Source organism: Capra hircus (assembly GCF_001704415.2).
Source record: "Capra hircus breed San Clemente chromosome X unlocalized genomic scaffold, ASM170441v1, whole genome shotgun sequence".
In the NCBI taxonomy this organism is placed as follows: domain Eukaryota; kingdom Metazoa; phylum Chordata; class Mammalia; order Artiodactyla; family Bovidae; genus Capra; species Capra hircus.
Window position 1 is genome coordinate 24,238,517 of NW_017189517.1, and position 70,238 is coordinate 24,308,754.

General features: G+C 43.2%; 2 protein-coding genes across 2 annotated transcripts; both read left to right on the forward strand.

The window, feature by feature from the left end:
- Positions 1–14,633: 14,633 nt before the first annotated feature.
- CCDC169 (coiled-coil domain containing 169) lies at positions 14,634–15,372 on the forward strand. The gene has a single exon (XM_005700373.2). The coding sequence runs from the start codon at positions 14,731–14,733 to the stop codon at positions 15,370–15,372; it is 642 nt and encodes a 213-aa protein (XP_005700430.1). The 5' UTR covers positions 14,634–14,730.
- Positions 15,373–43,633: 28,261 nt separating this feature from the next.
- On the forward strand, positions 43,634–60,504 carry UTP14A (UTP14A small subunit processome component). Its single transcript, XM_005700374.3, has 15 exons — positions 43,634–43,724; positions 44,646–44,724; positions 45,555–45,625; positions 46,101–46,165; positions 47,856–47,998; positions 48,304–48,459; positions 52,862–52,981; positions 53,080–53,174; positions 53,777–53,900; positions 53,983–54,060; positions 54,506–54,896; positions 56,958–57,355; positions 58,070–58,263; positions 58,393–58,492; positions 60,066–60,504. Exons 1-15 carry the CDS (start codon positions 43,699–43,701, stop codon positions 60,336–60,338), a joined length of 2,313 nt encoding a protein of 770 aa, XP_005700431.1. The 5' UTR covers positions 43,634–43,698; the 3' UTR covers positions 60,339–60,504.
- The last annotated feature ends 9,734 nt before the right edge of the window (positions 60,505–70,238 follow it).

Sequence of the window (70,238 nt, forward strand, 5' to 3'; positions counted from 1 at the left end):
GAAGGAATCAGGCCAAGCCGAATCTGCAGAATCAGGCCAAGCCGAATCAGCTAAACCAGGCTATCTAACTACCTAGAGCGATTCAGCCTACCTCTGCCCTTCTACACTCCGTGTTTCTGTTCTGGGTTGAATAATATCCCATTAGTTATTATATTTATCTCTAGAAATGTGATCTCTGCTATTCTAAAATTTAAAAAGGTATCTCTTCAATCTTACAAAGTCTGTTCTTACATGATCACAGTTTAATTGGTTGTATATGTCACTCTGGTATGTTCGTCTGCTCGGTCTGCTGTAACAAAAAACATAGACTGGGTTGTGTAAACACAGAAATTTATTTTCTTAGAATTCTAGAGGCTAGAAGTCCCAGATCAAGGTGCCAGCTTGATTAGGTTCCTGGTGAGAGCTCTCTTCCTGACTTGCAGACAGCTGTCTTCTTGCTGTGTGCTTACGTGGTCTTTTCCTCTCTGGCATGCAGAAAGAGAAAGAAAGGGAGGTTCAGGGGCAGGCAGAGATCTGGTCTTTCTTCCTCTTTTTATAAGGATGCTAGTCCTATTAGACTAGAGTCCCACCCTTATGACCTCACTTAACCTTTATTACCTCCTTAGAGGCCCTGTCTCCAAATATAGTCACAGTGAAGGTTAGGGCTTCAATATGTGAACTGAGGGACTTCTCTGGTGGTTCGGTGGTTTAAAATTTGTCTGCCAGTGCAGGGCATATGTGTTCAACCCCTGATCTGGTAAGATTCCACATGCCATGGGGCTACTAAACCCACATGCTACAACTGCTGAGCCTGTGCTGTAAAGCCTAGGAGCTGAAAAGAGAGGCCATGGCAATGAGAAGCCCAAACACTGCAATTCACCACAGTAGCTCCCACTCACCACAACTAGAGAAAGTCTGTGCAGGAATGAAGACCCAGCGCAGCCAAAAATAAACAAACAATTAATTTTAAAAAATATGTGAATTGAGTTGGAGGGACACAATTCAGATCTTAACAACTGGTTTAACACTAAAACAGACTGCTTCATATTTTAGGAAATTATCAGTTTACTGGAGATATAGGGAACATGTATCTACCTTGTTGTTTAGTTGCTCAGTCATGTCCGACTCTTTGTGATCCCATGAACTGCAGCACACCAGGCTTCCCTGTCCTTCACTATCTCCTGGAGCTTGCTCAAACTCATGTCCATTGAGTCAATGATACCATCCAACCATCTCATCCTCTGTAGTCCCCTTTTCCTCCTGCCTTCAATCTTTCCCAGCACCAGGGTCTTTTCCGATAAGTTGGCTCTTCGCATCAAGTGGCCAAAGTATTAGAGTTTCAGCTTCAGCATCAGTTCTTCCAATGAATATTCAGGATTAAATATTCAAAGTATCTACCTACATATATACACACATTGAGAACACTACAACTGGCCAAGAGGCAAAGTGAACCGATTGTTTTGGAGTTGGTCAAGATGGTGCATAGAATGCATTTGGAAAAGGAAGAATAAGGATGTTAGGGAAGAATGGGAAAAGTCAACTGGTAGAATAAGAAAGGAGGAGGGGCAGCAACTATACTGGGAATCTTTAACCAGGAGAGTGTTGAGTTGCTAGCAAAGCCTTGCATTAAAGCAAACAAATTCCACAGGATTGAATAAACTGCTTTGAGTACACACTCCTCCCAATATTCACAGGGGCAAAAGCTCTGTCTGGCAGGCTGGACTATGAACATTGGCCTAACCTGTCTCATCCTGATTGCACACTCACAGAAGAACAGCAACTATGTCCTTCTAACTCACTTTCTACAGCATTATTGGGCAAAAAAGGCATCTAAATGCTTTCAATGGTGATGATTATAGAGAAAAATGGAATATAAATGGCTACTGACATGTTTCATTGTAACAACTTTTATAACCCCATTATTAAGGAGATGAATATCTTCATATTCTTAAATAAGAGGTAATCACATGTCTAAAGGCTCTTCGCCCCTCACTTATTTTGTTAAAATGCTCTTCTCATTTATTTTCCATCTTTTCCCCCTGGTTGTGCATTAGTTACTATGGAAACATTGGGATGCTATAGTTGAGCATATCAACATCCCCAAGTTCTGTTAGAGTATGAAGCCAATTTACATCAAGGTTACTGGGAGAGGGAGTTATTGCTGAGGGTTATAAATGAATGCCAGACAGAATGAAATGTGTGGCACTATCAGACAAACACGGTCCTCACTTAGCATCACAGAAGGGGTAAGGCTCATATCCTTGGTCCATTCTGTGTACAGAAATCCAGCTGTAGTTATCAATGAGGTTGTCTAGGGCCATCAGTGTTGCTATAACAAAATATCATAAACTGAGGGACTTTTAAACAACCAACACTTATTTCTGACAGTTCTGGAGGTTGGGAAATCCAAGACAGGGAGGTAGTATATCCAGTGTCTGGTGGGAACCTGCTTCCTAGACAGTTAACATCTTTTCACTGCATTCTCACATGGTGGAAGGGGCAAGGGAGCTCTCTGGAGTGTCTTTCATAAGGGTACTAATACTTTTGTTTGTTTGTGCCACATGGCTTTCAGAATCTTAGTTCCCCAACCAGGTATGGAACAGGGATTGAACCCCAGTCACAGCAGTGAAAGCAGTCCTAAATCAATCACCAGTGGACTGCCAAGGAATTTTCTAGGGCACTAATCCTATTTATGATGGCACCCACCCAATGACTTAAGCACCTCCCAAAGGTCCCATCTCCTAATATCATCACCTTGGGGGTTAGATTCCAACATATGCATTTGTGGGGGACACAAACATTCAGTCTATAGCAGAGGTCTACAAAGCAAAGATATTTATCTTTAACAGTAGCATGGGTTCTTTTCTTTTTTTGCTTTAAATATCATGTATTTATAAACATTTTGCAATTTGTTTCACTTCCACTTTAATCCAAGTGTTCTTAGACAAGTCATTATAAATTTCCAAGTGGTCAGATATTTTTTTGCTATAGTTTTACAGTTAATTCTCTTTTTAACTTTATTGTGGTAAGGAACTTCGACCACATGTGTGTGTGTTTGTGTGTGTGTGTGTGTACCTAACTATACATTCTCAACCGCAATGCACCACATACAACTAAAACTGAGTTTATAATTTTCTCTGGAACTAGATACTCCTCCATTTTCCTTACCTCAGTTGTAATGCCACATGCATCCAATCACTCAAGGCAAGAAATCTACAGATCACCTTTGCCTCCCCTCCTTCCTTATTCACTAAATTAAATCAATCACCAAGCCCTGCAAATCTTATCTCCTAAAAATTCTTCACATTTGTCCCCTTCTCTATATTTCTTCTTTGACATTACCTATTACATAATGCAATGAAAGGATGAAGATTAAGTTCACTTCCACCTCTCCCACTTCCCATCCATCTTTGCAATATAATTTTCACATTATTATTATTTCCTCTAATGATTATCTTTTTTACTTTAAATAATATGCTTAAACATATATTTCTTATTTGACCAAACCAGAGGTATTTCCCTCCCTCCCTGCACTTTGCAAGATAAAGACATTAGTCTCCCATAGTTCCCTCTACTTCTTTTCACTCATCTCTCAATCTACATCCATTCTCTTACACCTCTATTTTCACATGTGTCCAAACCATCATCTTATCAAGCCTCCTACCTAGTGTCCTTATTTCCATTCTTGCCCCACCTTAACAATAGCCAGAGTGATCTCTTATGAGTTTAATGCAATTTCTGCTTTTGTCAGTGGTGAAACAACTTGTTTCAGACTAACCATCTCACTGAGAACAACTACAAAAGCTGATCAACATATGAAAAAACATTTTTTTGGTCATTTCGAAGGGCCAGCAAGGCAGCAAGGAATTGAGAGTGCAAGATTCTGGAGAATCTAGATAGAGAGAAATGAGCCAGACATCTGGCTGCATTTTTGCTTTTAGGGCATTTGCCAGTTTGAAAGCTGTTAACTGAGAAGCTAATAACCCAAGCAGAAAACAGTGCAGAAAATAGTGGTTGGGAGTCTGAGAAGCCAAGGAGAGACTTCAGAGACATCATGGACCAGAGAGGGGTAAAAGAGGGGAGTGGAGAGGGGAGGGCTAAGACTGGAGTGCCCATGAAGGAGGAGGAGCCCTGATAAACACCACAGAATTTCAGCTGATTCCCCCAAATAGCCATTACCTAGGGGACGGAGGAGCCTAGTGGGCTGCCATCTATGGGGTCACACAGAGTTGGACACGACTGACGTGACTTAGCAGCAGCAGTAGCAGAGGTAAAAGGGAATGGGAAATTGATCAACCCTCATAAGACTGAAGGTCAGTCTCAGTCTCTAATCTAATTAAGATGATCCATCCCTACCCTGAGCGCTTGCCAGAGCAAAAAATAAATCCCTTGTTTACAACATCAAGAGTGAAGCCCGGTGTAAACTATGGACTGAGAATAAGCAGCTCGAAACGTGTTTTTGTCCCTAGAAGTAAAGAATTGCCCAAAGAAAGATGGGGAAACATCAGCAGGACACAGAAGTTCCCTAAAAGGGTTCCCACTGGCTAAATTTGAAAATTACAGTAAATAATGATAGTATTAGATTAAAACCCACTAAATAAAGTAAGAAATTGTGAGTCCATATTGATCTGAATGAATGAATAAGTAGTTTGATTAGGAACTGGGGCTAAATAGATGTGTATAGCCCAGAAGATACCACCTTAATGTAATGAAAGATCAAAGCATCACTTCAGTGATATTCCTGCCAAAAAATTGTAAACTAATATGATCATGAGGATATACGAGATAAACCCAGGTTGTGGGACGTTTTACGAAATAACCGGGACATTTACAAAATAATAATCCTCAAATGTCAAGGTCATGAAAGTCAAGGAAAGAGAGGAACCATTTCAGGTTGAAGAACACTAAATGGACATGACCAAAAAATGCAGTGCTTTGTTCTGAATTATATTCTTTGGCTATAAAGGATATTATTGGCAAAACCAGCAACTTGAACAAGATTTGAATACTGGATATTAATGATGTATCAATGTTAATTTTCTGATTTGATTGTTATATTAGAATGGTCTTTGCTTTCTTGGAAATACACATGGAAATATTTTGAAATCATGTCAGTGACTTACACATAAAAGGTTCAGGGAAAAAAGTTTTTGTAGTGTACCTGAAACTGTTCTGTAGGTTTGAGATTGTTTCAAATTTTTTTTTAAATGTCTGGGTTTTAAAACCCAGTGAATTAAAATTTATGACATTAACTGCACATGACAATAACTCAACTTAAAAGGGAATGAAGTGACTTAAAATGTTGAAAGGTGCTTACACTAAGCAGTGCTAAAAGTACTAATTGCAGGTAGGCTTTAGTCAAGAATGCATGTTGTAATTTTCTAGGTTAACAACTAAAAGAGTAATAAAAGAAAGTGTTGCTAGGAGAGTGGCCAAGCTGACAGAGTAGGAAAACCCCAAGTTCACCTCCTCCCACACAAAAATGACAACTATTCACAGAGCAACTATTGATGAGAAAGACCTGGAGACTCACAGAAAAGATCTTCTAAAACTAAAGCTATAAAGAAGAAACCACAATGAGATGGGTAGGAGGGGCAGAGATGCAGCAGAGAGGATAATAAGAATTGCAGAGGTTCTCCTAAAGGAGTGAAGGATCTGAGCCCCACATCGGGCTCCCCAGTCCAAGGGTCCTGCACTGAGAAGGCAATCCCCAGAACATCTTGCTTTGAAGAAAAGCAGAATTTAATTTCAGTAGAGCCAGAGGGCTGTGGGAAGTAGAGATTCTATTCATTCATAAAGGGCACAGACAAAATTTCATTGATTCCGGGACCCAGGGCAGAAGTAATTTGAAAGAAGCCTGAATGGGACCTACCTGCTGATCTTGGAGCACCTCCTGAAAAGGCAGGGGGCAGCTGCAGCTCACCCTGGGGACACAGACACTGATGGCAGCTATTTAGGGGAGCTCATGCTATCATAAGGACTCTAGCCCAGGCAAGACCCATTTGGGGATCCTCCCTCCAGCTTGTTACCAGCTTGTCAGCACCCAGTACTAGGACAACTCAGGCCAAGCAACTAGCCTGGCAGGAACATAGCCACACCCACCAGCGGGCCTGCTGGCTTAAGACCTCCTGAACCCACAGCTGCCACAGGACAGGGTCCCATTCACCAGAGGACCCAGACACAGCCCTGCACACCAGTGCACCGGCCTAAGCCCTGAGACATCCAGGGCCCTGCAACCAGAGAACTTGTGATCCAGTTCAGCCTACCACTGGGCCAGCACTAGCCTTGGGACCAGCCTCACCCACTAGTGGGCAGGCACCAGCTCCAGGACCTCCTGGGCCTAACCCCACCAACCAGCAGGTCAAACCACTTTGGGACCATTAGGACCCTGCAGCCAGAAACCCTGGGACCAACTCCACCCTCCAGTGAGCTAACACTAGTCCTAGGACACCAGCTTCAGTCTCGCCCACCAGTGTACTGATGCCAGCTCCAGCTCCAGGGCACCTGGGCCTTGCATCCAGAGACACCAGGACCAGCTTTGCCCACCAGTAGGCCACCACTCGACCTAAGACCTGATCTCACCCACCAATGGTCAGGCATCAGCCTCAAGACTACCACAGCCATGAAGCCTGCCATGTCAGGAACTAGCCCCACCACAGAAGGCCTGAACACCAGCTCTGGGACAGCTTGGGCCCCTCAGACAGTTGCTCTGGAATCTGGTCGCACACACAAGTGGGCTGACACTAGATCCAGGACACTTGGGGCCCTGCAGAAAGCCACCTCATGACCTGATGCCACCCACCCAAGGCTAGCAAGCCTTTGTACCAGGCACAGCAATAACTAACCGAGTGGGGGCAGACACATCCACCAGACCATGCATAACAGTATAGCTCAGCACAACAGAAGGACGCATGCAGCCCATATAAGAGGCATTCCTAGAGCATATAGCCCTGGTGAACAGAGAGGATTGTGCTGTTAGAACACATAGGATGCCTTCTACAAAAGGTCACTTATCTAAGGTCTGGAAGCATAACCAACCTACCAAATACACAGAAATAAAAACAGCAACTTAGGCAAAATGAGGCAACAGGGGAATATTTTCCAAATGAAAGAACAAGATAAAACCCCAGAAGAAGAACTAAGTGGTGGAATAAGCAATCTACCCAATAAAGAGTTCAAGGCAATTATTGTAAAGATGTTAAAAAATTCAGGAAAAGATTAGATGAACAGAATGAGAAGTTAGAAATTTTGACAAAGTGTTATAAAATATAAAAAAGAGCCAAACAGAGATGAAGAATACAATAACTGAAATAAAATATACATTGGGAGGAGGAATCCATGGTAGATTAGATGATACAGAGGTACGGATCACTAAACTGGAAGACAGAGTAGTGGAAATCATGGATGCTGAACAGAAAAAAGAATAAAGAATAAAAAGAAATGAGGGCAGTTTAAGAGACTTCTGGGACAACATCAAGCATACTAATATTTGCATTATAAGGGTCCCAAAAAGAGGAGAGAAAGGGCCAGAAAACATATTTGAAGGCATAATAAACTAAAAATTTCCTTAACTTGGGAAAGAAAAAAGACATCCCAATACAGGAAGCATGGAGAGTTCCAAACAGGATCAAACCAAAGAGGACTATACTATAATTACAGTATAATTAAAATGGCAAAAAATTAAAGATAGGGAATATTAAAAACAGCAAGGAAAAAGCACAAATTATATACAAGGGAACTCTCACAAGGCTATTGACTGACTTTTCAGTAGAAACTCTGCAGGCAAGAAGGGAGTGGCATGATATATTTAAAGTGATGGAGGGGAAAAGTCTACAATCAAGAATACCCTACCTGGCAAGGCTTTCATTCAGACTTGCTGGAGAGATCAAAAATTTGTCAGAGAAGCAAATACTAAGAGTTCAGCATCATCAAACCAGCTTTATAAGAAAAGTTAAAGGGACTTCTCTACAGGAAAAAGAAAAGACCATACTAGAAACATGAAAATTATGAACGGAAAAATTTCATCGTTAAAGGCAAATATATAGTTAAAGGTAGAAAATCAACCATGTATAAAAGTATTAGGAAGGTATTAAACAAAGGTAATAAAATTATCTATATCCACAGCAAATAATGAAGGAATACACAAAACAACAAACATGCAAAATATGACATTAAAAATGTTAAATGGTACAGGAAGAGGGAGTAAAAATGCAGGAATTAAAATGCATTTGAACTTAAGAAATCAGTAATTTAAAATTTTCATATATATATGTGATGCCAAAACCAAAGGTGTCACAAAAACAGAAAATTGCAAGCCAATATAACTGATGAACATAGATGCAAATATTCTGAAATTTGTTCCAGGACTGCAAGGATGGTTTAATATCCATAAATCAATTAATGTGATACACCATATTAACAAATTGAAGGAAAAAATCATGTGATCATCTTGATATAGAAAAAGCTTTCAACAAAATTAAACATCAATTTATGATTAAAAAAATAAAAATCAAAAATAAACAGCTCTCTTGGGTTCCCTGGTGGCTCAGTGGTAAAGAATCCACCTGCCAATGCAGGAGACACAGGTTGGATCCCTGATCTGGGATGATCCCACATGCCGTGAGCAACTAAGGCTGTGTCCCACAACTATTGAGGCTGTGCTCTAGAGCTTGGGGGCCACAACTACTGAGCCCACGTGCTGCAACCACCGAAGCCCGAGTGCCCTACAGGCCCTGCTCCACAATAAGAGAAACTACTGCACTAAGAAATTTGCACACTTCAGCTAGAGAGTAGGCCCTGCTGTCCAGAACTAGAGAAAAGCTTGTGCAGCAACGAAGATCCAGCACAGAAAAAAATAAAATATTATCAGTTAAAAAAAAAAAAAACTCTCAACAAAGAAGGTATAGAGAGAACATACCTCAGCATAATAAAGGCTATATATGACCAACCCACAGCTAACATTATACTCAACAGTGAAAAGCTGAAAGCATTTCCTGTAAGATCAGGAACAAGACAAGGATGTCCATTCTCATCACTTTTATTCAACATAATATTGGAAGGCCTAGCCATAGCAAACAAGAAAAAGAAATAAAAGGAGTCTAAATCGGGAAAGAAGAATTAAAACTGTCACTATCTTCAGATGACATTATACTATACATAGAAATCCTAAAGATGCCACCAATAAACTACCAGAATTCATGATGAACTTAGCAAAGTTGCAAGATACAAAATTAATGCACAGAAATCTGAGACATTTCTATACACTAACAACAAATAATCAGAGAGAGAAATTAAGAAAACAATTCCATTTACAGTTGCATCAAAAAGAATAAGATATCTGCAATATCTTTTACCTACCTAAAGAGGTAAAAGAACTGTACTTGGAAAAGTATAAGGTACTGATGAAAGAAATTGAAGAGGACTCAAATGAATGGAAAGATGTACTGTGCTCATAGATTGGAAGAATTAATATTGTCAAAATGATCATATTACCCAAGGCAACCTACAGATTCAATGTAATCCCTATCAAATACCAATGACATTTTTCACAGAAGCAGAATAAATAATTCTAAATGTTTATGGAAACAAAAATTACCCTGGATAGACAAAACACCTTTAAGAAAGAATAACAAAACTGGAGGTATGACGGTCCCTGATTTCGAACTATAGAACAGTTACAGTCATCAAAACAGTATGATACTAGTACAAAACAGACACAAATATCAATGGAATAGAATACAGTGCCCAGAAATGAACCCACACTTATACGGGCAATTAATCTACAATATTGGAGGCAAGAATATACAATAGGGAAAAAAAACAACCTCTTCAGTAACTGGTATTGGGAAAACTGGACAGCTACGTGCTAAGGAATCAAACTGGACTACTTTCTCACACCATATGAAAAAATAAATTCAAAACAGTTTAAAACTTAAATGTAAGACCTGAAACCATAAAACTTCTTAAAAACAAAAAAAGCAGTAAGCTCTTTGACATCAGTCTTAGTAATTTTTTTTTTTTTTGCGGATATTTCCTCAGGCAAGGGAAATGAAAGCAAAATTAAACAAATGGGACTACATCAAACTAAAAGGTTTTTGCATAGTGAAGGAAACTATCAAGCAGCAAAGGCCACCTACTGAATGGCAGAAGATATTTTCAAACGATATATCAGATAAGGGGTTAATATCCAAAACATACAAAGAATTAATGTAACTCAACATCAAAAAAACAAACAACCTGATTGAAAAATAGGTAGAGGATCTGAGTAAACATTTTTCCAAAGAAGACATACAGATGGCCAGCAAGCACATGGAAAGACACTCAATATCACCAGTCACCATGTGTGCGTGGGCGCTCAGTCACTTCAGTCATGTTCAACTCTTTGTGACCCCGTGGACTATAGCCCTCCTGGCTATTCTGTCCGTGGGATTTCCGAGGCAAGCATACTGGAATGGGTTGCCATTTCCTTCTCCAGGGAAGTTTCCTGACCCAGGGATTGAACCTGTGTCTCCTGCATTGGCAGGCGGATTCTTTACCACTGAGCCACCTGGGAAGTCATCACCAATCATTCAGGAAATGCTAATCAAAATCACAAAGAAATTACAACTTACACCTGTCAGAATGGCTTTTATCAAAAAAGACAACAAATAACAAGTGTTGCCAAGGTCATGGAGAAAAGGGAACACTTTTGCACTGTTGATGGGAATGTAAATTGGTGAAGCCACTATAGAAAACAGTATGGAGATTCCTCAAAAAATTAAAAGTAGAACTATCATACAATCCAGTAATTCCACTTCTAGGTATTTATCTGATGAAAACAAAACATTAATTAGGAAAGATCTATGCACCTTATGTTTATTGTGGCATTATTTAAAATAGCCAAGACACAGAAGCAGCCTGATTGTGCATTGACAGATGAATGGATACAGAAGATGTGGGGTGTATATATACACACAATGGAGTGTTACTCAGCCAAGAAAAGAATTAAGCCTTGCCATTTACAACAATATGGATGGACCTAGAGGATATTATGGGCTTCCTTGCTGGCTCAGTGGTAAAGAATCTGCCTGCCAATGCAAGAGTCGCAGGTTCAATCCCTGTGTCAGCAAGATCCCCTGGAGGTGGAAATGGCAACACATTTCAGTATTCTTGTCTGGGAAATCCCATGGACAGAGGATCCTGGTGGGCTACAATCCATGGGGTTGCAAAAGAGTCGTACACGATATAGCAACTAAACAACAACGAGAGAGTATTATGCTAAGGGAAATGTCAGACAAAGACAGACAAATATTGTATAATTTCACTTATCTGTCAAATATTAAAAAACAAAATACATAAACAAACATACCAAAACAGAAACAGTAATAGATACAGAGAACAAACAAGTTGTTACCAGAGGGGAGAGGGATGGGAGGGGAAAAGAAACAGGTGATGGAAATTAAGAGATACAAACTTCCATCTGCAAAAGAAACATCATAGTATGACATGTACAGTGTGAGGAATACAGTCAATAACTCTAATATCTTTGTATGATGACATATCATATCAATAACTAGACTTATCTTGGTGATCGTTTTGAAATGCACCAAAATAGCGAATCACTATGTTGTGTAACAGGCAGTAACATAGTGTAGTAGGCCGATTATGCTTCAGAAACAAACTCATAGAAAAAAGAAGTCAGATTCGTGGTTACCAGAGGCAAGGGATGGGGAAAGAAGGAATTGGATAAAGGCAGTCAAAAAACACAAGCTGTCAGCTGTAAGATAAATAAACACTACGGATGTAATGTCAACATATTAAATACAATTAGCATTGCTGTATGTACAAAAGTTAGTTAACAGTGAATCCTCAAAGTTCTTATCACACACATAAAAAAGTGTTTTTCTAATTCTGTAATTTTGTATCTATATGAGATAATTGAGGTTCAATAAATTTATTGTGATAATCATTTCATGATATATGTAAGTCAAATCATTATGCTGTACACCTTAACTTATACAGTGCTATGTATCCATTATATCTCAATAAAACTGGAAGAAAAATATTTACTGGTTAAGAAAAAGAATGCATTACTGCTGCTGCTGCTGCTAAGTCACATCAGTCGTGTCCGACTCTGTGTGACCCCATGGACTGCAGCCCACCAGGCTCCCCCGTCCCTGGGATTCTCCAGGCAAGAACACTGGAGTGGGTTGCCATTGCCTTCTCTGAAAAGATGGAAGCTAGAATAATAAAAAACCCATCATACTTAGTGACTCACTTTAAAATAATAGAGCATGGGAAGGGGAAAAAATAGTAACTTTACTGTGGAGCAACCTGACAGGCACCACCTTGGTCAAGGTTAATGTGACCAATGATAAGTCATGTTGATAACATGTACCCTTTGATATGATGTAATTAGAAAGGCATTTCATCTCTGACGTATTTTTTCCCAAAGCCCAATATCCCAATCTAATCATGAGAAAAACATCAAAGAAACCCAAACTGAAGGATATTTTACTTAATTATGATAAATTCTGCTCAAGATTGTTAAGGTTATGAAAAACAAACACTGAGAAACTTTCACCAGTTAGAGGAGATTAAGAAGACAGGATAACTAAATGCAATGTGGTAGTGATGCCAAGATCCTGAAGCAGATAAAGAACATGAATGGAAAAACTAGTGAAATAAGAACAACATTGAAGTTTAGTTAACAATGTTATTTTAAAAATTTCAACAAATGATAGCATTACAGGAATTTGAAACTGAGTTAAGGGTATATGGAAACTTTCTGTATTACTTTGCCACTTTTCTGTGAATCTAAAATTATTCCAAAATTAAAAGTTTATTTAAAAGAAACTTAATAAATCCAAAAGTAGACAAGAAAAGGAAAAAAAGGAAACAACAGATATGACAGACAGGAAACAAACAGAAGGATGGCAGATATAAACTTTAATGTGTCAATAATTATAGCAATTGGATTAATATTCAAATTAAAAATATAGTTCAATTTATGAAAAAGTCAGCCACACACTGCTTGCAAGAAACACATTTCATTTTATTTGTAAGAAACACATTTTAAATGACATGATTCAAAACGGTCAAAAATAAACAGATAACGAAACAATATCATCCAAACAACAAATCAGGATAACTATGTGAATATCAAACAGAATAGAGTTTAAGGGAACTGGCATTATAAGCAGGGACTTTCCATAATGACAGAAGATTTGACTCAATAGGAAATGATAGCAATCTTAAATTTATACGTACCCTAAATAACAGAGTCAGAAAATATATAAAAAGTGACAGAACTAAAAGAAGAAATTTTAAAAATTCACAATCAGATTGGGAGATTCATACACATCTCCCCCAGTAATTGGCATGAAAGGCAAATAAAAAACAGTTAAGCATATAGAAGATTGAACAACGTGATCAATCAACTTGACCTGACAAATATACAATCTTACTGGCTCAAAGTGTTTAAACAAGATCTTGGACCAATAGTTGGCTGACCACTAAACTATGGTAACCCAAGGGTTAAGTCTAGGTATCTAGGCTTAAAAATGAGAACAAGGAAAAGAAGAAATTAAAAATAAGAACAAAGTCCATGGACAGAGGAGCCTGGCGGGGTGCAGTCCATGGGGTGACATGACTGAGCATGTGTGCATGAGGGTGGAGGGTGATGGGTTGGTAGCAATAAACTGGTAAAACTAAAAAAAATAAAAATAAGAACAAGAATTTTAAAAAAACAACTAAGCACAGATTGCAATTCTCACACAGTAGAGGGGAAATAGACACTACATAATTAGTCCAAGCACATCACTGAACAAAAACAAAAAATCAAAATTAAAAAACAATGAAACAAGAAGCAGCCCTTACACAGAAAAAAAAAAAAAAGGAAGCTTATATAAATTGTCTCTAAGAGGGCCTAGGTGGTAGATTTAGTGCATAAAGATTTCAAATTGTTGTCACTGTTGTTGTTTAGTCGCTCAGTCGTGTCCGACTCTTTGGGACCCCATGGACTGTACCCTGCCATGCTTCTCTGTCCATGGGATTTCCCAGGCAAGAATAGTGGGGTGGGTTGCCATGTCCTCCTCCAGGGGATCTTCCTGACCCAGGGATCAAACCTGTGTCTCCATGGAGTCACAGAAGAGTCGCAAGAGAGTCGGACACAACTTAGTGACTAAACAACAACAGCAATCTAACGAACAGAAAGTAAAAAGAATGAAGAGGTTGGTCCAAGAATGAAGAACCTCAAAGGCCACCGAGACACCATTGAAAACACCACTCAGGCATAATTGATGTTCCAGAAGAGGAGTGGAGAAAATGGGAACATAAAAAGTATTTGAAGAAACATTGGATGAAAACTTCTCAGATTTCAAAGATTACACACGCAAGAAGCTCAATGAATTCCGAGTAGCACAAACTCAAAGATATTTACAGATAGAAAGGTCATAGAAAAACTACTGAGAGCCAAAGCCAAAGAGAGAAGCCCGAAAACAGCGAGAAGAAAATTATATTCCTTATATAAAGAAACCACAATAAAATTAACAGCTGATTTCTAATCAGAAACAGTGGAGACAAGAAGGCAGTCTTATGACATATTCAAAGTGCTGAGGGAAAGAAATTCAACCTAGGATTCTAAGAATCAGTTCACCATGGCAACAGCTCATGACAACACTTTGTCCTTCCCAACTTCCAAGTGTCCCTTCAAGTCTTCTGCTGTAAGCTGTGCTGAAGGGAACGGTGTGGGAGAGCTGTTGAGCTGATACTATGGGGGACGGAGGAGGTGACAACTTCGAAGATATAAGCACTGACTGCCTGAAACTGGAGTTATTAGAAGAAATCCATATGAAAGACTTAGTGCAATTCTCAATACTTGAAATAAAACAAAAGATAGTGAAACTGGAAGACAAACTCAGTTCTAACCATGAAGGCAGTGAATGGAAAGCCCGCTATGAGGCACAACTTGCACTGAATGATCAACTAGAAAAGCAAATTGCTAGTCTCAGAGAGAAAGTGGAACAAATCCGTGGAAGTCCTTCAGATAGACTATCTTCTATTCGTGTCTATGAGCGGATGTCAGTGGAATCACTAAGTACGTTACTTAAACAGCTAGAAAAAGAAAAAAAGAGGCTTGAAAGTCAAGTGAGAGAGTGTGCACTTAGACTGGAACGAGAATCAAAGGCTTACCACAAGGTGAAGGATGAACGTCGTATGTACCTAGCTAAAATGTCTCAGCTCTCTGGCCTACACCACTCTTCTAAAAGACAACCAGTGAGTCTGCATAGAATGAAAGAGGATCCAGTGAAAATAGGAAGATCTAACCCTGCTAATCAGAAGATGATAAATGCCAAGAGAGGCCCAGCAAAAAAGATGACAAGATCCAATCATCTTCCAAAACTCAATCCATGATTCCAGAACTGGACGGATTTCTCTATTTTTTCCCTTTTTTCATTTGTAATATTCAAACTGTGAAGTTACTGTTCAACACATTTTTCAGGAAATGAGGTAGATGAGAAAGAGCTATTAAACCTCTTTAAGCTCCTCTTCCAGTAGTGTGTTCTTTTGTCTACCTAAAATAAATTTTCTTAGTAATTTAGTCTAGTTACAAAAATAGTTTTAGAAAGTAATTTTAGTGACCCTAAAATATGTAGTAGCAGTGTTTATGATTCATAAAATATCCTAGGAAACCTGAATGCTGTTATCTTACACTTGATTTTAATAATATATCCTTTGTCTACTCTGATACTAATATTGTTATTATATTTGGTTTCTAGTTGGCTGTTAGCTTAAAAATGTGAGTTCATCAAAACTGTGTGCTATTTTAGGCTATATCATGCTCATTTTTTAAAACCCAAGGTTTAAGTAAAGCTACAAACCAAACGCATTTTAAACTTTTGACTTGAAGCATCATGGTGTTGTGGAAATAGTCTCCAATCAGGAGCCAGCTTGGCTATAGTCCCCTTCTGCTGTAAATTTATGAGAACTTGGGAAAGTCTCTTCACCTCATCTTTATTTTCTTTGTGACCCCACGGGCTGTAGCCCACCAGCCTCTTCTGTCCACAGAATTCTCCAGGCAAGAATACAGTGGGTTGCCATTTCCTTCTCCAGGGGATCGTCCCGACCCAGGGATCTAACCCAGGTCTCCTGCATTGCAGGCAGACTCTACCAATTGAGCCACCAGGGAAGCCATAGTCCCCTTCTGCTGTAAAATTAGGAGAACTTGAGAAAGTCTCTTCACCTTGTCTTTATTTTCCACACCTGTAAAATAAATGAGGCAAACTATGCAACTTCAAAGGCTTCTTACCATTTTAGAAAACCAATACTTATTCAACTACTGCAAGGACTTGCCACTTAGTATATGGTGGGTGATATGTGTCATTTGGGGGTACTTATTAATTCATAGTGATGGCCTAGTTTTTTGGAGCAAACTTTGCAATTGTCCACAATATTCAAGAAGTAGAGATTGAATAAAGATAGGAAAAAAGGTTCTTTTAAGGCATTTAGAAAATATATTGAATTCTCTTATTCATGTTTAGACTATTTTTGCAACTGTCACATAGGTCTGCAAGATAAATATAATTTATTCTCCTAACTTAATAATAAATGAAACTGTTAGCCTTTAAATTTCCAGAAATCATCCAACGGCAATTGTAGTTTCTAGCTTATGTTGTTCTCACCTGATATCCTAAAATCTAAATTCTTTCTATTCAGAATTGCCAGTATTGAATACCAAATACATTTCTATAACTATCTCTATAGACGTTCACTTTCTTTTTTTAAGGAAGAATGCATAAATTTCATACAGCTAAATAATTCTTTTATATGACTTTAAAATGCAATGCAGTGAAATATAAAGCAATTTCCTATAAATTATTCCACATTGAAGTTTTTGGAAATATTTCCCCATTCTTAAGCTAACTACAAATATTATATATTGACAGCAAGGAGATCCAACCAGTTCATCCTAGAGGAAATCGGTCCTGAATATTCATTGGAAGGACTGATGCTGAAGCTGAAACTCCTATACTTTGGTCACCTGATGCCAAGAACTGACTCATTGGAAAAGACCCCGATTCTGGGAAAGATTGAAGGCTGGAAGAGAAGGGGACAACAGAGGATGAGATGGTTGGATGGCATCACCAACTCAATGGACATGAGTTTGAGTAAATTCTGGGAGTTGGTGAGAGAGGCCTGGCATGCTGCAGTTCATGGGGTCACTACTGAGCAACTGAACTGAAACTGAACTGATGGGTTAGTCACTGAGTCATGCCCAACTCTTTGTGACTCCATGGACTGTAGCCTGCCAGGCTCCTCTGTCCATGGGATTTCCCAGGCAAGAATACTGGAGTGGGTTGCCATTTCCTTCTCCAGGGGATCTTCCCAACTCAGGGATTGAACCGGGGTCTTCTGCATTGCAGACAGATTCTTTACCATCTGAGCTACCTGGGAAGCCCACTATGACCTATATTATTAAACAAATACTAGATTTTTATGTTTTATATTATCTTTCATATCATTAACAGCAAATTAATACTCTGCATATTACAGATCATCACTGAAGAATTAACAAGCTTGTTTCTAAAAAAAAAACAAGCTTGTTTCTATTAATATACAGAAGGAGGTAGGCCATTGTAGGGATTAGACTGAGGAACATTTAAAATTATATCAATCATTGTGATGGTTGTATTAGTAGACCATATTATCATGGGGACTCTATCACATTTAAGTGTTAGCTCTGCAAGAGCTATGTTGAAATACTTTCAAATGTGACAAATTATCTTTTTTTTTTTAAGTCTCTGTCTTAACCAGAGTGTCTCTGTCTTAACCAGAGTGATGAGATGTTCGTGGGATAATATAAAGAACTGAAATGGAAGACTCTCTTAGATCTGTGTTCTGGTATCAGAAGTTAGAAGTTTTGCCACTTCTAAGCTTTTACTTTGAGTAGATCACTTTTCATTGACTCGTTTTCATCATTTATAGAATTGGGAGGGAATATTTACTCCAACTACTGTCTTGTAATTGCTGTGCAGGTCAAGGAAATTTAGTAAACAATTATTTATTTACTTATTTGTAACTTCTTTACCACTTTAAAAAAAATGAGTTAGCTTTTGCTAAATTTAGAGGTATAAAAATGACACCCATAAGACAAAAGATGAAAATAAAAGTTTTGCAAGAATTCAAGATTGAGAAAAACTCTCATTTTAAGGTTTCTAGCAGCCAGTACAAAGAAGGAACAAGTTAAACAGCTCTCTCTCTCTTTTTTGTAGAAGGAATATACAAGCAAATGAAAAGTTTGATCTAGTTCTAATTTCTGAAGGTAATTTTCCACGTGAGGTTTTTTGAGAAAATGCAGTTATTTACTGCAATACTCAGAGCAGGGGCCAATATAGGGGAATGGGATTAAGAGATACAAACTACTATGCATAAAATAGATAGGCAACAAGGATATACTGTACAGTACTGGGAATTAAAGCCATTATTTTGTAATAAATACAAAAGGGAGTATAATCTATGAAAATATTGAATCATGGTGTTCTACACTTGAAACTAATATAATGTGGTAAGTCAACTATGTTTCAATTAAAAATAGCAATAATAATCAGAGCAAAAATGAAAATTTGGGCTCCCTTTTGGCTTAACACTGAAATGTGTATTAATATCAGTATTTAAGCTCAGAATTCATTAAGCAAAAAATCAGTAAAACAATATTTAATATATTTCAAAATCTAAAATATCTAAATGTATCACAGAATATCAAGAAATACCATTTATACATCTGTGTCTCTTTTGCTGTAAGTAATTAACCTCCAATTAAAATAAATAAATTTATATTAATAAAAGAAATACCATTTATAAAACAAATATTGCTATAATCAAAAAGATAGGTAATAATTGTCTTGGTGATGATATGGAGAAATGGGAGCCCTTATACATTGCTGGTGGGGATGGAAAATGTTACGGCCACTTTAGAAAACAGTCTGGCAATTCTTCACAAGGTTAAACATAGAGTTAACACATGACCAGGCAATTCCACTCCTATGTATACAGCCAAGAGAAAAAATTATGACCACATAAAAACTTGTCCACAAATGTTTATAGCAGTATTATTTATAATAGCCAAAAAGTGGAAACATCTCAAATGTCTACTAATTAATGATTGGATAAACAAAATGTAGTATAGTCAATCAATAGAATATCATTCAACAGTAGAAAGAAATGAAGTACTGGTGTCTGCTATGACGTGGACAAACCTTGAAAGCAATATCTTAAGTGAAAGAAGCCAGTCACAAAAAACACCACACATTGCATAATTCCATTTATATAAAATGTCCAGAAGAGGCAAATCCATAAAGACAGAAAGGAGATGAGCTGTTGCCTGGGGCTGGTAGAATCATTGAGAGGATGAAGAGTGACTGCAAAGGGTACAGGGTTTCTCTCTTGAATGATGAAAATTTCTAAAATTGATTATGGTGATGACTGCACAACTCTGTGAATATACTGCTAAAAACCATTGAACTGTACAATTTAAATGGGTTAATCATATGTAATATGATTGATGTCTCAATAATTCTGCTATTTAAAAAATAATTCTATATGCAGAAAAATAACCCTTAAATATCAAAAAGCCCCACAAACAAAGACAGTCTCAGAGGGGAAAAATAAAAGCCTAAGAAAACAAATTGCTATCAGACTTGCTTGATAAGGCTGAAGAGGAATTATAACTGGAGTCCCCACAAAGAAATAGAGCAACAAATGGCAACCCACTCCAGGATTCTTGCCTGGAGAATCCCATGGACAGAGGAGCCTGGCAGGCCATGGTCCATGGGGTTGCAGAGAGTCGGACACAACTGAAGTGACTAAGCATAAGCAATGTTAATTAAGGTTTCCCTTGTGGCTCAGCCAGTAAAGAATCCACCTGCAAAGCAGGAGACCTGGGTTCGATCCCTGGGTTGGGAAGATCCCCTGGAGAAGGGAAAGGCTACGCACTCCAGTATTCTGGCCTGGAGAATGCCATGGACTTTATAGTCCATGGGGTCACAAAGAGTTGGACACGATTGATCGACTTTCACTTCGATGTTAATTACATAGGAAAACAAAATACTAATATATTTTTATTTCCTTCTCAAAACTGATTTAAAAGATATCTGCATGAAACAATATTATTAAAACATTGTTCAGGAATTAGTGGCAGGGAGAGCCAGGGGCCAGAGTTTAGCTGTGGGGGGTGAAGGTGGCCAGGTTAGGGTCTAAAAAAATAGTGTTGAGAATATATAAGATGTAGTGTATATGACAATAATAGCACAAAGGAGGGTAGAGGAAAGGGAGCAATGTTAGAGCAAAGTTTCAATACACTACGAGAAATAAATTACCATCAATGTGAAGTATATTGTTTTAAGATATCTACTGCAATCCTTTTCCCTGGTGGCTCAGATGGTAAAGCGTCTGTCTACAATGCGGGAGACCCAGATTCGATCCCTGGGTTGGGAAGATCCCCTGGAGAAGGAAATGGCAATCCACTCCAGGACTATTGCCTGGAAAATCCCATGGACAGAGGAGCCTGGTAGGCTACAGTCCATGGGGTCACAAAGAGTTGGACACGACTGAGCGACTTCACTTCACTTCACTGCAATCCTCAGTGAAAGTCATTCAGTCGTGTCCGACTCTTTGAGATCCCATGCACTATACAGTCCATGGAATTCTCCAGGCCAGAATACTGGAGCAGGTAGCCTTTCCCTTCTCCAGGGGATCTTCTCAACCCAGGGATTGAACCGAAGTCTCCCACATTGCAGGCAGATTCTTTACCAGCTGAGCCACAAGGGAAGCCCAGAGCAACCACTAAAAAATAATTCAACAAGTAGAGTAAACAATGGAAACTAAAATGGCTAAGTTTTCACCTTAAGAATATAGAAAAAGTAGAGCAAACTAAACATAAGACAAGCATCAGTTCAGTTTAGTTCGGTCACTCAGTCGTGTCCAACTCTTTGCGACCCCATGAATCACAGCACGCCAGACTTTCCTGTCCATCACCAACTCCCAGAGTTTACTCAAACTCATGTCCATTGAGTTGGTGATGCCATCCAGCCATCTCATCTTCTGTCATCCCCTTCTCCCCCTGCCCCCAATCCCTCCCAGCATCAGGGTCTTTTCCAATGAGTCAACTCTTCACATGAGGTGCCCAAAGTATTAGAGTTTCAGCTTTAGCATCAGTCCTTCCAACAAACACCCAGGACCGACTTCCTTTAGAATGGACTGGTTGGATCTCCTTGCAGTCCAAGGGACTCTCAAGAGTCTTCTCCAACACCACAGTTCAAAAGCATCAATTCTTCGGCACTCAGCTTTCTTCACAGTCCAACCCTCACATCCACACATGACCACTGGAAAAACCATAGCCTTGACTAGACAGACCTTTGTTGGCAAAGTAATGCCTCTGCTTTTCAATATGCTATCTAGGTTGGTCATAACTTTCCTTCCAAGGAGTAAGCGTCTTTTAATTTCATGGCTGCAATCACCATCTGCAGTGATTTTGGAGGCCCCAAAAATAAAGTCTGACACTGTTTCCCCATCTATTTCCCATGAAGTGATGGGACCGGATACCATGATCTTCGTTTTCTGAATGTTGAGCTTTAAGCCAACTTTTTCACTCTCCTCTTTCACTTTCATCAAGAAGCTTTTTAGTTCCTCTTCACCTTCTGCCATAAAGGTGGTGTCATCTGCATATCTGAGGTTATTGATATTTCTTCCAGCAATCTTGATTCCAGCTTGTGCTTCTTCCAGCCCAGCGTTTCTCATGATGTACTCTGCATATAAGTTAAATAAGCAGGGTGATAATATACAGCCTTGACATTCTCCTTTTCCCATTTGGAACCAGTCTGTTGTTCCATGTCCAGTTCTAACTGTTGCTTCCTGACCTGCATATAGGTTTCTCAAGAGGCAGGTCAGGTGGTCTGATATTCCCATCTCTTGAAGAATTTTCCACAGTTTGTTGTGAAGAATTTTCCACAGCATAGATAGGAATGATAGGGGCTTCCCTGGTGGTCAAATGGTTGAGTCTGCCTTGTAATGCAGGGGATACCAGTTCAATTTCTGATCCGGGGAGATCCCACATGCCACAGGGCAATGGGGCTGAGCCCATGCTCTAGAGTCCACAGACTGCAACTGCTGAGCTCATGTGTGGCAAGAACTGACGTCAGGCACCATGGAGCCTGTGCTCCACAGCAAGAGAGACCACTGCAGTGAGAAGCCCATGCACTGCAACTGGAGAGGATTCACACACCGTAACAAAGACCCAGCACAGCCAAAAAATAATAAGAATATATGAATATGCTTCTTGAAAGATAGGAATAATAAAATTCCAGCAGAAATCAATAAAATAGAAATTGGAAAAACAGTAGCGAGAAATTAATGAAAACAAAAGTTAGTTCTTTGAGACCAACAGAGTTGATATACATTTAGCTAGATAGACAACGAAGACAAAAAGATTTAACTTCCTAAAATCAAGAAGGAAGAAGCAGACATCACAACTGACTCTACAGCAATAAACAGTTTATAAGATGGACATTCCTGGTGGTACAGTGGATAGGCGTCTGCCTGCCAATGCAGGGGACACAGGTTCGATCCCTGGTCTAGGAAGATTCCACATGCCGCAGAGCATCTGGGCCTCTGCACTACAACTATTGAGTTCACATGCTGTAAGTGCTGAAGCCCGTGCCCCTCAATGAAGAGTAGCCTCCTACTCACCACCATTAAAGAAAGCTCACATGCAGCAACAAAGACCCAGTGCAACCAAAAATAGATAAATAAGTAAATAAATTTTTTTAAGTTTATAAGAGAATATTATTTAACTACTTTATACTGGCAAATTAGATACCTTAGATGAAATGGACAAGTTCCTGGAAAGACCTAATCTACCAAAACTGACTCAAGAAAAAATAGAAAATCTGAAAGATTGTAATAAGTAAAGGAATTAAATTTGTAATTTAAATTCTTTCCACACAAAAAACCCAAGAGCCAGATGAGTCCACTAGTGAATTCTATCAAACATTTAAAGGATAAATAATAACCATATTCTAGAAAGTATAAAAGGAAAGAACACTTCCCAACTCCCTCTACAAGCCCAATATTAAGTCACACTAAAGTCAGACAAAGATAGCATAAGAAAGGAAAACTATACATCAATATCCCTCATGAATAGAGATGAAAATGCCTTTGAAAATTAAACAAAATTCCCTGGTGGCTCAGGGTAAAGAATCCACCTGTGATATGGGAGACCTGGGTTCGATCCCTGGGTTGGGAAGATTCCCCTGGAGGAGGGCATGCCAACCCACTACAGTTTTCTTGCCTGGAGAATTCCATGGGCAGAGGAGCCTGGCAGGCTAGAGTACATGGGGTCACAAAGAGTTGGACATGACTGATCAACTAAGCACAGCAATATATCAGGAGTATTTTACATCATGACTAAATGAGATTTTTTTCCCTAGGAATGTCCAGTTGGTTTAACATTCAAATATCTTAAAGGGTGGGCTTCCCAGGTGGTGCAGTAGTAAAGAATCCTCCTGCCAGTGCAGGAAGATGCAGAAGACCTGGGTTCAATCCCTAGATTGGGAAGATTCCCCAGAGAAGGGCATGGCAACCCACTCCAGTATTCTTGCCTGGAGAATCCCATGGACAGAGGAGCCTGGCAGGGTGCAGTCCATGGGGTCACAAAAAGTTGGACATGCATGAGCAACTAATACTTTCACTTAAGGAAGCTGTGCATATTTGATATTTTTACATATTTGTGAGACACAGTCAATAACACAGAAGAATGGAAATGTATATCATATTTAGAGAAGAGTGAACAGTGTAATTTAAATAGGGTACATGATATATATGTGTGTGTGTGTGCTTAGTCACTCAGTCATGTCCAACTCTTTGCAGGAGGGACGTGAAATTTCTATTGTTTTTTCCAAGAGCCCAGCATTGTGCATTTTGAGTAGTGAAATGTGTGCCTTGGTTACTATTAATAGTGTTGATAATGAGTACTGAGCTCTTGGTAAAGCCTTATATTGTGACCTTGGAAGGAAAGTTATGACCAACCTAGACAGCATATTAAAAAGCAGAAACATTACTTTGTCAACAAAGGTCCATCTAGTCAAAGCTGTGGTTTTTCCAGTAGTCATGTATGGATGTGAGAGTTGGACTATAAAGAAGGTTGAGCACTGAAGAATTGATGCTTTTGAACTGTGGTGTTAGAGAAGATTCTTGAGAGTCCCTTGGACTGCAAGGAGATCCAACCAGCCTATCCTAAACGAGATCAGTCCTGAGTGTTCATTGGAAAGACTGATGCTGAAGCTGAAACTCCAATACTTTGGCCACCTGATGAAAAAAGCTTACTCATTTGAAAAGACCCTGATGCTGGGAAAGATTGAAGGCAGGAGGAGAAGGGGACAACAGAGGATGAGATGGTTAGATGGCATCACAGACTCAATGGAACAGAGGATGAGATGGTTAGATGGCATCACAGACTCAATGGACATGAGTTTGAATAAACTCCTGGAGTTGGTGATGGACAGGGAGGCCTGGTGTGCTGCAGTCCTGCTGCTACTGCTGCTAAGTCGCTTCAGTTGTGTCCGACTCTGTGTGACCCCATAGACGGCAGCCCACCAGGCTCCCCCATCCCTAGGATTCTCCAGGCAAGAACACTGGAGTAGGTTGCCATTTCCTTCTCCAGTACATGAAGGTGAAAAGTGAAAGTGAAGTCGCTCAGTCATATCTGACTCTTTGTGACCCCATAGACGGCAGCCTACAAGGCTCCTCTATCCATGGGATTTCCAGGCAAGAGTACTGGAGTGGGTTGCCATTGCCTTCTCCATGGGGTCACAAAGAGTCAGACACGACTGAGCAATTGGACTGAATTGAACTGAATATATAGAGAAACATGCGATTTTATATTTGGGGTATCTGTGAGGCAAGATTTTCCAGAGTTCTTTAACCTGACAGAGATGATCTTTAGACAATGCCCCAGTTTATACTAAATTTAAAGATGAAACTATTTGCTAGCCAGGGCATCCAGTGCTAAAATGGCTGCCTGAAGTTTGGCCAAGTGTGTGGTTTGGGGAGTCCTGTCCTATTTTAGGGCCATCCTGGTTAAGGGATGGAAAACAGCAACATTTCATTGAGCTCCATCTTGTAGGATGGTTAGCAAGGCTATTTTCATAGTCTATTGTTGCTTATACAGTTAATCCCAAGGGGTTTTCCAGGTAGCCAAGGGCCTGGGGGAGGGGTGACTTCCTCTAGCACCGTGGAATCTGGCAAGGGACTAAGCAAGAGGAAGCCATCCCCTCCTGCAAGTAGAACATATCACAGGGCCCAGGTGTGGTGGCGTCTTGATTAAGAAGGCCCCCGTAGCTGTGCTGAGTTGGTGGGGTGCTGTTTACATGACTCAAAGCATAATGAGCTACTGAGTATGGAGGGTCACAGGCTCCAGATCTGTGAGAACCTGTTTTTAGAAAATCCCAGTAGGTAGCCAGGCACTCTTTTTCAGGGGCAGTACTCTTGCCTGGAAAATCCTATGGGTGGAGGAGCCTGGTGGGCTGCAGTCCATGGAGTCGCTAAGAGTTGGACACAACTGAGTGACTTCACTTTCACTTTTCACTTTCATGCATTGGAGAAGGAAATGGCAACCCACTCCAGTGTTCTTGCCTGGAAAATCCCAGGGACAGGGGAGCCTGGTGGGCTGCTGTCTATGGGGTCGCACAGAGTCGGACACGACTGAAGTGACTTAGCAGCAGCAGCCAGGCACTTTTTTTCAGGGGCAGTATATTGCAGTAGAGGGCTTCCCAGGTGGCGCTAGTGGTAATGCCTGCCAATGTAGGAGATATGAGATGTGAGTCCAATCCCTGGGTTGGGAAGATCCCCTGGAGGTGGGCATGGCAACCCACTCCAGTATTCTTGCCTGGAGAATCCCATGGCCAGAAGAGGCTGGCATGCTACCGTCCATAGGGTTGGAAAGAGTCGGACACATATATTGCACCCTTCGGCCACCTATGACCATCAGAAATGGTACAGACAGGACTTCCTTGGTGGTCCAGTGGTTAAGACTCTGCACTTCCACTGCAGGGGGGCTTGGGTTCCATCCGTGGTAAGGGAACTAAGACATCATATCCCCTCAAAAAACAAGTTGTGCAGAGATGATGGGAGGTATTAGAAGAGGTTGCCAAAGTCCCTTTAGTGAAGGCACTTGCAGGGGGGCATTAACAGGAGTATCTGTTGATTTTCATTTGGGAGTAAAATTTGTAAATGAGATATATGTTGTCATTAGAACCCAAGAAGGGCTAAATTTATATTTGGATTTGTATGTCCTTAATGAGTGTGTCTAATGAATTACTCTGGAAGGTGAAGTTGCTCAGTCGTGTCCGACTCTTTGCGACCCCGTGGACTGTAGCCTATCAGGCTCCTCTGTCCATGGGATTCTCCAGGCAAGAATACTAGAGTGGGTTGCCATTTCCTTCTCCAGGGGATCTTCCTGACCCTGGGATCGAACCCAGGTCTCCCACATTGAAGGCAGACGCTTTAACCTCTGAGCCACCAGGGAAGCCCAAATTACTCTGGGGGAGCATGTTATCAATGGGATGCCATACCTGTGCTCCTGGAGAAAGGTGGATGTAGTTAAGATCTTGTCTGTAAAGACTGAGTGTCATGGCAAAGCTTCTGAGGTGCCCCATGGGTAGGCTGGAGAAGATGTATAATGTCCCTTTAGGGTAAAGGCAAATGACCACTCAGAGGCTGTTGAATGGGCACTGGACAGAAAATGGTAGCCAGAGCTAAAGCAAATATTTTTTAAAAGTATTTCCCAGTTGTCAAATGAATAGAATCAGTGATTTTGATAATATTGGATAACTTGTATGGGGTCCTTGGTGGAGGGGCCCACAGCATAAAGGTAGTGATAATCCACCTTGAGATACATCCCCTCGTTTTTTGTTTTTTTTTTTTAGATTTAAGAATGGGCAAAATTGGGCTATCAAAGGGAGAAGAAATGGGGATAACCACTCCTTTATTAATTAGCTTTTCTCATTAATAAGTTTAAATAATAAGTTTTAATCTTTGAGTTCCTTGTTTTAACTTATATTGAACCAAGTTATTTTATCTGGGGGTCCATGGGTCCCATTTTATTAAGCCAAATTGTAAGTTCACAAAGACAACTTAAGTTTAAATTTATTATGTTGCATCGAGCATCTATGCCCAATATAGAATATTTTAGGGCAATAGGTATGTGACTGGAAATTTAGCCAAGGCTACAATTAGAGTGAGGTATACCCATTTTTTCTTCATTTTTATATTTAGTTACCTTCTTTAGATTTTTTGGTGACACAATATGTAAATTTACTGGAATCCCCAGGCACAACTGTAATTTAAGCCCCATCTGAATTAAGTTCATAAAAGTTCTTGTCAGTTGATGTATTTTAGCAAATGTTAAACTTAATTTAGAACCAAGGCTATAGAGGCACAAAAGCCAATTAGCATTGTTTCTATCATTTTGCTACATAAATTCTTTAATACATAAATCTCAAATTTCCAATTGGATCATATTGTGGGATTTGGTTTTAATTTAGCTATATATTTTATATATCTACAATTCATATATTATATATTGATATTAAAATATTATGTTTACCTAATTTAATTACCTTCTATTTTCTCCTCCTGTGTCTAGCTAGGGATTTGTTTCAAAATCAATAAGTAATCTAGGACTAACATTATGCTTGTTAGAACTGGCATTTGCTCAGTACATAAGGTTTAAAGTTCCTCTTTATTTTCCCTCAGGATTGTAGCCACCTAAAGCAGCAGTCTTTTATCTTTATCTTTTTTCTATCTTCTGTTTTAGGCTTGTTGCCACCCAAACAAAGCTACAGTCTAGTTTTTGTTTCCAACTGAGAAGAAAGAAAGAGGGGAGAAAAAGGGGACCCCTTGTATTTAAGCAACCACTCCCTGGGACCACCCCTATCCCCAATGGACTTTTTTTTTTTTAGAATGGTCTGTAGAATTTACAGGCAGCTAAACTTCTCCCCTTCTTTTTTCTCTTCTGGACATTTACCTGATAAGCTCTTGGTGATCCCCAGTAGCCTCTGCTGTGAGTAGTGGCCTCTCTTTCTAGGCTACCCCACCTCAAAGGGGTGACATCTAGGACAGCAATGGTGACCTCGGCTTTATCTTTTCAGTGCTTTGTTTTGTGGTGGTTTTGTTTTAAAGAGGAGATTCAGCATATCACATGGACCTGGACATTTACCATCTCCTCCTCACGTGTTTTATAGGGAGTGGAATTAAAGTGCCCCTTTTCCTTCATATCCCCTTTTTTAAATCAAACATCTCCAAGGATGGATTTCTTACATCCCTCTTAGTTGAAGCACAAATATGACAGCAGCAAAGCAAACAATAACAAAAGGACTTGCCTTTGAAATGAACTTTAAGGTTTGGGGCTTCCCAGGTATGCTAGTGGTAAAGAACCTGCCGGCCAATGCAGGAGACGTAAGAGACATGGGTTCAATCCCTGGGTTGGGAAGATCCTCTAGAGGAGGGCATGGCAACCAACTGCAGTACTCTTACCTGGAGAATCACCATGGACAGAGGAGATTGGTGGGCTAGGGTCCCTAGGGTTGCAAAGAGTCGGACACAACTGAAGCGACTATACACATATACCATGGTTTGCTGTGAAAAGGAACCCTGAGCTGTACTGCCAGTACATCTGTAAAGTGTACCAGGGACCAATGCCTAGTGTCTACTCACTTATTGGGAGGGAAGACTTCAGCCCACTGCTGACTTCAGCCCTGTTGGGTCAATGGATCAGAGTGACACCCAACATGGTCTCATCAGAGGAAGCCTTTCTTCACTCCCTTGGGCAGGGAGCTGGATCTTCTAAATTAGCCAGTGATCCTAATCACCCCCATTGTCACTGCCCAGGATTTAGGTATGTCAAACCAGGGAAACCAGGTTTGACTCAGTGGACCCAGCTGTCCAAGGTGAGATGACAAATATGGAATTTTTCCAACAACCAGTGGAAACTTCAGCACCTGAAACTAAGTGAGGAGTACCGTAGAGGCCTTTGAGGTCCTCTTAGATTTAGTTGGTGGGTCATGGCAGCATACAGCCCATATGGCATGAAGCAGTGGCAGCCAGAGTGCCAGTGTGCCAACAGTCAGCCATGCCCTCCCAGGCAGTACGCAGTGTGTGTATGCTCAGCCGTGTCTGACTCTTTGTGACCCCATGGATGGTAGCCTGCCAGGCTCCTCTGTCCATGGGGTTCTCCAGTCAAGAATACCAGGGTGAGTTGCCATTCCCTTCGCCAGGGGATATTCCCGACCCAGGGATCAAACCCTTGTCTCTTGCATCTCCTGCACTGCAGGCAGATTCTTTACCACTAGCGCCATCTGGGAAGTACTCTTTGTTTGGTAAATCCACTTAGTAAACCAAGAGCAGTCTAGAGGCAATCCCCCTCCAATGAACGCTGAGTCATCTTGCACACTGCACCAATGGTTCTCTGCCCAAGTCTTAATTTATAAAGGTGACTGAGTGTTGAGGAAGGGATAGACTTCGGTCACAGGCTTTATTGTGATTTCTGAGGGAAAGGCAAGACAGGGCAGGGAAAACAGTTTCTGATTGGCTAGTATGAATAATTTTGGTGGGTCCTAAACTGTAGGGGTGATTTCTAGTTGCTTAGTATCCAGCCCTTGGATGATTAAGGCAGAGGACTATTGTTTCTTGTTTCTAGGGGAACTGTGAGTAATATCAAACTTTTCCTTCAATGGCATTGTTCTCTCCGTGCCACCATTCAGTCACCTTTATAAATGAAGACCCACGCACAGAACAATGTGATACTGACTGGGATGGCACTTAGGAGAAAAAGAAAAGGGGAAAGAAAGAGAGAGAAGAATAAGAAGGTCAGAGGAAGCAGGAGAAGAAGAAAAGAAGAGAGGGAGGGAGGGAAGGAGGAAGAGGAGGGAAGGAAGGAAAAGAAAATAGAGTGTTGGCAAGGATTTAGAGAAATTAGAACCTATGTCATTGCTGGTGGGAATGTAAACTGGTGCAGCTGCTATGAAAAATGATATGGCAGTTCCTAAAAAAAAATGTAGGTTTCCCATACAATCCAGCAATTCCACCTCTGTGTATATATCCAGAAGAATTGAAAGCAAGGACTCCAACAGATATTTGTACATCCATATTCAAGCATTATTCACAATAGCCAAAAGGTGGTGCTGTGGTCTAAATGGCTGTGTCCATCGCCTCCCCCATTCATATTAATTTATTAGTAGATGAATCTTTGGGAGATGATTAGTTCATGAAGGTGGAGCCCTCATGAGTGCTTTATAAAAGTGCTTTTATAAAAGAGATCCCACTTTATAAAAGTGATCCTTAGTTCCTTCCACCATATGAGGACCCAGAGAAAAGGTGCCAGTTATCACCAGGAAGAGGGCCTTCACCTGGACATACTGGCACCTTGATGTTGGACCTCTAGCCTCCAGAAACGTGAGAAAGAAATGTCTGTTGTTTATAAGCTACCTAGTCTTTGGTATTTTGTTACAGCATCCTGAATGGACTGACAAGGGGCAAGCAAACCAAGTATACATCAACAGATGAATGGATAAATAAAACATGCTGTATACACACAATGGAATATGATTCGGTCTTATAAAGGAAGGAAATCCTGACACATGCTACAATATGAATTAATTTTGAAGATACTATGCTAAGTGAAATAGCCAGTCACAAAAGGACACATAAACTATTCCACTTATATGAGGGACCTAGAGTAACCAAAGTCCAGAGACAGAAACTATCAATAGAATAGTGGTTGTCAGGGGCTCGGGGAGGAAGTGGGGAGTTACAGAGTTTCAGTTTGGGAACAGGAAAAAGTTCTGGAGACAGATGGTGATGATGACTGTATGACAGTGTGAATGTACTTAATGCCAGTGAAGTATACACTCTCAGTTCAGTTCAGTCAGTCAGTCATGTCCAACTCTTTATGACCCCATGGAATGCAGCACACCAGGCTTCCCTGTCCTTCACCATCTCCCAGAGTTTGCTCAAACTCATGTCCACTGAGTCAGTGATGCCATCCAACCATCTCATCCTCTATCGTCCCCTTCTCCACCTGCCTTCAATCTTTCCCAGCATCAGGGTTTTTCCAGTGAGTCAGTTCTTCTTATCAGGTGGCCAAAGTATTGAAGTTTCAGCTTCAGCATCAGTCCTTCCAATGAATATTCAGGACTGATTTCCTTTAGGATTGACTGGTTTGATCTCCTTGCAGTCCAAGGGACTATCAAGAATCTTCTCCAACACCACAGTTCAAAAGCATCAGTTCTTCAGTGCTCAGCTTTCTTTACTCTCACATCCATACATTTAAAATGGTTAAAATGGTAAATTCTATCTTATGTATAGTTTACCACAATTCTTTTAAAAAATCGACAAAGAATAGGAAGTAAATTTGTCAAACTGATAAAGGAGATGAGAAAAGTCTATAGCTCACATCATAACATCATCTTAGCATCAACAATGAAAGAGCGAATGCTCTCTAAGATTAGAAACAAGTCGAGGACGCCCACTCCTGTCACTTACATTAAATACTGTATTGGAGATTCTAAGCCAGGGTAATCAATCAAGGAAAAAGAAATAAAAAGCATCCAGATTGGAAAGGAAGAAGTAAAAGTGGCTTTTTTGGCAGATAACAATCATTAATATAAAAAGTTGAATGAAAGAAAAAACCTATGAGACTAATGAGTTCAGTAAGGATTGAGATAAAAACTAAAAAAAAAAATGAATTGCAATTCTATACACAAGCAATGAAAATGTGAAAATAAAAAAGAAAGATAATTCTATTCACAAAAGCATCAAAAAGAATAAAATATTTAGAAATAAATTTACATAAAAAACTATAAAAAATATTGAGAGAAGTTGAAGATCTACATAAATTAAGAGACATTCCATGTCATGAAAGATGGCAATTCTTACCAAATTGATCTATAAATTGAAATCAATAAAATGAAATCCCTATAAAAAGTCCAGGACTTCTCCGGTGGTCCAGTGGTTAAGACTCAATGCTTCTACTGCAGGGGGCGTGGCGGTGGGTTCAATCCCTGGTTGGGAACTAAGATCCTGTATGCCACTGCTGCTGCTGCTGCTGCTGCTGCTAAGTCACTTCAGTCATGTCCGCTAGGTGTGGCCAAAACAAAACCCCTAAAAAAGTCCACCAGGCTTTTTCATTTTTTTGGAAATTAATAAGCTTACCCTGAAATGTATATGAAAATGTAAAGGATCCAGTATAGCCAAAACAATTGTGAAAAAGAGTCAATGGGAGAATTTTCATTTCCATATTTCAAAACTTACTATAAAGTCACAGTTACTGACAGTATGATAATATCATAAAGATAGAAATATAGATCAATGGAACAGAATGAAGAGTCCATAAATGAACCCTTACGTAATGGTCAATATATTTCTGACCAAGGTGCCAAAGCAATTCAATGTGGAAATGACAGTTTTTTCAACAAATACTGCTAGGACAATTAGAGATTCACAAGCAAGAAGATAATTTTAGGCCCTTATCTACACCATCCATACATTTAAAAAATGAAGTCAAAATGGGTGAGCTAAAATAAAAGCTACAGTCATAAAACTTTTATTTTTTATTGAGGTATAGTTGATAAATAATATCATATGTTTCAGGTGTACAACACACTGATTTATAATTTTAAAGGTTATATTCCATTTATAGTTATGAAATATTGACTATATTCTCTATGTTGTACAATATATTCTTATAGCTTATTTATTTTATATATGGTAGCTTCTACCTCTTAATCCCCTACCCCTATCTTGCCCCCCACTTCCTCCTCCACTGGTAACCATCAGTTTGATTTCTATATCTATGAGTCTGTTTCTTTTTTGTTATATTCACTAGTTTGTTTTATATATTTTTAGATTTCACATATAAGTAATGTTATTGAGTATCTGTCTTTCTCTGATTTATTTCATTTAGCATAATACCTTCCAAATCCATTCATGTTGTTGCATATAGTATAATTTCATTCTTTTTTAGGGCTGAGTAGTATTCCAGTGTGTGTGCATGCATGTGTGTGTGTGTGTGTGTGTGTGTGTGTGTGTATCACATCTTCTTTATCTATTCGTGTTTTGATGGACACTGAGGTTGCTTCCATATTTGGCAATTGTAAATAATGCTGCTGTGAATATTGGGATTCATGTATCATTTCGAATTAGTGTTTTTGGTTTTTTCAGATATATACCCAAGAGTGGAATTGCTGGATCACATGGCAGTTCTATTTTTAGTTTTTTGATAAATCTTCATACTGCTTTCCACAGTTGGTCACCAATTTACATTCATACCAACAGTATATGAGGGTTCCTTTTTCTCTACATCCTCGCCAACATTTGTTACTTGTGGTCTTTTTGATGATCACCATTCTGACAGATGTGAGGTGATATCTCTTTGTGGTTCTGATTTGCATTTCTCTGATGATTAGTGATATTCAATATCTTTTCATGTGCCTGTTGGCCATCTATATGTCTTCTTTGGAAAAATGCCTATTCAGTTCTTTTCCCTATTTTTAAATCAGGTTGTCTGGGTTTTTTTTTAATTTATTTAATTGGAGGCTAATTACTTTACAATATTGTAGTGGTTTTGCCATACATTGACATGAATCTGCCACGGGTATACACATGTTCCCCATCCTGAACCCCGCTCCCATCTCCCTCCCCATCCCATCCCTCAGGGTCATCCCAGTGCACCAGCCCTGAGCACCTTGTCTCATGCATCGAACGTGGACTAGCGATCTGTTTCACATATGATATTATACATGTTTCAATGATATTCTCTCAAATCATTCCACCCTCACCTTCTCCCACAGAGTCCAAAAGTCTGTGTCTCTTTCGTTGTCTCACATATAGGGTCATCGTCACCATCTTTCTAAATTCCATATATATGCGTTAGTATACTGTATTGGTGTTTCTCTGACTTACTTATAACAGGCTCCAGTTTCATCCACCTCATTAGAACTGATTCAAACGTATTCTTTTTAATGGCTGAGTAATACTGCATTGTGTATATGTACCACAGCTTTCTTATCCATTCATCTGCTGATGGGCATCTAGGTTGCTTCCATGTCCTGGCTATTATAAACAGTGCTGCGATGAACATTGAGGTACACGTGTCTCTTTCAATTCTGCTTTCCTCAGTGTGTATCCCCAGCAGTGGGATTGCTGGGTCATATGGTAGTTCTATTTCCAGTTTTTCAAGGAATTTCCACACTGTTCTCCATAGTGGCTGTAATAGTTTGCATTCCCACCAACAGTGTAAGAGGGTTCCCTTTTCTCCACACCCTCTCCAGCATTTATCGTTTGTAGGCTTTTGGATAGCAGCCATTCTGACTGGCATGAAATGGTACCTCATTGTGGTTTTGATTTGCATTTCTCTGATAATGAGTGATATTGAGCATTTTTTCACGTGTTTGTTAGCTATCTGTATGTCTTCTTTGGAGAAATATCTGTTTAGTTCTTTGGCCCATTTTTTGATTGGGTCTTCTATTTTTCTGGAATTGAGCTGCAGGAGTTGCTTGTATATTTTGAGATTAATTCTTTGTCAGTTGCTTTGTTCGCTATTATTTTCTCCCATTCTGAAGGCTGTCTTTTCACCTTGCTTATAGTTTCCTTCATTGTTGTTGTGATTTCTCCATTTTCATTTCTAATTTTGTTGATTTGATTCTTCTCCCTTTGTTTCTTGATAAGTCTGGATAATGGTTTGTCAATTTTATTTATCTTCTCAAAGAACCAGCTTTTGGCTTTGTTGATTTTTGCTATGGTCTCTTTTGTTTCTTTTGCATTTATTTCTGCCCTAATTTTTAAGATTTCTTTCCTTCTTCTAGCCCTGGGGTTCTTCATTTCTTCCTTTTCTAGTTGCTTTAAGTATAGAGTTAGGTTATTTAGTTGACTTTTTTCTTGTTTCTTGAGGTAAGCCTGTATTGCTATGAACCTTTCCCTTAGTACTGCTTTTACAGTGTCCCACAGGTTTTGGGTTGTTTTCATTTTCACTAGTTTCTATGCATATTTTTATTTCTTTCTTGATTTCTGGGTTTTTGCTGTTGAGTTATATGAGCTGTAAAACTATAAAACTTTTAGAAATAAACATAGGAAAAATTCTTTGTGACCTTGGGATTTATTTCTTGTGGCTGTATGACTGAGGGTCATATCAATTTGACCTATTGACCAATTTAACCAAACTGATGTTTATCATTCCAACCAACACAGCAGAATACATATATATTTCAAATGCACGTTAAACACCTGCCAATATATACCATATTTGGGGCCAAGCAGATTCTTTACCGACTGAGCCACAGGGATGGCCATCATTAGTCATTGCTAAATCACTTCAGTCGTGTCCAACTCTGTCCTACCAGGCTCCCCTGTCCCTGGGATTCTCCAGGCAAGAACACTGGAGTGGGTTGCCATTTCCTTCTCCAATGCATGAAAGTGAAGAGTGAAAGTGAAGTTGCTCAGTCGTGTCCGACTCTTCACGACCCCATGGACTGCAGCCCACCAGGCTCCTCCATCCATGGGATTTTCCAGGCAAGAGTACTGGAATGGAGTGCCATTGCCTTCTCCAATCATTAGCCACTAGGGAAATGCAAATCAAAACTACATTGAGATACTGCTACTGCTACTTCACACTTGCCAGAACAACTATAATCAAAAAACAAACAAGAAAGTTTTGACAAAGTTGTGGGAAATCTGGAAGCCTCATACATTGTAGAATTGTGCAGTCACATTGTAAAACTGGTTGGCAGTTCATTACTGTATGACCTAGGAATCTTATTCCTAGGTATATACCCAAGAGAAGTGAAAATAGAAGTCTACACAAAAACCTGTACACAAATGTTCACCATGTATATAATGTAAAAAATAATACCATCTTGATACATCATAATAGTCAAAAGTGGAAGTAATCTAAGTATCCATCAACTTATGAATACTAGATAAGTAAAATAGCATAGGTACATCTATACAATGGAACATTATTCTGAAAGTAAAAAGGAATGAGGTACTGAGACATGCTGTAACATGGATGAGCCCTGAAAATTATTCTAAGTGAAAGAACCCAGTCACAAAAATACCACATATTGTATGGCTCCATTCATATGAAATGTCAAATAGATAAATCTACAGAGACAAAAAATAGGTTAAATGAATGCCTGCAGCTGGGAGGGTCTGGGGCAGGAGTCCAGAATGTGTGTTTTTTCTCACACCATCACGCAATTTTCCAATTTTCAGTAGATACTGACAGTAGTAGCAGTGTTAGTAGCTCAGTTGTGTCCAACCCTTTGTGACCCCATGGACTGTAGCCCACCAGGCTCCTCTGTCCATGGGATCCTCCAGGCAAGAATACTGGAGTGAGTTGCCATTCTCTTCTCCAGAGGATCTTCCCGACCCTGCAATTGAACCTGGGCCTTCTGTGTTGCAAGCAGACTCTTTACCATTTGAGCTACAGGGAAGATCTGGATACTGACAGGGTGTCCTACAAATTTAACTCAATTCTGACACTATCTACCTTGAGAGAGTGTCAGATCCCACAGGTTAAGGGCTCAGTCCCACAAGACTGTTCCCACCCCACTTCAGATACCCATCACAAATCCAGATTGCTACTTGTGCTTCTAACCACTGACTATAAGTTGAAGGTTCCCACAACCCCCTCCTCAGGTTCAATTCATTTGCTTGAGGGACTCACAGAACTAAGAAAATCAGTTTACTTACTAGATTACTGGTTTATTGTAAAAAGGATGTAACTCTGGAATGGACAGATTGGAAGAGATGCTAAGTGCCAGGTATGTGGAAAGATGCATGGAGCTTCCATGCTCTCAGACACACCCATCTCCCCACATCAACCCAGAAGTTCTCTAAAACCTGACCTTTCAGGGTTTTATGGAGACTTCATTACATAGATATAACTGATTAAATCATTGATTCTTAGTGATTGAACTCCATCCTCCAGCTCCCATCCCTTCCCCAGAGGTCAGGGAGTGGGGCTGAAAGTTCCAACTCCTTAACCATGGTTGGTTTCTTGGCAACCAGCCCCCACCTTTAGGTTACTTAGGGGTTTTCCAAAAGTGGTGGCTCAGATGGTAAAGAATCTGCCTGTAACACAAGAGACCTGGATTTGATTCCTGGGTGAGGACAATCACCTGGAGAAGGGAATTGCTACCCACTCCAGTATTCTTCTCTGGAGAATTCCATGGGCAGAGGAGCCTGGCAGGCTACAGTCCAAGGGGTTGCAAAAGCATTGGACATGACTAAGCAACTAACACGCTTCCAAAAGTCACCTCACTAACATAAACTCAGGTATGGTTGAAAGGGGCTCCTTATGAATGGCAAAAGGCATTCCTATTGCTCAGAAAATTCCAAGGAGGTTGGGAGCTTTGTGCCAGGATCCAGGGACAAAGATCAAATATATTTCCGATTATACAAGGGGATGATGGCTAAAGGGTACAAGGTCTGTTTTGGGAGGTGATGAAAATATTCTAAAATGTATTGTGATGGTGACTGCACAGCTGTGTAATTATACTAAAAATCATTGAATTATACATTTAAAAAACAACAAAAATAAATGAATTACTGATATACAGAATAATCTGAATAAATCTCCAGTGAAAGAATATAAATCCAAGAAGTTGTATCCTATATAATTCTATTTATATAACATGGGGTCGCAAAGAGTCGGACACGACTGAGTGACTGAACTGAACTGAACTGAACATCCTTGAAATGACAAAATTATAGCAATGGGGAGCAGACTAGTGATTGATAGGAGTTAAGGAGGAGTCAGGGGTGGGAGGAAAGCCGGTATACTGTAAAAAATCAACATAACTGATACTTGTGGTGATGGAAGTTTTCAGTACCTTGACTATATCAATATCATTATCCTGGTTGTAACACTGTATTAGAGTTTTGCAAGATATAACCATTAGGGTAAACTGGGTAAAGGATACACTGAATCTTTGTATTACTTCTTGCAACTGTATGTGAATCTATAGTTATCTTAAAATTCAAAGTTTAATACAAAAAATGTAAAATGGCATAAGGGATATAAAAGCACTGTCTTAGTTCATTCAGCCTGCAAAACAAAAGATCACAGACAAGGTGGCTTATTAAGAACTGAAACCTATTTCTGGCCATTCTGGAAGCTGGTAGTCCAAGATCAAGGTGCCCTCACGGTTAGGTGAGAGCCCTCTTCCTGGTTCAGGGTCAGCACCTTATCACTATGTCCTCACATTGTGGAGTAGGGCAAGGGAGCTCCCTGGGGTGTCTTTTATAAGGGTACTAATCCCATTCATAAGGGCTCCACCCTTATGACCTAATCACCTCCCAAAGGCCCCACCTCCAAATACCATCATATTGGGGATTAGGATTTCAACATATGAATTTGAGGGGACACAAGCATTCAGACCATAACAAGCACTCTGTAAATTCTAAAATTAAAAAAAATATTATCATTATTATCATTATACCTCTTTTACAAGAATGAATAACATGGACTAGCATGACTTTTTTCATTCACTAATTCAAAAACACTTATTGAGCCCACTATATTCAAGGAATAGGTTAGATGCTGTAGGACACACACCACCATGAATTTATGGTAAAATCACAACTGTTGCCATGTTGCAAATTTTGAGTGAGCCTGGGTCTTTTTTTATGAAATGTCAACCAGTTGAAATATAAACATACTTATGTTTGGGGGTGGTATATTTTTATTTTACTGATAATCACTAATAGCTCTAATCAAGACAAAGTGTTCTTGAGAGTTCTCTGGCTTTCTAGAGGTTGGAATTTGGCACTTTCACTGCTGTGGCCTGGATTCAATCTCTGGTCAGGGAACTGAGATCCTATGCTGTGAGCCGTGTGGTGCAGCCCACCACCCCCCAAAAAGATCAAGAGTTCTTGACTTATTATCTTTCACAACTCTTCTACCTAACTACACACTTGATTTCTCCACTTAGATATCTTGCTCTCAAACCTCAAAAGTACTAAACTGAACTTTTGGTCTTACTCGCCACATCTGTCTCTCCATCACTAGTCTTCTGCATCTTAATAATCTACTGTGCTTGTTCAATCCAGTAAGGTAGGCATAATCTTCCTCTTACCTTCACCTCCCACAGGTCTTTGGTGAACCCACCAATGACTCCATCTCCACAGTTACCATGATATTCCAAGCCATTATCCTCTCTCCCTGTACTACACCACAGCTTCCTGACAGGTCTCTCTGCTTCTACTGGTGCCCCACTCATCCATTCTCCACACCCCAGCTAGAGTGATGTTATCAAAATTTAAATTATGTCACTCTCCTACATAACCCCTTTATTTGTGACCCCTTTTATGTAGAGTAACATCCAAATTGCACCATAGCCTACAGTACCTGGAGACCCTGCCTGCCTCTCCATCTGCTGTCATATTTACCTTTTTTTCCACCATCATTCAGTCATACACTGGCCTTTCAGTTGCTAGAATATATAACTAGCTCTCCCCAGTCCAGAGGTGCTGGGTATACACTGTTTCCTTTGCCCAAACACTCATCCTCAGGTTCCCCCAGGGCTGGCCCCCTCTCCTCCTTTAGGTCTCAGCTGTGCCATAATTTCACATAAACGGGAAATGGGGCAGCAATCTGGTTAGAGCTATGAAAGAGGAGTACCTAGGGGACTTGTCTCAAGGCTGCATTTGCATAGCAAACACACTGTCTTTACTTAGATTAAGTATAAATCAATAAAAAATGTCAATGTTTTCTTAAAATGCTTTTATTCATACTTTATGTAAGATTAAGAGAGCATCATCTGCCCATAAAAATATAATTTGAATTGCTTTGGGGGAATGACCAAGCAGTTCCAACTAGTTGAAGAAGTAGACAGGACTAAAGAGTTTTTTTCATTTTATCTTGAAAGGGATGAGGGTCTGTTTGCATTGTTTAAGTAGGGTCATGACATGGTCCAACTTATGTGACTAGATGAGGAGAGACTAGCAACCGAAAAGCCAGTAAAACATAATTGTGCTGTGCTGTGCTTAGTCTCTCAGTCGTGTCCAGCTCTTTGTGGCCCTACGGACTGTAGCCCGCCAGGCTCCTCTGTCCATGGAGATTCTCCAGGCAAGAATACTGGAGTGGGTTGCTATGCCCTCCTCCAGGGCATCTTCCCAACCCAGGGATTGAACCCAGGTCTCTGGCATTGCAGGAGGTTTCATTACCATCTGAGCCACCAAAAAGAATAATTATTAGAGTTAATATTTATCAAGCATTTTAATGTGACAGGTACTATTCTAAGGGCTTGCCATTTATTCCAGTGCTTTATGTATATTAATTCACTTAGTCTTCACAACTATCCAATTATTAGAATTCTCACTTTAAAGATGAGGAAACAAAGGCTTAGGGAGACGACTTACTCAAGAATTACAAAACTAGCAAGCAGCATAGACAAGATTCAAACACAGAATCTAGTTCAAAACCCACGCTCTTCATCAGCATGATTTAAGCTCCCCTTTTCTACAACAGATTACAGCAATATCACAGGCTTGAAATTGCAAGGGTCTGACACAATGGCAATGTCTAGATTTCCAATGGCAGAAAGGTGGTAAGCTGCATGAGAGAGATTTAGGAGGTAGAACTGGCAATGTGAGGGAATCACTGTAAATCATCAGGGAGAGAGGAGTGTAAGGTGACTCATATTTCTGACTTGCCTAACTGGATAGTTGATGGTGCCAGTCATAGAGATGGGAAATACAAAATTCTGATAGAAAAGAGAGAAATCACCAAATACTTCACAGTTGATGTGCCTGAGGAACAAAATAATTGCCAGACTGCAATCTAAGATACTAGTCTGGAGTTCAAGAAAGACATCTGGGCTAAAAATGTAGATTTTTGGAGTCCTGATACAAGTGCTGATACAAGTCCTGATATGAAGCATCACTATGAACAAAGCTAGTGGAGGTGATGGAATTCCAGTTGAGCTATTTCAAATTCTAAAAGATGATGTTGTGAAAGTGCTATACTCAATATGCCAGCAAAGTTGGAAAACTCAGCAGTGGCCACAGGACTGCCAATCCAAAAGAAAAACAATGCCAAAGAAAGTTCAAACTACTACACAACACAACTGCGCTCATCTCACACATTAGCAAAGTAATGCTCAAAATTCTCCAAGCTAGGCTTCAACAATATGCGAACTGAGAACTTACAGATGTTCAAGCTGGATTTAGAAAAGGCAGAGGAATCAGAGATCAAATTGCCAACATCTGCTGGATCATAGGAAAAAGCAAGAGAATTCCAGAAAAACATCTTCTGCTTCATTGACTACACTAAAGCCTTTGTGTGGATCACAACAAACTGTGGAAAATACTTAAAGAGATGGGAATACCAGACCACCTTACCTGCCTCCTGAGATGCAGGAGATCAAGAAGCAACAGTTAGAACTGGACATGGAACAATGGACTAGTTCCAAATTGGGAAAGGAGTACATAAAGGCTGTATATTGTCATCTTGCTTATTTAACCTAAATGCAGAGTACATCATGCGAAATGCCAGACTGGATGAAGCACAAGCTGGAATCAAGATTGCAGGGAGAAATATCAATAATCTCATACATATAGATGATAACTACCATTATGGCAGAAAACAAAGAGGAACTAAAGAGCCTCTTGATGAAAGTGAAAGAGGAGAGTGAAATAGCCAGTTTAAAACTCAACATTCAAAAAATTAAGATCATGGCATCTGGTCCCATCACTTCATGGCAAATAGATAGGAAACAATGGAAACAGTGACAGACTTTATTTTCTTGGGCTCCAAAATCACCGCAGATGGTGACTACAGCCATAAAATTAAAAGATGCTTACTCCTTGGAAGAAGTGAAAGTCACAGTCGTGTCCATCTCTGCGACCCCATGGACTGTAGTCCATGGAATTCTCCAGGCCAGAATACTGGAGTAGGTACTCTTTCCCTTTTCCAGGTCCATGGAAGAAAATGCTATGACAAACCTAGACAGCATATTAAAAAGCAGAAACATTACTTTACTGACAAAGGTCTGTCTAGTCAAAGCTATTGTTTTTCCCAGTAGTCATGTATGGATGTGAGAGTTGGACCATAAAGAAAGCTGCGTGCCAAAGAATTGATGCTTTTGAATTGTGGTGTTGGAGAAGACTCTTGAGAGTCCCTTGGACAGCAAGGAGATCAAACCAGTCAATCCTGAAGGAAATCAGTCCTGAACATTCACTGAAGCACTGATGCTGAAGCTGAAACTCCAATACTTTGACTACCTGATGTAAAGAAGGAACTCACCGGAAAAGACCCTGATGCTGGGAAAGACTGAAGGCAGTAAGAGAAGGGGACAAGAGAGGATGAGATGGTTGGATGGCATCACCGACCTGATGGACATGGCTTTGAGCAAGCTCTGGGAGTTGGTGATGGACAAGGAAGCCTGTCCTGCTGCAGTCCATGGGGTCACAAAGAGTCAGACATGACAGAGGGACTGAACTGATACAAGCGTTAAAGGCTTAAGAAGAGCACATGGTATAAACAAAGAGCACTGAGTACAGAACCTAAGGAACATCATCATTCAGGGAGTTCGTACATAAAAGGTATCCAGCAGAGAAGACATTGGGAAATGGTCATAAAGCTAAGATACCAGGAGAGTGGAGTCATGGGAGCCCAGGATGGAGTTGCAACCATGACAAAAGCGTCTTCAACCCCAGTAGAAAGTAGGTTGTATAAGGCCATGGAACATGTTTGTTTTATTCACCAGTGTATCGCCAGGGCCAAGGGGCCTGGCATACAGTAGTTACTCAAAAACATTCTCTGAATATACCTAAGAACACAAACCAACAGTATCTAATACCACAGACTTCTGGGAAGACAAACACCGAGAAGTGTCCCTTTTATCTAGTAACAAGATGATCTTGTCCAGAATAGTTTCAGCGGAATGGTGGGGTGAAAACAAAACGGGAGTGACTTCGAAAAATAAGTGTATTTTTCCGTGTATTACTTTTCTATTTTTAACTAAAGAAAAATTCTTAAAGGTTGATGGGAGAGGAGGAAGTTGCAGCCACAGACGCAGCCCATTCTTGAATGAAACTTTGTTATGTAGGAAGTAGGAACCCAGAGCTGCAATTACAAGGGGACGCGGGGTGACAAAGGATTTTTTCCTTAAGAGGGCAGGCAACTTGCTTTGTTGTTCACCGGCGGATCGCCAGGGCCTTAGCACAATGCTGGCCACTTCCCCGGCGGTCAATAACGCCTCGAGCTGGCCGGCGGCAGGCTCGCAGGACGCTGTCGATCACCGACAGACGCTGGAGCCTCTCCTTTTGGATCAGGCAGGGCCACGAAGGCTCAGCCCGGTCCCCTACAGCGCGGCACCCTCATGCTAACCTCACCCGCCCGGGCCTCCTGGAAACCCGGGCCCGGGAAGACAGACGCGGACGCGCCGAAGAGCTGAGAGGTGGGTGGGGAGAGCAGAGCTCCACCCGCTGACAGGCTTTTTCCTCCAGACTCCTGATTCCCCGCTGGCGCCTCCCAAACTGCTTAGTTCCTTGCACACTTCGGGGCGGGCCGGAAGTGACGCCGCTAGTCGCGCGTGATTGGCGGAAGCCTAAATTGCTTTGCGGCCGGTACGGAAATCTCTTTCCTTTCGACTTCCGCTCCTGGTCCATGTGAGACAGGCTGCTGAGATGAACGCGAACCAGGCTGCGGAGAGGTGAGGGGTAGCGGTCCGGGGGAGGGAGAGGGTCTGAGCCTCGCTGGGGGTCGGTTTTCCCGGCTTTTGAGAAACAGAGGCCATCTTTTAGCTGGCGACAGCTGTTCCCCTCCCAGGATCTCACCATTCGTTACTGTTTCCATGATCCATCCTTTAAAGCCCTATTAATTTAATTCGCCCCCTCCGCTCTCCATCTTAGTCTCATCCCTGTTGGTCCTGTTGCGGTTTCTCCCGCTCCAGAGAAGTTAATATGTAGCACTTTCCTCATCACGTGACTCCTTTTGATGCCGCTGGTGCGGAGCGTTTCCGCCTACTGCGCAGCCAGTGACTTTGTTATAAACTCGCCTTATCTTGGAAACCTTTGTTAATTGGTGTCATCCACGACATTTTAATTAAGTACCTGGTTTGCTGAACAACCTTCAGCTGCTTTCTTCCAATTCCCTGTTTCTCGATTTCTGAAAACAAGTGATCAAGATGTCACTTTTGAGTAAGCAGCACCTATACAGGTGTCTTCCATGTGGCGGATGCTTAGAAATATTAATGGTGAAGTTGCCTTGCCTCAAGGGCCGGCAACAGCATCTTCTGCCACCTTACCTAGGGTCTGACATTTTTATAGCCTCCCAGAGGTCCGTGGAAAATGCAGTGCTAATCAATCACTGAAGAGTGTTAGATCTTTCCATTTTCATGCAGTTCTGTATGGATACTACTAACACTGCTCACCTTTTAACGGGTGATGCCTGCCTTCTGCAGTCCAGATTGTATGTCTTGGAAAATTTCCAAAGATGCTCAATACTACTTGGTTTGCACCTCTTCCAGGGGATAAGACTATTCTGTACTGAGAACTGAAGTTATGTTTTAGAGATCATATCAATATAAGAAAAATTCCTTCAAGTGATAGTATTTCTCTTTTATCTCCTTTAGCAACCTCCTGGCTTCGAACCAACAGAAAGAACTAGAGGATTTGCCAAAAGACTACCCCTTGAGCACCAGTGAAGATGAAGTGAGTGACACCTGCTAAACTGCCTTCTCCAATTTCCCTTCTGTTTCAAAATTAGGGTAGAGGACACACTTCATGGAAGGAAAAGGGGTGGCAACATTGTTTATACTTGTTCAGGTCTCACAAATAAATTACAGTTACAATTTTCCAAATTAGAGCATTCCTACTAAACCTAAGCCAAAATGGCATAAAGCAAAGAAATGATTACCTTAGGACATACCCTGCTAATAGAAACACAAAATAAATCAAGATAAAGCATAGATGCTCACAGACACAGTTAAAGCTATGGCAGCTTACTGCTGAGATGCTAAGTGTAGTTTCTGGGGAGGGGGCTCAGTGGTGCCACTTGGAGTGTGTGTGCCTTATGATTTCCCTATTTCCAAGTTTGAATTTCCATAGAGAGTTACTTGATTTTCTGACTGAAATATACACATACATAATTAAGCTGGGCAGCTGCTATAGGAATTCCAGCTCTTTATTCTCTTGAGAAAACTACTTAGATTGGCTTTTTTATGTCAAGGTTCCCATGTCAGCTCACACTATATATTCTATACAGAAATATTATTCTCATGGCACTTTTCTTAAAACCAATTAAGACAGAAGCATGGCATTAGCTCCTGGTTACTAAGGCTCTATATTCCTTACAGTGAGGAAATTTCGGTTTTTGAAGCAGTTCTTCCTGTTTGAGCTGGAATGCCTGCATGCCAGACCTCATCTGATTTCCCACTTCTCCACTGACCAAAAGAATGGGAGATTTTACATGTGCCTCAGTTTCCATACTGTCTTTTCCTTCCCCTCATCATTCTAATGGTTCTTCCTTTTTCTGTTTCCAGGGGGACAATGATGGAGAAAGAAAGCATCAGAAGCTTCTGGAATCAATCAGTTCACTTAATGGAAAGGATAGGTAACATTCCCTTCAATATGGACATTTCTAACTAGCTGATTCCATGGGACTTATCTGCAGCTAACATTCAGTGCCGAAGACAACATTTTTCAGCATCATTCTTAAGAGCATGTACTTTGGAGACTGTAGGTAAATCCTCTGCACATCAGCTTCTTCAAATAGAAAATAAGATTGACATGTCCCAAAGTCACTCGAATAAGTGGCAGATCGGGTATTCAGATCCAGACATGTTTGAATCCAAGTCCAATACCTTTTTCACTATGCCTACCTTGCACTGCCTTGTGTTTTTGAGAGGCTGTTTTCATTAAGAGATGGTTAAACTACTGTGTCCAGCTTAGGAACAGATTTCCTGGTTATTTTGTGACAAAACCTAATTCTAGAATAAACATGAAATGAAAGCATTGTTTGAAGAGAGGTGTTTGTTCCCCAGCAGACTGTATCCATTCTCTATGTATTCTGTTTTGCTTAATTTCAGGCAGAAATTGGCTGATAGGTCTGAGGCTAGTCTGAAGGTGTCAGAGTTCAGTGTAAGTTCTGAAGGTAAGTTAACAAAGGAAACTGTCTGCATGGACCTTGTGGAATTCCAAAAGCACAATGGTCTACTTCCCCTTGGCGCCCTCTTTCCAGCTATTTTTGATGTGGTTAGTGAATCATACCATACATACTTACCCATGAGTGAATGAAGAAGGGTAATCAGATGCTCTTGGAATTTCTTCCATTTCTAAAAGAAAATGAAAAGGCCAGTCAAGATCTGCCATAGAGCTTAATGAGCTAACTGTATCTACGGTTATTTTTTTTCCTTATGCGTGCTCACCCAAGAAGCAATTTTTACCCCTAGGTGGGGAAATGGTATCACCCCATTTGAGAATATATGATCTAGTAAATAGCAGAGTTGAGATTTTCACTTGACACTGAGTCTAGGTGCCAAATCTTTCCCACTGTATTCACAACTTAGGTAAGGTGAATGAGTTAGGCACTTTTAGTGATCTTTAATGTAACCTTTCAGCACTGGTAACAGTGTATTCTCCCAAGCTTACCCATTCAGCAAATACTGTACCTCTACTATGTATGAGTTTCAGGATTGGTTTAGATACAGAGTAAAGAATAAGTGATGGACCTCCTGGGGCTTACATTCTAAGGCAGTGAAACAGTAAGCGAATTATAACAAAATGATACAGTCAGGAGACTAAGCAGCTCCTTTCCTTTGGCTGCTGCTGCTGCTAAGTCGCTTCAGTCGTGTCCGACTCTGCGACCCCAGAGATGGCAGCCTACCAGGCTCTTCTGTCCCTGGGATTCTCCAGGCAGGAACACTGGAGTGGGTTGCCATTTCCTTCTCCAATGCATGAGAGTGAAAGTGAAGTTGCTCAGTCGTGTCTGACTTCGCGATCCCATGAACTGCAGCCCACCAGGCTCCTCTGTCCATGGGATTTTCCAAGCAAGAGTACTGGAGTGGGTAGGCATGAATGAAATGCCTCTGAAGAGGCAAAACTTACACTGAGATCTGAATAACAAGAAAAGTCAAGCATGCAGAGACAGGGAGTAGTGTTCCAGGTGAGGGAGCAGCTGGTGCAAAGGCACTGAGGGAGATAATATGGTCAGCATGTTTGAAGAAGAGGAGCAAAGTCAGTGTGGCTGGACCATCCTCCACTTACGGATAACTTGAGATTGAAGAGGCAGACAGGGTGGTGGTTTAGTCACTAAGAATCGTGTCCAACTCTTGTGATCCCATGGATTGTAGCCTGCCAGGCTCCTCTGTCCATGGGATTCTCCAGGCAAGAATACTGGAGTGGTTTACCATTTCCTTCTCCAGGGGATCTTCCCAACCCAGGAATCAAACCTGGGTCCCCTGCATTGCAGGCAGATTCTTGACCTACTGAGCTGCGAGGATAATGGGGAGTCATTGGAGGACTTTCTGCAGGATCATGACATCCTGTGATTTACAATTTCAAGACACTGGTTGCTGTGTGAAGAATGAATTGCAGTGGGCAAGCGTGGAAGCAGAAAGACCAGGAGAAAAGCAAATGACTGTTTAAAATACTTTTCTCTCTTCTATACTTCAACACATTTGGGAATGTAGGAAAGCAGTGCCATCACTCTGGCTAGTGATGGAAGTAAGAGGGCTATTCCTGCTTCCCTGCACACCTGCCTGGCTACCAGCACTTTCTGCTGAGGTGATGCTGAGGTTTTGCCTCACTTCTCAGTCTGACCAGAAAGTTTGGCCTTTCTACAGGATCAGGAGAAAAGCTGGTCCTTTCAGATCTGCTTGAACCTGTTAAAACTTCATCTTCGTTGGCTGCTGTGAAAAAGCAGCTGAATCGAGTGAAATCGAAGAAGACTGTGGAGTTACCACTTCACAGAGAAGAGATTGAGCGGGTAAGTCAAAGAAAATGTGGTCCACTAAGGGCAAGAAACTGACCAAGAAAAAAAGGGCAAGATGAGAAGCGGGGAAGGCCTGAGAAGTGGGAGGGGGGCAAGTTGTGGTTGCCTCACCTTGGAAAAGATTAAAACTAATCTCAGGGCAAGTGCAATCCTGAGAAGTAAGTAAGCAAGAGCTAATCTCTAGCATCCTGATTCTTTCTTAGACTGAGTAACGTGGCCTGCTAATTTCCTGCTGGTTCTTTTGAGTTTAATGCTTCATTTCATGGCTCTTTCTTTCTGTGTGCTTTTGCCTATTTCAGATCCACAGAGAAGTGGCATTCAATAAAAGCTCCCAAATCCTCTCCAAATGGGATCCTGTCGTTCTGAAGAACCGGCAAGCAGAGCAGCTGGTTTTTCCCCTGAGCAAGCCCCAGTCAGCCTTTGCTCCCATCGAACATGTGGTCAATGGCTGGAAGGTTAGTGCCCCTTGAAAGGTGAGGTCACACAGCATGGACATTGCAGAGCCTGCAGTTGGTCTCATTAGACGTGTTAAGCAGAAATGGCAGCTGTGGTCATTTTAGTTGAGTGATTAGAAAGGGAGGGGATGGGAAAGCAAGATTCATAGGCGGTAGCTCACCCTTCCTCAGCTTGGAGTGTCCCCTACATGGTTGTTGTTGTTTAGTCCCTGAGTTGTGTCTGACTCTGCCACCCCTTGGACTGTAGCCTGCCAGGCTCCTCTGTCCATGGGGTTTCCCAAACAAGAATACTGGAGCAGGTTGCCATTTCCTTCTCCAGGGGATCTTCCCAACCCAGGGATCGAACCCACATCTCCTGCAGTAGCAGGCAGATTCTTTACTACCAGGGAGGTATTCTGAGCCACCAGGGAGCCCTCCTCCCCCACATACACATGATTATCTCCATGTTTTTGTGTGACGACGTCTGATTTGCCAATAGAGAAGGAACATCATGATGTTTTCTTTTTCACACCCTGGTTTTTTAAAGGCTTTTACAGCCAGCATTCTGATCTGGGGAGAGTCAGGAACCTGGCAGCATTAATGATGCCTTAGGCGGGATATATGAGCAGCAGGACCGAAGTTTACTTGAAAAGGAACACCACGTTAAAATATAGCAGATTGGTGATAATGACTAGAATCTTAGCAAGTAACTCATTATGACTGAGCTGCAGAAAATAAAAATTATATTTTAGAGCTGGGTTTCCCAAACACTAATCTGAAGCAAATTTTTCAATCATCTGAACTGTAAGGATAATTGTGAATATGGCGGTGTGGGGTTGTCAGCTGTTTTTTATTATGAAGTTATTCTTTCCACTTTAATGGTGTTGGAATAGCTTATCTGTTATGAAATGGTGGTGGTGGTAAATGATGGGGCCAGAGGTGGAACAGTAGTTATGCCAATGGCAAAGTTAAAAAGTTAGTAATCCCATGTTGTACCTGAAGTGTCAGTGTTTAGTCTGAACAACTTCAGAACAGCTAGCCTTTCTTTTCCAATACACCATTGGTTATGGAGTCTATACAGGGGTGTTCTGTCTTCAGCAGAAAGATAGTCCAAAATAGCAGCGCCCAAACCCTGGATAGATGGTTTCTCTGCTTTCTGTAAATCCCAAAATGGTGTCGTATGTGTCAGGAAGTTGAGATAATTAAAGCTCATCAAAGTAAACATGGCTTGCCGCCATAGCTAGACATTGAGCAAGGTGTTGCTTATTATGGGGATAAACTCTGTTTCTGATGTTGTTATTGAAAGTCACCACCATTCTCTTTCTAGGATGCTTCCTTTTCCACATGAAAATGAGATCAGGTTTAAAGTGTGGCTGCAGGATGGAAGGGAGACTTTAGGAAAAAAATTTTAAGAGGTAATACAATTTGCAGGATTTGAAAATAAGTATAGAAGAAATGTAGCATTTGACCCCACCCCTGTCCCCCATCTGCTCATTTTTACCCCCATACTCTCACCCAGAGGTCACTACTCCTACAAGTTATTTGTTCTTATTAAATTAAAAGTTTTATGGATATATTTATGTTTATCTCATTTTTTAAAATCAAAAAAGTAGTAGTAATCTACTCCACACTGTTCTGCACCTTGCTTTTTCCAAATGCTGGTGTGATCTTGGAGGTGGCAGGCAAATGCCAAATTGGTCAGTAAAGATGAGAGTGGGGGAGGGGTTGCACTGAGAATGGTGCAGCCAATCTGAGGTTCATTTTTGCGAAATTATACCAACATGGCACAGAGAAGTCAGGGGGTCCTTGGTGACTAGTAGCACCTTAGAAGGCAGAGCCCAGAGGCTAGCAGTATAGTAGTGTTCCTGGAAATAAAGAATCTAAAAAGTCAGCACTTACAGTTTTGGTCCAGTTACCTAAAATTCCATTTGACTCTAGCTGAGAAGCATTAAAGGGGATAATGCGTGAGAAAGCATTTGTAAACGGCAAAGTGCTAGAAATGGGGTAAGCTAACTTACCACCCACTCCCTTCTTCCCTCCCCTAGCAGCTGGCACCACCATTTCCAGAAGTGTGCTCCTCAAAACCTTCCTTTCTCAGTGTGCCTGGGGGTGGGCTAGGGGGTATTGGCAGAGTCTGGTTGCTAGAAAACAGCACATGCCACTCTTGAGAGTTGGGCAGACCACGGTGTATGCCAGACACCCTTTTAAATGGTATGAAAAGATGGTAAAGAAACCCCTTTGACTTAGAGGACAAACTGATTTTATTAATCAAACCCACTGAATTTTAAACTTTACAAAAATGAAGTAAAGCTTGTCAGTTGATGAGGAACATGCTTTGGAAAGAGCTGGTCCCTGTTCTGTCACCCTCTTCCCTACTACCTTCCTGAAACTTCTTTCAAAATGCATTAGTGAGGGGCCTCCCAATGGCCACATCCCAGGTCTGTGTCTTCAGCTTATTTGACACCATTAACGTATCGTGATTAAAACTGCTGCCTTGGAACATAGACTTGCTGTTGTTTTCGTGTCCGTTTTGGTTTTTATCTGACTTTCTTAGTCCTTTTTTATTCTTGGGCTGTAAACATGGTACAGATCACTGTCAACTCTTGATTTCTGGACCCGTGTTGCACGTGACTCACAGGCCTCACCTGGGTCTCCCCTGTGCACCTGAACTGACACACGACAAAGTACGCCTAATATTTTCCTTCCCCAGACACTTAAGCTGTACTATGACCTTCATGCTGTACCTCAGTCAGTGACATAACTCCTCCCCTCAACTGCCAGCCCATGCAGGGGGTGAGTCCTGTAATTCTGTCTCACAGCCCTGGTTCCTTGTGTTATTTTCATTTGACACTTTCCATAGAACCCCTTACACAGTCACCAGGCTTTTCTCTCCAAAACACAGCACCAGTTGTCACTTTTCTGCTTAAAATCCTTCAAAAGGCTCTCCACTTACAGAATAAGACAGAAGTACCTGGCATCTTAGCTACACTGGACGATGCATTGTTCCCTAACATATCTTTCCCTTCCCTAGATCTGTGTTTTGCTTATACACGTCTCTCCCTTTAGGTTTTTTTTTTCCCCCTCCTTGTAGAATTGTGCTGATGCCTCAAAGCCTAATTCAAAAAGTCTCTTCCTTCCCCAAGCCTACCCCATCTCCTAATCGGAATTGTTTCTTCCTCTGTGATTACTCCTATGGACTTTTAACCCATCATGTTGGTGATGGTGCAGTGTCTTTCCTCTGAAAGGCTATGAGCTCTATGAGGACAGGAACTGTCTTAATTAATTGTGTATTCCTAGCACCCCACACAAGTGCCTGGAATGTAGCTACAATCAATAAGTGTTTGTAAATTGAATTGAGTCAGAGGGAGATTACAACATTGTAATATAAATCATTTTATAGCCTGTGATTGATCACTACTGCAAATACTAAAAGTGGAAGAACATGCACCTTTACTGTTCAGTAGAATAGGTTTATGGTTCGATCAGTAGGGTAGTGTAACATGGGATGATGTGTTTATGCATTTGTCCAGATATTTGTAAGTTTAACACTGACTGTGATATATATGGCTTTTCAAGAAAACCACATAAAATATGTGCATGAGGTTTGAAACTGGCTCTTGCCCAGGGCTATCTTTATGCCTTGCCAAAGTGGACCATGATATGATCAGCCTGATTATTTTAGCCATCCTTACAATATCAGTCAAGCAGCAAATGGGGTCTTTTGTTGACATGTGAAGTCACTGGTTCAGTCCATTTCGTTCCATTAGCGTAGACACCACCTAGCATGCAAAGTTATCTGGAAAGTGAAGCATCAGAGCCAAGTTAAAAATTGACTAGAGTTAAATTTGAACTGTCAGGAAGCGGGCTAATTACCTGGAGGTCATTTTGTTAAAGGCGGTGTCTTTTTGTGTTCATCTTAAGACCTAACCTCCCCTTTCCTCTAGAAATATTCTTAAAGGCAGGCTGATACAGATCTGAGGTCCCTAACTTTGTGTTAAAAGTAATCTGCTTCAAATATACATAAGAATTCAGGGACCGTTTTGTTTTGCATCTCTCTAGACTGACAGTTTGGTACTGCTGTTCCTCTGTCCTGCAGGCATTTACCTTAAGAGCATCCTGCTTTGATTCTTAAGAGAATGGTATTGTTTTATATATATTGGTCATCTGAACACAGAGTGATTCCCTCGGTAATATTAGAGAGTAACCTCAGAGGCCCCTTGCTGAAGTTACCTTAAATCAGAATAAAATGTAAGGCTTTATCTGCACCCTTGAACAGCAAGCCTAGAACCCCCTTCTTTTGCTGTAACAGCCCATCCTGTCCAGTTTGTGATTCCAGTCACTGTGTAGATGGCCAAAGGATTGTAAAGAGGGAGACTCTAGGAGCATGACTTAAGACTTAAGAGTGTTCTGTTACCTCCTTAAGGCAAGAACTCCGCTGGAGCAGGAGATTTTTAATCTTCTCCATAAGAACAAGCAGCCTGTGACAGACCCTTTACTGACTCCCATGGAAAAGGCCTCTCTCAAAGCTATGAGCCTGGAAGAGGTAAGTGTGATAAGCCCTTTGATCCACCCAGGCATGCTCTGTTTCTCCCGGCATTTACCATCAATCCTAGGGGTCACTGTAAATGTCATTCATTGTAGGTAAAGATGCGCCGAGCAGAGCTTCAAAGGGCCCGGGCCCTGCAGTCCTACTATGAGGCCAGGGCTCGAAGAGAGAAGAGAATCAAAAGCAAAAAGTAAGGAAGCCCCTGTGAACCAGCCTTGGGTTCCATGGGAAAGCGGCATGGCTCATCACAAGTTCTTAGGAGAAAGACTGGCAGCTGTGGGGTCCTGTAGGAAAAGTCCCAAAGAGGAGTGACTGGCCTCTTTCCCTCACACCAACCTCAGAGAGTCTTGCCTGCTTCAGTGGTGCCTGCTCCTCTGGCTTTGGCTTTCCATCTTGGATTTGCTAAAAAAGAGGACTGTTCAGTCACTTTCACTCCCTTCCAGGGCATCACAGAGTGGTTCTGCTGAATGAGCTCTGACTTCAACAGCTATGAAGCCAATAGGGCTTCCTTCCTGCCTTTTTTGCCTTTTGGGATCATGTTCTGCTCTTCCCTTGTGCTTGTGCTCTAGAAGCGGAGGGGACTCATTTGTGGAGGTCTGCCCTTGGGGGCTGCAGGGACTGAGGGTCCCACCAAGCCTCGCAGGTCTCTAGCCGGCTGCCTGCAGTCAGCTAGCTCTGTGACGTCCAGTCCATCCCTGGCATTAGGAGACCCCTCGTGTGGTGAGGGCACTTACATGTGTGGCACCAGTGGTTCAGCTATCTCTCTTCCCTCATACCTCTCTCACCCTATAGGTATCACAGAATTCTGAAGAAAGGAAAGGCCAAGCAAGCCTTAAAAGATTTTGAGAAGCTGCAGAAGGTCAATCCTGCTGCAGCACTAGAAGAACTAGAAAAACTCGATAAGGCCAGGATGATGGTGAGGCTGCCTCTGGCCCCCAACCCTTGAACCTGCTTTCCCTAGAAAGCAATAAGGAGCTCACTGTGCCCTTTCTTTCCAGGAGCGAATGAGCCTTAAGCACCAGAACAGTGGGAAATGGGCAAAATCAAAGGCAATTATGGCCAAATATGACATGGAGGTAAGACACCATCAGGGTGAAAGGAGATATGGAATTGGAGGAAAGAAAGGCAAAGCAGTCCATAATGATGCTAGCAGAAGCAGAGTTGGGGAAAAAAAGCCATGTGGATGAATGGAAAACCAGGAATCTAAAAAGGCATCAGAAAATTTCTAAGGCAGAGAGGAAAATTATGTGGAAAAGGAGAGATAAAAGGGAAACAGCACCAAAGGCAAGAAGAGAGGAGTTGTATGTTAAAAAAAAAAAAAAAAACTTGTTTCACATGTCGATTCCTTGAGGACAAAGAATTTGTCTTCCATTTTGTTCCATAGCTGTTAACACAATGGTGTATAAGCAGTTTAAATGGTAGGTACCAGGAAGCTTGAGAGGAGGCAGCTCTGAGGAGTGGACTGGGAGAGGTGTGACTGCAGTCACTAATGATAGGCGCTCATGCTATGACTTTCCCCAGGCTCGCCAGGCTATGCAGGAACAGCTGGCCAGGAACAAAGAGCTGACGCAGAAGGTCCGGGCGGCCTCTGAGAGTGAGGAAGAGGAGGAAGGCCAGGAGGAAGAGGAAGAACCTCTTGTCCCTGACATGGTGAATGGGGTGCAGATAAAGGCAAATGGACTGAACCCCTGGATGGTCCAGAATCACTTCACTGATGCCAAAGAGGCTGAGATCCAGAAAGACCTGGAAGATCCTGCTGAGCCTGAAGCCCAGGAGACTTCTGAAAGTGAGGAAGAAAGAGCAGTGGTGGAGGAAGAAACTCTCTTGAAAGAATTTGAGGAAAGGCGATCACTTAGACAGAAGTCTGAGCTCAACCACATGGCGGAGCCAGTGCACAGCCGTGTAACAAAGGGTGAGCAGTGGTACACCACAGGGGGGTGCTGCCTGGTGCTGGTGCTGGTGCTTGTGCTCTTGGCCAACTGAGAGGAAAACCGTGCCCTCCCACCTGCGCTGCAGAGATTAGGCTCTAGGGCCTTTCAAGAGAGTGCCATGGGTCCCTGAAGAGAAAATACATTCGTAATGACCGTTTTTCTTCAAAGGCATTTCATAAGCGGGCATCCGCATGGCTCTTGAGTATGTGTTCAGTCTTCAGAAAGACAGAAGTACACCATCCTTGAAGGAGGGGCCGGAGTAAACATCACTGGGACCTGCAAGCCAGAGAGCAGTGTAGTGGGCTGGTAAATCTGAAAATTGTTCACACCCATAGATGCAAAGGTATATTTTGAGATATTATGAAATGTCTTCAGATCATCGCTGCAGTTGTCTGCTTTGTTTGGGGAGGAGGAGTAGCATTTTTAGCACTCTGCTAATGTTGGTTGATATGTTGATGGGGGTGTGACTTTTTTGATAGGAATGAATGACTGACTACAGGTACAGGGTAAATTAGAATTGTTAGCCCATGCTCAGACTCGATTTGCATATTATATATATTAGCAACCTTGGCACCCTTGAGGCAGGTTGGAGCTCGTGTTCTGGGGACAAAGCAGGGTGTTATAAAGCCTGCTCAGGAAACTAACTGCACTCAGAAACCACCTGGTCTGGTCAGATTCTTGGGTCCAATTATATTTCCTATAAGAATAATGAATGCATTTACATGACAACAAGATTCTGTTTTTCCATGGTTTAAAAAAAATTTTTTTTAGAGCTGTTGTTTAGAATGTATTGGGGGACCTTTGGGGTTTTCAGCTTAAGAGTTCCAGGGTTAGTAATTATAAGTAGTCACTTCCGAGAGGATTGTAGAAAGCACTAGCCACAGGCCAGGATGGTTCCTCCCAGACCCCTCAAAAATTGCCTATCTAGTGAAATATATCAAACCGTTGGTTGTGGAATGAAAGGTAGATAAGAGACGTGGGTTCGACCCCTGGGTCAGGGAGATCTGGAGGAGAACATGGCAACCCACTGCAGTATTCTTGCCTAGAGGATCCCACGGACAGAGGAGCCTGGCGGGCTACAGTCCATGGGGTTGCAAAGAGTCTGATATGACTGAAGCAACTTAGCATATACAGATGATAAATATGAAAGATCTCAAACCTTTGGGGAAATAGTATCCTAAAATAGTGGGAAGGCATGGACCCCAAACAAAATGAGCAAGGAAAGTTGATCCTTGACAGTAAACGCACATATCCTCAGGCCAGATCTAAGTAGCTTGTGCCATTGTCTTCAAGCCAGAGCTAGAGAAAAGGATGAACTTGGGAACAGGAGCAACTTGAGTCAACGCAGGGTACAGTCTTGAAGCATGTCAAGGCCATGTCTCCCTCGGGGCTTTCAGAGACTAATGGTGTTTGCTCTGCTCAGATGGCCCTGGTGCCTGGCAAGTGTGAGCTACTTGACTGCCACAGCAGGTTGTGAGATGCTGCTTTAAGGTAAAACAATGCTGGATACAGTTTTTACAAGTAGAAAATTACAGTGTAAATTACAAATAGGACGTCACAGTTTTTAGAAATTACAAATAATATTGTGTTGGCCAAATAGTTCCTTCAGGGTTTTCCTGTAAGCTGCAACAGAAAAATCTGAGCGTTTTGGCCAACTCTATAAATGACAACAAAGTTGCTTTTAGAAGCCAGTTGCTAAAACAGCTTTTTTAATAAAAATGTGGAATTTGGAGCGATCCTCCCAAGTAGTGCCTACTCTCTGGGCAAATTAAGCCACGGCTCTATACAGAGTCACTGGCAAAGCTGGGAACAGGACCCAGAACATCCGCTTCCTAACGTGCTGCTTTTAAATCCTAAACTCCATTGCCTGTGACTTGACAGGTAGTGAACCCACCAGGAGATCTAATGAATGGCATATTCTCTTACCCATTTGTCGTCATTAGCCTGTCTCCCCTGGTGCCCCATGCCCAGCAAGAGTTCAGTAAATGCTTGTGAGACACCACCCACCCTACTTTTCTGACACCTTTCATTGCTTCCCCCAGATCCTAGCAGCCAGGAGGTGCTGTCCGAATTGAGGGCACTGTGTCAGAAACTCATCACAGAGAACCATCAGTCAGGGAAGCAAGAACTGAGTTCAGCGAGGACAGCTCAGAGAGAGGAACCTGCCAGGGAGGAAGAGGAGCCCATGTTGCTGCAGAGGCCAAAGAGAGCTCGGACGCTGGACGAGCTGGAGGAGCTGGGCAGAGAAGAGTGTGTTGAAAACAAGGAGCTTCCCAGAACTGCAGTGGAAGGGCTGCAGTTGGAGAAGAATCGAAGTAATCATATTGGCGCCCCCAAGGAGAAGAAGAGGAAGGAGCAAATGATTGATCTCCAGAACCTCCTAACCACAAAATCGCCTTCCGTGAAGTCCTTGGCAGTTCCCACGACTGTACAGGAGTTGGTGAGCAGAGCCAGGGTCGCGGGGGGAATCAGAGCTGGCGTGGAAAGTTTCCTTCCTACACGAGCAATAGAATCGAAAGTTTTGTGCTGGGGGCACATGGCGGTAGTTGAGAGGTCTGGAATAGTATTGCCCAGGCTGGTCCCAGCGACAGCTTAATAGATGCAATTATGTGAGTGCCGCTGAGACTCCCTCATCTTAAATTCTGAGCCACCACATCCTCCCTGTCCTGTGACTCTAAAGCCCTCACAGGACAGAGGGACTCATTCAAAGATCTGGCCAGATGCCAGGCAGGACAACTAAGGTGAGTGAGTTTTGCTCTACTCAGTGGGATCCCAAGTGGTCTGGGGCTCCCTGATTAAGTCATTGAAACTGCTCAAGTGAGGAGCCCCAGCACCTGTCTTTTCAGGGATATAAACTGAAGGACTCCTACATTCTGGCCAGGCGCACTTGGAGCTCCCCCTCCTGACACTGACTGGTTCCTTCCTCCACCCTACAGTTTCCTTCTTGAAAGTTTTAAATTGTGTCCTCTGATAACAAGCTAGGGATATTTACCCTAGAGAGATCAGAGCTTGGTTGGCTGCCGGTTGGTTTGTAGTGCAAGACCATCATTGTTCCGCACTTCCCCCTAGAGGGCGCTAGAATGTCACAACCCAACCATCTTGCCACAAACGTTGGCTCAGGAGGCAAGCTGTAACTATTCTTGTTTCTTCCTAGGAAGATGAAGAAGAGAGAGATCAAAGGCAGATAATAAAGGAAGCTTTTGCTGGGGATGATGTCATCAGAGACTTCTTGAAAGAGAAGAGGGAAGCTATGGAGGCGAGTAAGCCAAAGGACCTGGACCTGACTCTGCCTGGCTGGGGCGAGTGGGGTGGTATGGGCCTCAAGCCCAGTGCCAAGAAGAGACGCAGGTAAATACAGGAAAGAAAGCCCGTTTGAAGGGCACCAGGTTCTCCCACTTCACCCTCACGTGTCCTCTCTGCCCTTTTGACTAAGTCCTTAATGCTCTTAGTCAGACACCCTGCTGTTCTGCTTTCCAGGTTTCTCATTAAAGCCCCTGAGGGTCCTCCAAGGAAAGACAAGAATTTGCCAAACGTGATTATCAATGAGAAGCGGAACCCCCATGCAGCAGCTCATCAGGTGAGGGATAGAGAGCAATTTAGCAGCCTCCTCCTTCTGCTGCCTGGCTCTCCTCCTCGGGAGGAGCGTTCTAGGGCTCTGTGGTCAAGAGCGGGGTGTGATCTTGACCACAGATCAGATCTATTCTTGTTTTCACTGGCTCTGAGATGAATAATTCCCCAGATTGACTCTGCTGTTTTAATTACTGGGTGGGTAGGTTAAAACTGAATCTTTGTAGCATTGGTGAGGCCCCCAAATTTGCATTTTCAGCCAGTACCCCAGAAAATGCTGATGCAAATGGGTCTGACAAAACTCAGAGTTGCTATGCTTCAGGCTTGTGCTTATAGTCCAGGTAATGTTTGGAGGCTACAGGTTTAACCTACGTCCTAAGAAAAATGACCAACTTGTTCAGGACAGTGAAAGGATGTAAAACTGTATCATATGATAATAAGCTAGGGATGTTTACCCAGGAGAAGAGCAAACTTGAGCACAATCATGGCTTTCAACTTTATTGAAGGCTTTTGTGTGGAGTGCAGCCACATAACATAGAAGTTAGAGGAAAGGCAGGATTCCCATTCAAGGAAAAACTTTCTGCTGGTCCAAAGAGAGAAGGGGTTGCTCTGGGGGTGTGAGCATGCATAGAGGGGACTTGGGAATGAGATGGGACTCAGTGACCTTTACGTTCCCTTCAGTTCTGAAAATCTATGACCCCGAGATCTACCCTAGTCAGTTTAATATTGAAATGAGTTGTATTTTTCATTCTAAAGAGGGGGGAGCTATTTAATAGGTACAGAAGAGAGGAGAAAAATATGATTTCAATAATACTCTGTCAACCCCACTAAGACCCTCCCTTAACCTAAAGAATCTGTGTCCTTCACCACCACCAGGACTGCCTGGCAGTACTCAAGCTTCTCTTTGAGTGTTCCATTGAGTATCTCCAGAGACTACTGATTGTAACTTCCCCATTTTTCTGCTTATGTCTTTTTCCTCCTCTTTGGCCTTTGGGGAAGCATTTAAAGATTATTTAAGTCTGAAACCAGCACTGTGGTGGAATGCAAAAGAGTCCTGGGCAAAGAAATGAGACCTTGGGAAGAGCATGAAGCTGAGTGTAGTAGCCTGGTGGAGTTCAGGATTTGGGAGTAAATCTTTGGGTTCCTTAAAACATCAATGCTATGAATCAAGGGAAGGAAAAGGAAGGGGACAAAGAGGCAGGAGAGGCACAGATAAACCAGTACTCAGATGTCTGGTAGTCACAATGCTATATAGGAAGACCCATTAGGGGCCAGCAACCCTGCAGCTACTTAGTATTCCTCTTGCCACAGGGGCCTTGTTGGGATGGTTTTTCATCCCTCCATGGTTGGGCAAGCCTGGGGGAAGGGAGTTTCTGATCCCAATTAGTTCCCTCCCAAGTGTCATCAAGCAGCTTAGCACTCCTAAGGTTGGATGGGTGCGTGGCCATACCTTGGCCACTCGGTAGCTCCACTCACCACAGCCATCGTGTAGGACTGAGGCTTATGTGCTAAAACTCCCTGGCCAGCTGCCATTAGAGTTTACAGCCTTGGCTCAGGCCAAGTCACTCTGCCTTCCTTTCCAGGTGCAGGTGCTTCCGCATCCATTCACACACCATCGACAATTTGAAAGGACCATCCAGACCCCCGTAGGATCTACATGGAACACCCAGAGGGCCTTCCAAAAGCTGACCATGCCCAAGGTTGTCACCAAGCCAGGCCATATCATTAAGCCTATCAAAGCAGAGGATGTGGGCTACCGATCTTCCTCAAGGTCGGACCTCTCTGTCGTACAGAGGAATCCAAAACGACTCTCCATACGTCACAAAAAACATCTGGAGAATAACTGTGTGGATTGAATTGCTGAAGTAGTGACACCATGGTGCCGGGAACCAATAGCCCTGACTGTTCCTCCACTGGCCTGGTTTTACTTGGAGCTGCAAGATGATTCCAAAACAAGCTTAGCACACCATGGGTGTAGTTAAGCCACATTTTAGAAATAAAGGCATTTTTATCTAACTGGAATGTTTACTATGTTGTTATTTTCTTACCAAGGACTAAGTTGTCCTAAATTGGACTGGAGGGAAGTTACCCTAGCCTATGACCTTAAGTCCATGTCAGATATAACCATAAATAATCAGTTTAATAAGTCAGAAATAGTAACTAAATATTGTATATTCTCAACCTCTGAACCTAGCAGCAGTATGCACAAATCAGGTAATTGGATTCTGCTCGGGGCTAGTCCTGGGCTTCCCACGTGGCGCTAGTGGTAAAGAACCTGCCTGCCAATGCAGGAGATGTAAGAGACACAGGTTCGATCCCTGGGTTGGGAAGATTCCCTGGAGGAAGGCACCGAAACCACTCCAGTATGGAGAATTTATGTGTGAGCCTCCCAGCTCACAGGTTGCAGTCTAGAGTAGCTAGCACTTTTAGTCTTACTTTTTAGATGAGGTAAATGAGCTTTCAGAAATAAAGCTCTATTCCCTTTACTTCCTAATGAAGGGCCAACTCCTCACCATTGTTTATGATTTATTCAGGTGTTAATTTGCTATACGGCAGTTCATGGTCAGCTTCTCAGCTCTGAGGAACCTGCCTTTCTCTGGATGACCATATGTATCAAAAGGGCCCCTGCAGCCAGAGATTCCTAACAAGAAATTGGAGAAACCCCCTCTGATAGGGAAAGGACATAACCACTAGTGCACTTCACCTACTGTCTTGGAGATAGGTCCCCACAGCCTTTTTAGACCTTTAATTTTTATGTCACAACCTTATGAGAATCTTAAATTATGAACCCTCACCAGAAAAAAACATCTACACCATTTTACATACAGCTTCAGGAGCTTTGCAGACATTTGAAATCCTGGGTTAAAAGTTCTGCCCCTCCACGAATTTCCTTTGGCAATTCTCCCCACCAGTATGGCTCTTTTTTTCTGAGCCCATCACTCCCCAAATCAGTTTCTACCTCAATGGTAACTAGTCACAATGCCTTTATTTTATAGGTTTAAGATTTCAGTTAGTGACCGAGTAAGCACTGGGACCCTAGACTTAACTCTGAAGCCAAAAGCCACGCCACACGTCTCAAATTCCCAGTGGCAGCTGTGGACCCGGGCTAACACTGCTCATCCTCTCAAGAACCTGCCCGGTGCTAGGAAGGGAACTTCGTATGTTGATCGTGTTCAGAGCTCAAGGGGTATTTTTAAATTATCCACTGGTTTGAAATTATCTGCCATCCACTTGCTGGCTGACACTGCCCGTATGGAGGAATGGGGGACCCCTGCCAATTCCTGCCTCTCTTTAAGAGACCTTAAGCTTCTCTTGCACTCTTTTGAGCACAAAGCTCCCACTTCTGTCCCACCCACCCCCCCAAAATCGAAGCACCCAATCAAGTGCCCCCAGTAAACGGCCAATCCCTTTCTACTTTCTCGGGACCCTCCTCAGCGCCGTGTGTTCCCCGCGGCCCACGAGTGATGCAAACGACCCTATCCTTCCAAGGGGAGGGGAGGCGCTGGAACGTGCTATAAACGACTCCCACTCCCTGCCTTCCAAGCCCCCAAACGGATTCGATTGTTGTTCCGTGGGGCTTTTTTTTTCTTTTCTTCCTCCGAACCTCCGAAGTGTTCTCCCTTCCCATTGGCCAGAGCTGCCCCTTGACGCCACCCTGGCCTTGCTCGCTGATTGGTCCATTCTGGATGTGCCCAAGCCTTTTTCCCAGGGTGTGGCCCCCCCGCCCCCAACAGGGTTCTGACCCCTGGCTCCTCCCTTCCCTCCCAGCCCCCCTCTCTGTTCCGAATGGTACCGCCCTGGCTCGGCTCCCCCAAGGCCCAGGCCCCTGCCCTTAGGGCCCCCGGACGGGGCGGGGCACGCTGGGGACGGGCAGAGGGCGGTGGTGGCGCCTTCCTGCCGAGCCCGAGACCGCCCCCGCCACCCTTCTGCAGCCCTCGTAGGTCCCACTTTCCCCTGGGCAGTTTTCGTCCAGCCTCAGTAGTCCCGTCCCGTCTGTGCGGCCCCCACCGTGGTCTTTAGGTCATCCCGATCGGCAGCGTTAAATCGCTGCCCTCAGCGCTCCACACACGCCCATCCGCCTCCACCCTCGGGTTCTTGCAGCACTCTCTCCCCGCGTCTGCTCACCCTTCCCCTCCCAAGCCCGCCGAAGCCCCGGCCCGCCTTCCTCGCGGACTGTCCTTCCTCAGGATCCCCCTCCCTGTGTGTGGCCCTTCCTCCCAGCGGGCCTCCCCTTCGCGGCTTCCCCTCCCCTTCGTGGCCAGCGTGGTGGAGCACTCCAGGCCCACCCCGCCTTTCTCCGTACCCCGCGCTCCCTTCTTATGTTGTCCCTTCACGTCCCTCGCTAAGTCCCTCCCTCCCCAGTCCCCCCCCCCCGCACCCGTACACACATACCCCTCCCTCCGAGGCGTCCCCCGGCGCCCCTCCCTACCCCCGCTTGTCCACGCCCCTCCCACCCACCCCGTCCTTTTGTCTCCTCTTTGGTCTCTAAGTCCCCCGCCCCTCCCTCACTCCCGCCCTCGCTCCCCGCGAGCACGCTCTTATCTTCCCCGGGTCCCGGCGTCCCGCCCCCTGGCCGCGCCCCGCCGGCCCCCTCCCTCCCGCGGCCCCATCTCCGCCCTCGGCGCTCCGCCCTCCCCCCCGCGGCTCCGGGCCCGCCAGCCCGGCCGACCTCCCGGGTTCCCGGCTCGCTCCTCCCGCCGCCGCCGCCGCCGCGGCTCCCTGACCCACCCTTCCCGGCCCGGAGGCTTGCGCTCCAGCGCAGTTCCCCCCCGCACACACACGCACTCCCTCCGCCCCACTTCGCCCGGGCGGCCCTGCGGTGGCCAGACCCGAGAGGCGCGCAGCCTGCCCTCGGGGGAGCCTCGGCGCCCCGCGGCCACGGGCACCTCGCGGGCGGGCACACCTCTCCGGAGCGCGAACCCAGGCCAGGTCGCTCCCCCACCCACCCAGCCCGGACCCAGGCCGCCGCCCGGGACGCAGGCGCCCGTCGGAAGTGTTTGAAGGACCCGGTGGGCCGCGGTGTCTCCCGCAACCGGGGCCTGGCCAGTGCGCCGCAGGGACACGCTGCGACCTGACCGACCGGGATGATTTTACCCAGAGCTTCCTCCCGGCTCAAACCTGTCCCTTCAACGCGCACAGCGGGGACTCGGCGGCGAGCGGGATGAAGTGGAGGGGAACTGTCCCGAAAATACGCTGAGGGACCTTAGCAGGGGACCGTGAGGCTCAGAGAGGCAAGGGCCAGTGACACACCCCGGCCACCCAAGGAGAAAGGGCGAGCCCACGACGATCGCCTCGGCCCCCGCCTCCCAGTCCCGGGCTGCCCACCTCGCAGCGTAGAGCGATGTTGCTCTAGCCTTTTGTATCCATCCCACTCGCTGGAGCACTGGAATTAAACCTCAGTCGGGACGGGAGACGCGGCTCAAGAGAAAACCCAACCACAGGCCAATGGGCACTTAAAAAAAAATTCTATCCTGCGATGCCCACGTTGAAGGCGTTTCCTCGCCTGAACCTCTCCCCCCACCCACTCCCCACTCAGTCTTACCTATTTACCCACTAGACTGAAAGCTCTTTGAAGGGGGCCCTGTTTATCTCTGTGGCTCCCTCAATGGATCTCTTGTGATCAACAGACAAGTGGATGTATTTGTTAACTGCCTGCATTTGGGATCTGTCATTATCGAGGTTGTAAACTCGGGAGGGACAGGACCGGGTCCGGATTACTAGCTCGTGCCAGGCACAGCATGATGCCCAGAGAGACGGGCCATCAACGTTTTTTGAGACTGGTGTAGTTAATTATGCAGGAGGCAGATGCCTACCTCCTCCTAGTCCTGAGAACTCCCAGTTCCAGAGCCGGATGCCTAAGTAAGGAAGAAAATAAGGAGCGGCCTTAGTTCATTCCCAGTCCCAGGCTGACTTCTAGGACCAGACACTGCTACACTTGTTATCAGAACACATTGGGTGATGCGCCTTTCCAAGACTGAGAATGGGTTTGCAGAGAACCATAAAATTCCCAGTTTAACTCCCATCTGTTTGCAGATGGAGTTGGGAGGAGGGAGGTAGCCAGTTGTTTTTTTTTTTTCTCAGTGTGAAGCTAACTGTCCCATATAAGGATCAAACCTATAGCTCTTCATCCATTTACCCCAAGGTCAAACAGAACCCCACTGTGTCAGAGGAAGGAAGCTACAAACAAACCGGACCCAATCAACAGCAGTCAACCCCAGGGGAGGAGGGACAGTGGAAGTGCTCCTTCCTCTCATTTAAGGATGCAAGATTCACCCTGTACTTGGCAGTAGCTTATTTGTAATGTGGTCACTTTAGAGTTAGTCCAGTTCCCTGCCCACCTCACACCCCCGCCCACAGTCCAACAGGTCCTCTCTGTCCTTCCTCAGCCCTACACTGTCTTTACCCAAGCCAGCCCGCTCTAAATGGACATGGTCAGGGATCCAAGCAGAAACTCAAACAGTAACAATTGGACAGTGTCAAGAGAGTCGGACAGAGATGCCTCGGAGCGCCCGGCCTCCTCCTCTGCCTTGGCACAAATGTTCTTATTGTCCTGGAAAGAAATACGAAATTCCCTACCCAGCTGTGGAGGGGGGCTGCTCCAAGGCTTAGCCCCCAAGGACAGAGTTGCTAGCCCAACCCAGTCTCTCTGCCCCCTAACTCTTGATAATGGAACAGTCACCATCTCTCTTCCCTATCCTAGTCAAGACTGGCCCCCTGGACCATTTGTCCCCCTCACCAAGGAGATTAAGGAAAGTGGGGCTGGAGCTATACATGAAGAGATTACTACACTGTTCCAAAGTTCTCTTTAGGGACCGTTAGCACACCAAAATACATATTTGGAAAATACCCACAATTAACACTGGGAGAAAAACAGTAAACACAGTGTCACTTTGCCAGGCTCAAGAGTTTTGTTTTGTTTAAATGCTAATGGCCTCAAATGGGGAGCAGCATCCATCAGTTAAATAAACAAGCCATTAGACCGAGACTACAAGTGTCAACACATGACTAATCTACTAATTGGGAGAAGGCATCACCAGTCAGAAGCAAAGCATGCTGGGGACTGTGGAGCGGGCTGCTAAAGCACACACTATGTGGTTTTGGAGCCCATGAGACCTGAGTTTGAATCCTGCCTCTCCCAGTTGTTAACCGTGTGGCCTTCAATGAGTCAAGTTGCTAAACCTCTCTGAACTTCCGTGTTCCATTCTGTAAAATGGGGACCAGTACAGTATCTGTATCACAGGACTGTTGTGGGGATGAACTGAGATAATACAAGTTCTGAGCCTGCCACACCATGAAGTGCTCAATGCCTGTTAGCTATTACCATTAACAATAAAGTACCTAGCACATGGTATACACTCCAAAAGTGGTAGCAGTGAAGATGAAAAAGAAATGACTTATGGTTGCTAGATAATAGCCATGAAAGGTGAGCTTGGACCCCTGGTGTCCCCAGAACCTCCCAGATACAGCTGGCAAAGGCATGCTGTTGGTTAAGTAATTATAACTTCTTAAGGCTATCTCTTTAACTTGGGATTAGCGTCACTCCTTAATGATCACTGCCCTGTTCCATGGTTGCTGGATTCTAGGGCCTTCTGTCCTGGCACCTGACTAAGAGACTTGAGTTATGCTGGCCTTTCCAGGTGGAGACCAGCCTCGTAGTGTCCTGGGCATCCTTCCCCAGCCAACCAGACCCATCCTGTAGAGAGTATTCTAGGCTGTTCTTGGTTGCCTTCTTCCTGTTGTGTCAAGACAGGTGGGGACCACAGTACTGACAGGGGCCAGGGTGAGGAGAAAAGGGGTGGAGGGGGACCACAAGATCTTTAGGAGAAATAACTGTGACCCAGTCAAAGTTGGTGGCCTTTGCTTCTTGCCCCAGCCTCTCCTTTTGAAGCCTGCTGTCTTCCCTGTCACCTGCCAAGGAAGTCTATCCTCAGCCAAATAGTCTCCCTCTTCACCTGCCAGCTCCACTGATACCCCATCTCCCTTTGTCCCTTCCTGTTCCAGGAGAGTCTTGCTCTCAATTTGAAAGGTTGGGAAGTACTGCTTTAGAACATGCTCTCTCTCTGCACAGGTAGGAGTTACGCTAGTAGTGGTTTAACATGCTGCTCCCTCCCCAGGTCTTGGAGTTTCTGTAGGAACCTCTTTAATTTGGAAAACAAAGCCTCAAGGTGCCTAGAAAAGAGTGCAGACAGATGGCACAGGGGATTCCTGGGCCTGCAACAGGCTGAGGGGGCCTGGGCAGGAGACATATTTTACCCTTCATTGTCCATGATGCTCTGTTTAGCCTTCTTGTAAATTCTACCTTGAACTCTGGGCCTCGAGCAGACCCACCCAACTCCAACAGGCCCTATCCTCTCCAGTTCTACACCTGGAGTACCTCCCACACCCAAGCAACCACATTATCCCTCAAGCTCCATGCTCCTTCATCCACACCTCCCAGCCGAAGCCCTGAAATAGGCCCCCTCCAGGCTGGGCACTTCACTAGCCCAAAGCAGATTAACCTGATCAATTAAGCCTTCTCCACAACTGTTTATTGAGCGCTAAGGGGTTAATGTGTTGTCCCTCTAGCCACACCCAACCGGACTGCAGTTCTCAGAGCACACTAGTCAGATCTGTGCCAGAGTCCATGCTGTTGGCAACTGTTCTCTGACTCTGGACCCCTGTAACCAGCGCCACTCTTCCACCCTGTTCTCTGCAAATCAAATTTTCTTGTTCCAAGGATGAGCCCAACTGTCCCTCCAACCCCCATCCCCCCGCATCCCTGCTCCAGAAAGCTGCTCACCTCTGAAGGGTATCTCAGGTGAAGCCCAGCACTCAGTCTCTCTTCGAGGGCCTCCTTGCACATTCTGCCGGGCAGGTGTACAAGTGAGTTGCTGGCTTGCTGTAAATATGGGATGGATGTAACCTTCATGTGGACAAGGACTGCTTCTGCTTCATTTTATACTTTGTTTGGGTTTCAAAGGACTGAACTGTACAGTGAACCCCCATCACCTAGTTTCCACAGCTATCAAGATTTTGCCTGCTTCATGTTTGTATCCCCCATCCCACTCAAACAGTGCCTAGCATTGCCTTGAACAGCTCTTTCAACAAAGGAGCTGGGGCTTGGTGGGTGAGAAGTAGTGGGGATTTAGGCTTGCAGAGCAGGTTCCTGGGGGTGATGCAGGCTGGGGGAGCAGGTAACTAATATAGAAAGTTGTCCATGCTTGAGCACCTGTTATGAGCCAGGTTATGAATCGGGCTTCCCTTATAGCTCAGGTGGTAAAGAATCCGCCGGCAATGAGGGAGATCTGGGTTTGATCCCTGGGTTGGGAAGATCCCCGGGAGAAGGGAAAGGCTACCCACTCCAGTATTCTGGCCTGGAGAATTCCATGGATTGTATAGTCTATGGGGTGGCAAAGAGTTGGACACGACTGAGCAACTTGCACATGAGCCATGTGCTTTATGGTTGATCTCATTTCACCCTCCCGTTATGGGGCAGGTACTGTTACCCTGATTTTACAGGTGAGGCCATGAGACTCAGAGAGGTGAAGAGACTTAACCAGTTCCCCCAGATGGACAACGGCAGAGCTGAGATTCTAATCCAAGTCCTGTGCCCTGCTCGCTATGCTGTGCAGCCTGCCTCAGAGTGCCAGACAGACTGCCACCTGCTCTGCTTCAGCTTTACAGAATACAAGACATGTGTGTGTCCTCGTAGAGTAGCGCACACACATGTGCATGTATGCACACAAGCATGCACACCCACACGGTGACCTGCACATTCACAGTAGGATTGTAAAATAATTGCACTGATTTTTGTCTATGGGATCAATATCCTTACCTTATGAATTACCCCTTAGCCCTGCAAGCATGGAAGGAAGAGGGGGCAGAAGCCTGAGCAGTGTTTGTGTTCCAGGTATTGAGGAAATTGGGAGAGCCTCCCCCACCATCTCCTGGAGCTTCGGTGTTCTCAAAAGGGAAATACTTTCTTTCCTCGATCTCCCACTATACACGGATTCAGATTCCTCCTGTTCCTGTAGTCAGAGATACACTCTCCACCTCTTTCCATACCTGAATTCTCCAAGTCAAGGTTCAAGATTCACTTCTTCCCAGAAGTCTCCCCTGATTGTGACCATCTTTCAGCTTTTTCATCCAGTCTGATTTTTTTTTAACTTTTGTTAAATCTTGATGCTCTGCTGTCATGCCTAGTTCTCTAGCTGTTTCTTATCATCTGTTTCCTTGCCCACACTGTAAGTCCCTTGAGCTCACAGTTTTGGCTACAGAGAAATAAAGGAAAGTCTTTCAAGAAAGACACGTGGTCAGCTTCCTTTTTCTTCCTTGGTCCTTGCTTCCTCCACGTTGTCATTTAGGCTTCTAGCTTTGCTGCCACTGGCATCCTTTCTACAAAGATCATGAGGTAAAAAGGAGAGTCACATGTTTACCTTGACCTCTTTTTATTTTTTCACTCTTATCTTTCATTTGCTCAGGTGGGCAGAGGGCTACCTGGGTCTGAAAAGCCTTAAACACAGAAAATTCACCCTGAAGCTACTCTCTGGCTTTGAGGGTCTTTTTTTCCCTAAACATTTGTGGGAGGGGAAACAAAATCTATTGGGCAGGTTAATACCTGCAACATCACTTCCCATTTCCCTCCCCTTTATCTACTTCGCCTGCCCCTCTCCCCCTCCTCCCCCCAAACTGTCCCAACACACACACAATATTACAGCTAGAAAGAGACAGCTCATTTTCCAGATCTCAGGAACTCCAAGCAAGGAAGGTTGGGACAATGTTCCACAGACTTAGAGACAGGGTCACCTCATGCCACCAAAGGAATTCTTTCCACTTGGAAAGATGCTAAGCACTGAGGGATCACTTTCATCTTTGAGCAAGTTCCCCTTACTGGGCAAGGGAGGGTGGAGAGGCAAGTTTTGAGCCCCTCCTTTTCTCCCAAAACAACCCTGGAAATTTAAGAGTGAAGGTGGTGAGGAATGTCCTAGTCTTGGAAAAGGCCAGAGCTAAATGCCCAGCCTTGCAGTACCTGTCAGTAAAAGCACCAAAATGGGCTGTAACTCTCTTAGTGTGACGCCTCTCTCCCTCCGTGCTGAGCCTGAAACCAGAGATGTTTCAACAATGTTGTACCTGATTCTCATGCATTCTCACTTCTCTCCCCAAGGAGATGCGACCAGGAAGGCTATTGCTGCTCCATCTTACAGAAAGGGGGAACTGAGGCGCCGAGGGAGACAGGACAAGTCCAATTATCTCACAGGAAGAGAAATTCCTTTTCAGCTTTGGGGACCCCCTTAATCCTGAGGGAGTTCCCGTCCTCTCTGCTGGGGTTCCCAGCATGGAGTTCTGACAGAGCTTCCGGGAATGAAGGTGAAGAGAGGATGGTCCATTCCTTCCTGTCGCTCCAACTCCTTTAACTGGGCGTCACGGGTGGCATCTTTTCCCTCGATCTTTTCTGGCTCTCCTCCAGCAGCTCTCAACACTCCCAGCGCCTGGCGCCCCGCCCCTGTTTCACAAAGGCCTTTCAAGAACCACCCTACACTAGGCCATTCCCTTCCCTCAGCTAACTCGGGGACCCCAGGAGGGCCTCCGGGCCTGGCCCTACTGATCCAGCAGGCTGAGGACCCCAAAGATCCACGCGGGCTGATAGGAGAGATGTCTCAAGAGAAGCCAGACTTGCCCCTGGTTAGAACGCTGGCTCTGAGTATCCTCCGTTGAAGACCTGGACTTGCCCTTGTCTTTCAAGTGAAAAGGTGCCTGCCTGACTGCTTGTTTGGAAA

Excerpts from the sequence above, each read along its gene's own strand:
- CCDC169 (XM_005700373.2), top strand. The coding sequence starts at position 14,731 with ATGGGGGACGGAGGAGGTGACAACTTCGAAGATATAAGCACTGACTGC.
- UTP14A (XM_005700374.3), top strand. The coding sequence starts at position 43,699 with ATGAACGCGAACCAGGCTGCGGAGAG. Across the intron at positions 53,901-53,982 it reads TCGATAAGGCCAGGATGATG|GAGCGAATGAGCCTTAAGCA; the intron begins GTGAGGCTGCCT and ends CTTTCTTTCCAG. Across the intron at positions 58,264-58,392 it reads AGTGCCAAGAAGAGACGCAG|GTTTCTCATTAAAGCCCCTG; the intron begins GTAAATACAGGA and ends TCTGCTTTCCAG.